The following is a 72,089-nucleotide window of genomic DNA, read 5'->3' as shown; positions in this document are numbered from 1 at the left end:
AATAATAACATCATTCCAACTAGACCATATATTCAATTTTTTTCAAAGGTATTTTTGTGGTTATAATTTTTTTTTTATATTTTAGTTATTATATTGAACAAGTAAATATATAACCAAATACTTTAACTCATTTTAATATACTTTAATAACAAAATCATTTTTTTCTCTTCAATAAAAATAAGATCCAATTAGTTCTCTTTCGTCAAAGTCTATTCAAATATGATTAATTATTGGACCTCAGGCCCTCCTTGTTAAAAAATTATTTATGATATAAATAGAGTAGTATCTTACTTTATTCAAACTTGCATAATATATTTATCATATTTTATCATCAAAGTTCAAAATTTTTAAAATATGTTTGTTAAATTAAATATTATATATTAAAACGTTATTTAATCATTATATATATATATATATATATATATATATATACATATATATATATATATATATATATTAGAAAATGCTCTTGTTCACTTTTCACACTTAATAAGCATAATAATAAAATGGTATAATTACTGATTTGGTTTTTTAATTTTTTGATTTAGTTCAATTTGGTCTCCATATTTTTTTTGTTGGTTCAATTTAATATTCCAAGTATTTAAAATGGTTTAATTTGGTCATCTCCGTTAAGTTGGAGTTAACACTTTGTCCGTATAGGACACGTGTTAATTTTTAATTTCTTTAATTTATTTTTTTTTATTTTTAATCTTTTTTCTAAAATTTATAATCTATCATGTGTCATGTTATTATCGTGTCACGTGACAATTTACAGTCATGACACGTGACAGTGGTAAAACTTGTAGTTAGTTGAAGTGATTTGATGTATATATTAAAAAAATATTGTAATATGTATATATAAGTTGTAATTAAGTTTATTTACTAATTTTGTCTCAAATTGAAAATGAAAAAATTAGATCTTTTAAAAAAGGTTAAAATACTTTTTTTGTCCCAATTTTCCTCAAGTTTTTTCAAATAAGTGCTAATTTTGGTTTTGTGTTCAAATAGGTTCTAATTTTCGTCAATTTTGTTCAATTGGATCCTTTTTAGCTAACACCGTTTAAATCATTAACAGCCATGAACAGTAACTGTCACGTGTCACTTTGTGGTTTTTTTGAATTTTTTTTATTTACTTTTTATTTTTTAAAATCTTTTTAATTTTTTTTAAATGTACACGTGTCAACCCAGTAACTTGTCACGTGTCACTTCGTGATTTTTTTGAATTTTTTTTTATTATTTTTTAAAAACATTTAAATGTACACGTGTCAACCCAATGCCACGTGTGAAAGTCAATGTTCTATATTCAATTTAGTCCCTATATTTGTTATTTTTGTTCAATTTAGTCCCAATTTTTGTTAACATTAACCAATTTGGTCCCTATCAAAGATGTGATCAAATTTAATTTTTGTATTAAAGTTATAATAATGTGAATTTTAATATATTATATAAAAATATTTAATAAAAAATGTGAATTTTAATATAAAAATTAAATTTGGTTTCAATTTGGAGAAAGACCAAATTAATTAATGTTAACAAAAATTTGAACTAAATTAAACAAAAATAACAAATATAGGGACCAAATTGAATATAGAACATTGACTTTGACACATGAACATTTAAAAAAAATTAAAAAAGAAACAAATTAAAAAAACACGAAATGACACGTGACACGCTACTTGATTGACACATGTACATTTCAAAAAATTAAAAAACAATTAAAAAAATTAAAAAAAAAATCAAAAAAACAAAAAATGACACGTGACAGTCATTATTCATGATTTTTAATTATTTAAACAGTGTTAGCAAAAAAGAATCAATTGAACAAAATTGACGAAAATTTTAGACTTATTTGAACACAAAACCAAAATTAGAATTTATTTGAAAAAACTTAACAAAAACTGGAACCAAAAAGGTATTTTAACCTTTAAAGAATAAGATACTAAACTAAACCAAAAATTTAAAATGGAAGACTAAATTGAAAACAAGTTTTACCACTACCACATGTTATAACTGTAAATTGCTATGTGGCACGACAGTAACCTGACACAGATTATAAATTTTTAGAAAAAAAAATAAAAAATAAATAAAATAAATAAAAAATTCTACAGTTTGACATGACATGTATCTTGTACAAACACAGTGTTAATTTCATTTCAACTTAACGAAAAAGATCAAATTGAACCCTTTTGAATAATTGAAGTACTAAATTGAACCAACAAAAAATATGAAGACTAAATTAAACTAAACCAAAAAATTAGAGGACCAAATCAATAATTTTACCTAGTAAAATTAATGTTCAACTATCTTGTCAAACAAGTACTTTATGATTTACCATGCTGAAGTCAACTAAAATACAGTACTGCATCTAGAAATTCATTAAAGATATGCATATTAAAGCATCTATTCATGTGAATAAGTTTGAATAAGAACAATCTAGAGAAAATACAATTATAGGGACAGATGTAGGGGTACTTTTAAGAAACTTTTACCAATCACCATCTTTATTTGAAGGTTGAAGCTCAACCCTGGTTGTTGGATGTGGCAAATGTAGATGCAGAACAAGTAGATATCTTTGAATAATTTCATTTCAACCAAAACAGAAAAAGAGAACATGAGGCAGAAAAGCAAAGGCAGCAACAGCCACCGATTATATTATATCTCTATTTATTAGGAGCTTGATAGCCATGGAACTATGAACAAACTGAGTGGCCCTTCAAGCTTCAAAGAATGGATATGATGTTGGACTACGCATCTGGTGCACCCTCTTCTTACTAGCTGTGCTGCCATGGCCAATCTCCTCTTAAAATGTAGAAGGTCCATGGGGGCAAGCATCATATTTTCTCTCACACACTCTCTCACAACTGCTTTCTTGTGTAAAATGACATTTCACTACACTGCACAGAACTATAGAAAAAGAGAGAAAAAAAAAATGTTGCAGGCTTCATTTCATTCTTGTTGCCTTAGTAATATGATCTTCCTGAGTTAGGAAGAACTCTTGTGTCACCTCCTAGAAAGAGGCACTCCACAAAGCATTCTCACCCTCTCCACACCTCCTATGTACCTCTTTAATCCTCTCTGCAGACCTGCAAATTCCACTGCAGCTCCAATCAAACGATGCAACACAAATGTTGCCTGCTTGGGCCTTCCACTCACAATCTGCAAAGTCACCAACTCAAAAGTTTGAAAGTGTTGACTTTTTTATTATACTTTGAAAGCAAGCCAAATAGGTGATGGGATGATCATAATGATGAGTCTTTCAAGAGAGGATTACTGAAGAGATACAACATTAATAACACATAAACTTAATCCACATATAAGAGATTGATACTACCTTCAATCCAAAACATTAAAAAAATGAGTTTATAGATTTTCATCTTTATATGGTGCTCAACTTCCTCACTTTTACTCAACGCGTGACTTAGATTCACACTTGCATTCCCAACAATAATTTGATTTATATAGTGAGGATTCCCAACAATAATTTGATTTATATAGTGAGGAAAAATAGTCACCTGGAGGAGTGCCACAGCAAAGTCTTCTATCATCTATATGCTCCGCATCAAGTCCAATAAACCAAGATCCTAGTGAGACATCCTCGTTGGCATACTTGTGAAGAACATCCCTGAGACAAAACATATACCATTGACTTGATTCAATTTATAGATGTAACTACACTCATACTACAGGATTTTTATGCTATTACAGCCAATGTCCCTATTTTTTTTCCTTTTACCCTACACCGGCCACCCTCAGTTTTCTATAATAATAGAACATCTATGAATACAAAAGTCCTTGATTTCTTATGATGTTTCATAAATTGAAGAAGGTTGATGTATTGACATAGAAGAGAAAGACATTGGGTGTAATTAAAGGGTGTAATAGTAGTTTGGCCAATTTACAATTAATCCTTTTTTTTCCTTCATAAATGAGATGAAGTAGAACTTACTGGTTAATTGATATGTATGTAGCCAAATCGTTTGAAATGGCATACAACTGCCCTGTGGCATGTCGGAAATACTTGTTTCCGGCCTCTCCAAATTTCCAGTACTCAGGTTCATGGTATCTTACTCCTCTGTACAACAAGGAAAGCAGGTAACAAGCTTAAGTCAAAGAGCTTTAACGATTCAACTCAATGAAAAACCAAAGATAAAAGGACAAGCAGTTCTTACTTTTGAGATAGGACTGGCCCAGATTTCATGCATCCAATGTATATGCGTGGTTTCGATCGGTGTCTAACCAGAGTTTCCCCCAGTGTTGCTGAAGCAGAAAGAACAAGAGACTCAATAGAAAGTTCTTGTTAAAACAATACTTATCATGGAAACATAAAACTCATGCTAAGACTTGGTGGGACTGTTATTTTATTACATTGTTAATAAGTGAACACATTCTACGCCCAAGAAGAATGTTGGTTAATAACAAAAAAGTACCCCTCATGCTAATTTTGTACAAACAGTTGGAGATTTTCAGATTTTTTGAACTAGTGATACCTATATTTACATGAACATCATCATCAACTTTGACGTAGAAATCAGCATCCCACAAATTCACAGCAGTGGCAAAATAGGTTTTTGTTTTTGCTGACAATTCAAGGTATCCTTCCACATGATTCTGCATAAACAAAGTATAAATAAGTGGAAAGGAACATGCAAGTGAAGGTAGTAGCAATGAAGCAAAAAGGAACACATGTGTCAAATTACCAGCCTCAAGAAATCTCCATGCTTTCTGTCCTCAGCTTCAATAGCTCTGTCAAGAATACCCCCTGATGTAGCACTAGACAAAGAAGAAAAATATATCAAATTATAATTCGTCAAATATAGTCATTTTTTATGATTGATAAATTGCTGGATATGTCATGTGTATCTGATACACTAAAATATAGATTGAATACATGAAGCATGTTGATTTTGGATTGAGACAAAAGCATGATAATGTAGCTAATTATGTAACAAAATCATTTTAAATAGAGATGGCATATCTACCTGTGTCCAATTACAAAGCGGATGATGATACCCTTCTCCTCTAGCTTCTTTCTTTTCTCACCTATTTTCCACGTTAACAAAAGAACCAACCATCACAAACTTAACCAGAAAATCAACTAAAATGGCACAAAAAACTTGAAAATACTAAGAAATGGAGTTGAATTATAAACCTTGTGGCATCCAAGTGGCGCGAACCGAGTCCCTTCTTTTCCTGCTGCTAAATGCAGTATTAATACCAATGACCATAAGGTACTTTCTCTTACCAGATGATTCACTCATCCTTATATCATCTGAAACAGGAGCACCACTTCGTAGAGACTCCTGAGTTGCCCTTGCAGCAGCCAGTTCCATCTCTAAGTTTGAAATAGTCTTGTCCAACGTTCTACATTAACACTCTCCCTTAAGTTTGACATGCAAAATCACAATAATACTAACACTTGTAACAGTATCATCATGGCTCTACATATAACTTACTGAATGGAATTATGACTCTTGTAAACTTCACCATAGATGTCTTTATCGCGCTTCATTTCCAATTCTTGCATCTAAAGGGTTCACCAAGAGAGATAATTAAGAAAACAATGAATTTCAGATTTCAAAAGTAGAAAATTTTCAGCAACCACGTGACTGTCGGTGCTTACAATTCTGGAATTGCAACCTTCTGAAACAACATTTAATTTATCAGTTTCTGCAGCCGTTGGTCGGGCTAGTCCTTTGTTGTTTTCAGGAATAGTCCATATCCTGTTATGAACATCAACATTTCACATCAGAAAAAAGTACCATAATGTAATAACCACTTTACCGGTTGCCAAGGCAATACCCTTATGCAATGAAGCTGCATTTATTAAAATCTAACGCACCGACAAATAAGTTGTCTGAAATATTAACAACCCAGATCCAAAAATTAACCAAACCTCTTTTCAGGTTCAAAGTTAGCAGGTATACTTATTACACAACTACCATTGGAAAAAAAAAATACAAGAGTGCCAAGTAACGTACACAGTATTTTCTTTTCCTTTTTATACTTTTTTCCTTTTTTTAGTATCCTCTTGAAGACAATCTTGAATGAAATGCAACTGGACATTAACTATAGACGCTTCTCTCAATGGAGATTCGGATTTTGATTCGATTATACGAGACTGGTCCCTTTTGCTAGACTCAATCCCTTTCTACGCTAAAGATAGCGGTTTAATTTTCAGATAGATTCATAAAACATAAGCAATGACAACTGAACAAGGAACTGAGACCAGACACCATAGTTGACTTAGCAATAAGAGCCAATCAATCATACAGTGTAAAGATGAAATCTTAAACCGAAGGTGACCATGATTAGAATCATTCATGGCAATCGAATCCAGATCTAAATCCATTCTTCCACGAGCTTCAATGAACTCAAGATACACGAGAAAAGTAACACACAAGCAAGTCAACGAATTAAACAAAAAGAAAACCAATAATTAATCACACAAACACACAAAGATCTGAGAACACTGATTACAAGACTAAACAAACAACTCAATACACGAACTCGATTAAAAAACAGAACGAACCACAACTTAAAAACCGAGAAGAAATCATCATTTATGAATTAAAAAAAAAAAAAGTGGGAAATGGAGAAATGGGAATTGGAAAAAAAAAAAAAAAAAAACTGGAGAACCTGGTAGTAAAGAGCATTCCAGCACAGAAGCTCCCCAAGCACAAAAACAGTGCCCATCTCTGCGAAATAACGCTTCTAGAAGGCAATTCTCCTCTACTCTTCCAAGTCATAATTTTTATGTTCTTTTCAAACTTGGCACTTCAACAGGCAAAAACCCAGATGAAAAACTGGGTTTCTGAAAGTGAAGTGACCCTTCTGAAGAAGAAAAATACAAGAGGGTCGGAAAGAGAGAGAAAGAGAAAGATGGATAAAATCAGAACAGACAGAAGAACAGAGGAGAAGAACAGAGAGATGGTGTGTGTGTTTTTGAGGTTGTGATTTGTGTGTTGTTGGTTTTGCTTTTTGGTATGTGTGAAGGTGTTGAGGTTGGTTTTGGTGTGATTTCTTTTCTGTGTGTCTTTGAGGTGTGGTAAGGGACGTTGAAGGGTGGTGAAGGGACTTCCTAACCGACCAGTTTTACATTTACCATAATACCCAAACTATCCTTCTCCTACCCTTCATCTCTTTAATGGAAACTCTCTAGTAACATTACATGTTCTTGTCATCACATTAATGTCCCTCTCTTTCTCCACACACATTTTCTAACCACACCTTCTCAACCAAACCAACCATTCTCCACTGTGTAACATGTGCAAACTAGTGCCACAAGTAATAAATAAACAACTCCAAACACCATCCACTCTTTCTCTTCGATTCCCTTTTCTATTTCAACCCTAAAACATTCCTTTTAGCTATCTAAATATTTAACTGGAGTAACTTATTATTTGTTTGTGTGGTTCATTAGCGGTCCCATATCGGGTGAAACAGAATATTTAAGAAAGTTCGTTAGGATAAACTTTAATTTGATTCTGATACCATGTTAGAAGTAGACTTTAAGTCTAACTCAACCTCACAAAACCGAATTGTGATGTGAGGTTTACACCTTACTTATATATTATGAATTAGTTTTATTTTTAGTTGATGTAAAACTTTCAACGAGAACATTTATCAAATTATGCATTTGGATCATTATGTAATTTTTCTAATCCTAATATGGTGCTTGACATCGTCATGCTTTTTCAAGATTAATATTGGTTTCTGTATTATACCATTAATCAAATTTAGAATCTTTGATGCTGTTGTTGTTGAAACACTTAATCTAGCACTAAACAACGACATAATCCATGCATGAGATAACTTCTTGAAACTTAAATACAAGAAGATGAAGTTATCCGTAAAGTAAAATAACATGCATAAGTGCATTGATTCACCCGATACATTAACTTAATTAATTACAAATAGGTTAAATTACTAAAATATAAGATTTATGGCCTAAATTGCACATGCATAAGTGAATTTTTTTTTTCTTATTTACAATTTTTTACCTTGATTGACACATGTTAGGATCGTTAGTAACACGACATCGTTTTGATCGAGACAAATTTATATACTGTTGTAAGTATTGTTGGTGTTTATTTTCGATCAAATTTAGAATTTTACTTTTGATCATTTACATCTTATTAAATACGTTACACATTTTAAAAGTAAAACTATGATTGTATAATAACACAAAAGAATACATGTAATATAACATTGTAGGTATATATATGTTTTATCCAATTTGATAACTCTATATTTATATATAAAGACGGATATTTTATTGTTGACTAATCGGTAGTTTTGTTAGCTTTTGCGTACCTTACCTTCAGCTTCAATAATTTCATTGCTTTACCTTAAAACAAAATGTCTCTTATATTAAGGTTTCTAAATATAATTTGTAATTTCATCGATTTCTTATATAAATTTCACGATAATTAAAAATATCGTTAAACTATATTATTTAAGTGGGTGTAAATTTTATTTTATTAAGTTAATTTATAATATTGAATTAAATTTAGATTTAACTTTCTTAAAATTATATTACAATAATATGCATATGATTTTTTTGTGGTGAAACTCTTCGATATTCAAAGAGTGGAGTTGTTTCATTTATACATGTAATATGATTTTCTTTTTTATTTGTTAATTAACTCAAGGTGAATACTAATGGTGCAGTTAAGAGTTGTTATGGTTTAGCTTCATATGCTGATATTTTTAGACGAAGTTAGGGTGAATATGTGAGTAGTTTTATAATTTTTTTTAGGGGTCTAGACTTCTATTTATGTTAAGTTTATCGACCATTTATACTTTGAAGCATGCTTAATGAGACTTGAGTTTTCATAGGCTTTGGTTGGAGGATGATTCTTCTTAATCTATCATGGTTTTTTCGATCAGCAAGTGATATCTTTGAGTCAAAGGAGATGACGTCAATACTTGCATTTTTGTAAACATATATTTAATTTAAAGTTTCTCATGTTTTTTGTGAAGAAAATCACTGTGTCGATTAGTTAGCTAATTTAGCTTTGATTTATAGAGAATAGTATAAGTGGTTTAATGTTTTACCATCATGTATTTATTTATATTTTTTTCATAATAGGTATAATTTGTCTATATTTCATTATGTTTTATGAGGTGTAATTTTTATCATGGGTTTGATATGGTTCCCAATGCTTTGTATTCTTTTATTTCTTTTTTTTAATAATTTTTTATGTGATGATAAATGATTAATGTATTTTAAGGTGTTAACCTAGTTGAAATATCAGAATTGATAGTGATGCCTAATATGAATTTATTTAGATATTATAATAATTCAAAATATATTTTAACTAAGTTATTTGGTGTAGTTTATTTGATTTATCTTAATCAAATTTATATATTGAGTTCTCTTAATCTCATGTTTAAATTATTTAACACCAAACGTGATGATAAGTGATGTAGATCTCATTTATTAAATTAATTTTGTAAAATTAAATATGGTTTAAATTTCACTCTCTTCATTTTTTTTTAAATATATTATCCCCTTAGTTTAAAAAGAAATTATTTAACTTCACAATGTAATTAATCAACAAAAACCCTATCGAAAACCGTAATTGGTAATGGAGCTGCTACCATCATAGCATAATATGTTTTATATTCCAAAAAATATGGTTATCAAACAATTTCTTAAAATTAATTAACCTTTAAGGTACTTATTTTAGTGGATAGTTTGAATAGAAGTTTTTTGTAATTATTATTTTTTTATTGTCAAGTGAGAATTTCATTAAAACATCTGTTAGTACATCAACTTAAAAAAGAAAGGAAAAAAGAAGTCATAAAATTTTCAAATATTTAAAATAATTTTCATAATCTTATCTCTATGATAGAGAATCATATCGTATGCTCTAAAGATTTTCCTGCATCCGCATATAGTTAATTAATTAACTATTTATACTAGTGCTGTGTTATTTAAAAAAATATATATAAAAATTCAATTTGAAAAATGTTAAATTACGTTTCACATGTAACGTTGACGTAGAAACCAACGATGGTGAATTTTCACACAATCAAACAAACAACTTAAAAGTTTGTTGTTCTTTTTATTTTGTTTGTTTTTTTCTTTTTGGGTAAATAGCATAAATCGGCTTTATTATCCTTGACAATGATATATTCAATAATGTTGTTTTGAGAATTTTAGGTACAAAGCTTCTTTGCGATGTGCTCAAAGAATAAAGAACAAAGAAGAAAAGATGGACAGTGACACAGTTAGAAAGGTTCCTTTTAGATAGCTATAAATTTACAATTTCCTCTTTTTTATTTATACTTTTACTATAGCAGTTTTGAATTTTCAATCCAAAATATTACTTCACCAAAGTTTAATTAGCTAATAAAAAATTTACAAAGGAGTAAGGAGAACCTACTAAGTTATTACATCACAATCTTATGCAAGAATATAGAAAAGATAACATTATATATTTATGACACTCTCCTCTTACTTTTAATTAATATATTTTTCTTCTAGTGAAATGCATTTAATTTTTTAGAGTAAAATAAAATATAATATTTGATGATCAAATATATTCTTCTTTTAATAATGTGGTGTTTTATCTTTAACATTGAAAGAAGTGATATCTTTGTTTGTATACATAATGTCAAAAAAAAGTTTATTGTCTGCTGAATTTTTTAATGTTACTTTTTTATCATATCTCTATAATACATCGATTACAGTTAAAAACGTTTTAAAATATATTAAAAAAATATTAACACAATATATATTTTTAATGTTCAGAAAAAATTAGTAAAAAAGAACCCAATAAAAGATCCAGACTAAAAAAAGGAGCGAAAATCTATATTTAATTGTGTGGTGATGATTCACCAAGAACTAGGTGAATATATAAAGAATTATATTATGATGTGTAATTTATTAGCTGAAATTGAAATTGTGGGATAATTCAATTGTGAAATTATATATATATATATATATATATATATATATATATATATATATGAGTAATTATGATTGTTTAAGTATGTAAATATTAAATACATGTGTAGTTATATAAATGCTTGTTTATGTTCTAAAGTAAAAATATTAAGGTCATTATAATGTATATAATTTAACTCATTTAGTTATTATATGTCTAATGGTAGAATTAGTAATATTGTTGAATAAAAAATACTTTCTATTTTGTAGAAAAGAATATAGTTACCATATAAAATTTATTATATAAAATTATCCATTACAAATAGTTATATACAATCACTTTCTTGAATTTTAAATAATTTTCTAATTATTTAAAAATTTAGTCATTATTAAACTCATTATTTACACTACAGTGTATTGATTTTTCCTAATTAGAAAATAATAGAAAAAGTTGGGGGGTAGGGCAATGACTATATTAGGCCACAGTGCATTGCTTGGCTCATATATTCTTTCCATGTAGTATTGTTTCTGAGGAATGGTTACACGTGTCAAAATATCAATGGTCAACGAAATTAAAATAAGACTGTTCCCAAGTTTGGAAAATGTATTCCTTTAATTTTACGATAAAATAACCCTGTGTTTCATCTATAAAAAGAATAGTATTAGATTCATATTTTGTGGTCCGGATTAAAATGATTATATAACCGTATCCATCCTTCAACCAGTCCACGAGAAAATATATATATATTTCAAAAAATTTAATTACAAAAATAAGTTAAATAACTGCATTATGTTAGAAGTCGTTTTAAATAATTTATTTTTGCATTTATATTTTAATCAGTAAATTACAATTATATTTAAGAAAAAATTTTCTAATTATATTTACATTATTTTTTCACCATTACAATATTTTTTTTCTCATCAAGATACTGTACAGTTTTGTTAATCCTAGTGTTAAGTACACCGACACACGAAAATTATGAAATGGTATGAAACATGACAGCACTTACAGGCACGTGTGTTCACGCATTCCAGCTAGGTTTTCTTCTACTTTCACATGTTATGTGTCTATCAATGGTGTACTAAGATCAAAAAATATCAAGAGTCTTAGAATTCAAATGAAAAAATTATAAATAAAAATATATATTAAAATTCATGTTCAAGTACACAGACAAACAAAAAATATGTATATTAAAAATTGTAATTAATTTATATTTTCATTCTTCACCTTCATATATATATATGCATATTACAAAAGAAAAAAGAAACTTCCGAACTTATGGTATCCCCTTTGTTATTCTTTTCATTAAATAGAATAATAAATGTTACAAAACCATATTTTCTTTAAAATTTACTTTTAAAAGGTCACATGTGAAATTGCAGAAGTCGTTTAAAAAAGGCTTAAATGCCTTTTTCGTCCTTATTTTCGTAGTGTTTGTTGTGGATGGTCCTCATTTGGATCGAATGTTTAAATAGTTCTCATTTTTACCAAATGTTTAAAATGATCCTCATTTTTGCAATTCGTGTTTTATTTGGTTCTTTTATGTGATGTCGTTTAAATCAATAATTGAGCACTGTACAAGTGGCACTGGTATGTTACGTGTACTGTACAGGCTTCTAGGTTGTGTTTGCTCGTGGGTTAGGGTTTTCGTAATTCTATTTTGGGGTTTGTTTGTGCTTGGATTGTTGTGATATTTTGCATAGTTTCTAAACACTCCAATGCAACGTAATACAAACAATGTCACTTGTACAGTGCTTTGTTACTGATTTAAAAGGCGTCACAAAAAATGACTAAATAAAACACAAATTGCGAAAATGAGGATCATTTTAAACATTCGGTAAAAATGATGATCATTTTAAACATTCTGTCAAAATGATGACTATTCGCAACAAACACTACCAAAATGAGGATGAAAAATGTATTTAAGTCTTTTAAAAAAAAAAAAAAAAGCCCCACTAGGTCATTAAGCCCACTTGACCCATCTGGGTCCTTGGGCCATTTGTATCATTGATCTGTTCGACCAGTTTGTGTTGTTCGATTGATCCAAATCAGCTAGATCGTTGGGTCGATCGGGCACATCTAGGTCGTCGGGCCAATTGGACCCGTCTAGGTTGTCGGGCCGGTTGGGCTCGTCTGGTTCATTGGACCGATCGGGTTGTCAGGTCGGTCAGATCCGTCTAGGTCGTCGGGCCCGTCCAATCCATATGAAAATTTTCCAAATAAATGAATCACCACCCTCTTAAATTGCCTTGTCTAAAGAGACCATATCATATTCATATTCAAGATCATTACAAACTTCTAAATATTTCAATCAAAACTATAATTGAAACGTTCAAAATAAAAATAACATGATTATTTCTTAAAATTTTTAAATAACTAACTTAATTAATATAAAAAATTAAATAATAAACTTTGCATAATTTAAATTAAAGAATTTCTTTTTGCAGACGATGAATTACTTGACATATGATTATTCTTGTAATCAACGTAACATGTAAATTTTTATATTTTTACGTAATATAGATACTTTCTTAAAAATTTTATATAATTTGTTTGTATCAAACTTTTTTTTTTTTTAATTTATGTACTTAAGGTTAGTGAACGAATGTGTGAACATGAAGATTTAAATAGATATAGGGTTGAATTTTTCTAGTATGTAGACATATAAAAGAGATCCGATATAAAATATTTGAAGTCAATTTCAATCCAAACTTTAATGTAACGAGTTTGTAATTTCTTTTATATATTATTTATTTACTTATTTAATCTCATAATTTTATATTTAAATTATTTTCATATAAAAAAAGTGTTATTAAATGAAGCAGTGAGGTTGAAGACTAAAAAAAGATGAAATCAAAGGTAGCCATGTATTGTGGAAATGGTAAACAATAGTTGCTTGTAATAGGATTCTAGTGTCACTTTTAGACCACTGTTGGTACTCCTTTTTCGTTCTTTCTTCAAGCAACACAAAGCTGCCATTGCAACAGACTCTTAGAACAACTATACTTTGGTGACTTGCACTACATGCTTTCTCACACATGATTTTTTTTTTTACTCTTTCTAATTAATATAAAAAATGATTCCTTTTATTTTCAAATAGTTTATAAACTAATATGAAAATATATGATTGTTGTTTTTACCCTGTTCAACGGTCTCACAATGGTTTAAGAGTAGATATTAAAAGATGGTTTAAATATTTTTTTCTTTCTCCAATTTTTCAAAATACCTTGATGGAGGACACGATAAAAAACATCATGTCCAACAATCTCATTTTACTTAAAAGTCAATGTCAAAATCGGTTTAAATACTTCTTTATTTTTTTCAATTCTTTCAAATATTTTTTAAAGATAAAATTGTGACGGAAAATCTGATAAAAACACTATATCCAACGGTCTCACCCTATTTAAAAATCGATGTCAAAGACAATTTAAATATTTATTCTTTTTCCAATTTATTAAAACACCTTTTAAAGACAAAATCAAAATGAAAAATACAATAAAAACATGTTTAAGAATCGATGTCAAAAACAGTTTAAATATTTTTTTTTTCAATTCATTGAAACATCTTTTAAAAGACAAAATCATATCGAAAAAACGATAAAAACAGTACCATTAATAATCTAAAATATATCATAAATGAAAGGTGAAGGAGCAAAGAAAGTTGGCATTTTGAAACTTTGGGGCTACCATTCCACTGTATGGTAATAATGACAATATTTTTGGCAAAGAAGGTTTATGATAAGAGCATGATTGTCCCCTACTCTTCTAATCAAATTCACTTTTTGGATTTTGCATCTTGGTGGCGTGAGACTGAATTAGCCCTGATTCAATTTTCGTAAAGAAGTGCCATAAACAAATTTGAAAGTGTGCTCAAGAGGCTCTCTAGGACCCACAAAAAATACTTACCACCAAACTTTTTAAAGATTTTGTTGATCATTCTAAAGACAAAGAAACCTAAATTCCGCTGCTTTACCATGTTCAAATTCATGGTCCAAACACCCCAAAAGGTTATAGTCATCTGGATAGTTCTTTTGCTTTTATGAGTGGTTCAACTAAAATAAACCAACCCACCAATATTGAATACTTACATGGCAATTGTTTCTTACCCCCCTCTTCCGCCAATGATTGATCTCCCAAAACAGAATTGTCTTACTCACAAGTTCAAAGAAAAAAAAATCGATAAATTTAAGTTTTTTTAATTGACAATGTGATTTTCTTGATATATGTTCGTATAAACAAACAAGGGCAGACATCAATCTTTGGGTATTAAATGAGACCATTTGTAACTTTCTTGTTATCATGGACATGTGAAGGACATGTGAAGGTCAGTGTGACCCACAGTTCCTTATATAATTGGGGTTTTTTATTATGTGAAATGGCGTATTTGAAATGCCACTCGTGAGAGTGGCCACAGTTCCTTTAATCTATTTTAATGTTTCGTTGGTTAGGATTAATTTTTGGTGAGTTGAATATGTTTGAATTACTTAAATTTGATGTAAATTTAAAATTTGTTATTTTTTCAAACTCTAAGATATTTTAAGTATCAAAATTTTGGAAATAAATGAATATAGTTTTTTTAATTTAATAATGTTAATTTTTTTACATGTTAAATGATTTTCTAAATCGATATTTGGGTTGAAATATGTTAAACGAGTAAACAACTTAAATAAAAATTTGAAATGATGTTTGACACGTAAACAAAATTTAACTCATTTGGATTATAAGAACTATATTTATTTATTTTTAAAATTTGAAAAATATATTGTATCAAAGTTTGGGACAAGATCAAATTTTAATTTCACGTCAAATTTAAAAATTAAAAATATATTTTGACTTAATTAATAATTTAGTTCCCATATTTATTTTTTATATCTATTTTTTTTTTTCATGTTTATTTCTGTGACATCTCATTTAATAGACAATTTCTAATAAATAAAACATCACATGATATGTTATAATAGAGCAAAAGATGGGAAGTATATTAGAATCAACCATTACAATAATCCAAAATATACTAGATAATCATAAGGATAATGGGCGCAGAACAACACCATAAACATAACTCGATTATCCGGATAAATGTAATGAAATCAGATTCACTGAAAACTTGCACTTGTGGTGACCTCTACTACTCTGTAGAGTTATTGCCAATGGGTTTCACCCTATCACAGACAAGGTTAGTCTATGATCATCTAAGGTCATTATCCTACTAGAGACCAACACCTTCTACTACTCTTATCACTTGAACCAGTATACTCTATGTGAGTCTGACTGGTCCATTAGAGTGTTAGGATATAACCTTACTTGAATCCATAAGACATTATATACACAACTTACATCACCAAAGGAATTTCTCTATGAAATCCTCACATACTCCACATGTTACCTCAAAATAATTATCATCCTAGGCTATACACATCAAATACAATTCAAAATATCCCATAATACATGCATAGTAACATACTTCATGCTTTTAAAAGTAATTCAACCAACCACAAATTCAATTAGAGGATGAAAACAAATTTGTCACATTCTCGCTTAGGCTAGAAAGTCTCGCTCAAATGATAGGGTTCTCTTTTTCAAGCTAGAATCTTTTTTCCTGAGTGAGAACTCAAATAGAAGGCATAGTGAACATTTGCGAGTCCTTGCTTAAGTTATACTTTCTCGCTTAGGCAAGATTGTTCACTTAAGTGACAACTTGAGCAAAAACAAAATTGAGTTTTCTGCTATTATCGCTTAAGCTATAAGTTTTTTGCCTTGACGAGAACATCAGATCCCCACCTACTCACGCATGAAAAGCAAAAAATCCAAACCAAATAACACAGAGTTCATTACCATACAACACAAACACCAATCTAGCATTTTAAAACTCGATTTAGAACTAAAACAAGCAATGGGTTTTACAATTCTAAGTTTCTATTTTTAAAAAATACAACTTTTTCGTCAAAAAAACATTAACGCCATTAAATGTATAACAAGTTAGAATCTCGATTAACTTTTATCTCTCAAGTCCTCCATTTTTTTTTGCTTTTTTTCCTTTACCTTTCTCCCCGCGTCCACCACCACATTCCATCTCGCTTTATCCTTCTTTGTACTACCAAAAATCTCCTTGAACACCTTATGCGCATCTCCCATAAACTCAAATTTTAAGTAGTTAATAACCAACCAGTCAAGAAACATATCAACTTCAACCCAAGTTTAAACAACCCATGAATCATAGAAATCCTATGAGAGGGAGAAAGAGAAAAAGGAAAAAATGGTGCTTGATATAGATAAAAAAAAAGAGGAAAAATTGATGGCGGATGTAGAGGTAGGAAAATAAAAGAAAAAACCATAAGAAAATGTCACTTTAGTCTTTCCGTTGAATGAAAATAAATTTTAAAAAACAATTGAACGAGAATATTAAATATAAAGACAAAATTATTAATTAAATTTTAATTTTTTATTTAAAAAGATACATTTTTTTTTACAATCTAAATTTTTCAATAATTTTAAATATATATTAAAAAAAATTAATACATATATCAAAATAACTAGTAGAGGATGAGGTCACTTGGGGGAGGGGACACTGAATTTGATTCAAAGGCCCAGAGTCGTAGTTAAGATTCTGCATGTTCCTAAAGTGTGGGGCAATAAGGACATTTGCTTTGTGAAATTTAGATGAGAAAATGAAGTAAGTAAAAAGCAATGTCATTATCTATCACTGCCATGAAAGTACTGAGTAATTTTCAGTCAGAAACTACGCCTCTTCCAACATGCCATTTTTTCTAAAGGAAAGAGTTACATTTTCTTTTGTTCGCAGTGAATCCATTTAAAAATATATTTTATTTAATACTAGAATACCAGATGAAAATTGATTTAGTAATTATTTTTTATAAAAGAGTATTTTTAGTATTAGTATAAAAATTTTATTGAGTCCATGGAAAATATTTAAAATATTAAAGTTGTTACAACTTCCATTTTTAGATCTAAAAGTTAACGGAAGTTAAATTTAATTAATCTTTCTCTATTAAAAGAATTTTGTTAGTATTCATTAACTTTAAAACTACTTAATAATTAAATATTACTTTTTTACTTAAGTATATTATTGTTATTTATTCCACCACTATTTCAAATTTCCTGTAAAGAAACTTGATAAACACATGATTTGCATCTTTATACTTTAAATGGGCAACTAAACCTAATCTAACAATTAGGCTTTGAAAATGTAGTTGAGAGGAAAAATAAAAAGTGAAATGAAGTTATTTAGATTAAGAAAAAAATTACGAGAAATAAAGGAAAATGAGATGAAAGTTTATGAAAATAAATAAATGATGTGATGAATTTGATAAATAAAAAATGTTTTAATTGATAAAATTGGATGATTATTATTTTATTATTAATCATAAAAGTAATTTAAAATAAAATATAAATAATATAAAGTATGTTAAATCTTAATGAGAGTTATCATTTTAAATAAAAAAGTAGATAAATTAGTTTAAATAAAATATATCGATAGAGAATAAGTTGAATAAATTGTGGATGATTAGTTATAAGTAAAATGAAATTGGTAGAAATTGTAGATAGTTATTAGTATTAATATTATCAATACTAGCAAAAACACAACTGAGTTCGCGATTTTATATTTATATATTTTAATTTTTATAAAAGTTTGAGTTAGAATTAATAAAAGATTATATAATTAATTTTTAAAAGAGTTGTTAAATATAAAATTAAAAAAATATAATATATAAAAAAGTTTTTTAAATAATTAATAAACATAAAAAAAGTTAATATAACAGATAAATTATTTATAAAATAATCGATATTTAAAATTAATTAAAGATAAAATTAAAAAAACAATAAGAACATAGAAATTGAGTATCTATTTGTATATTATTATATATTATAATATTATTAGGCTCCTTCTTTCTCAAAGTCACCGACATGCTGCATGCTATATAATTAAAAACAAGGGTAGGATAGTAATTTCATATATGGTTTGTCTTTCTCCCTGTCTATCTTCATATATTCCACGAGTCTAAATCTACCCTCTCCCGTTTTCTCAAATTTGCAAATCACTTCAAATTAATGGAAACAAATATAAATGACGTTTGCTTTTGTTTACAGTAAACAACTATAAACAAATAAAGACTTGATTAAAAATTATAATAAAATTCTTAAAATTTCATAAGATTACGTATCAATTAAGATTAAATCAAACTCTTAAAATTAAAAGGCAGACTTAATTAATATTTACCATATATATTAAAATAGGTTTTATAACTTTTTTGTAAATATTGATAAAATAAAAATTTGATAGAGAAAGAAGTATTGAAATATGACTTTGTTCTAATTTTAAAAATTTTATTTGAAAATTGATTGTCTTAAATCTTTTCTTTATTTTTTAAAAAAATACTATTAAATTAATATGATAATATATTTAATTTTAAAATTAAGGACTGAACTAACTTATCTTATTAGAAATGATTCAAACAAAAGAGATGAAATATGAATAATTTATTATTTAACTTTAAAATTTTATAAATTAAAAAAAAAGTTAACTATGTAAATTTCATCTTTCAAAATCATTATTTTTAAAACATTTTTCTTCTATTTTCTTTCTATATGTTTTAAAATAGTTGTTTATCTTTTTATAAATTTGAGTCCACATTAAAAATCTTGATTGAAAGTAGAACACTTTATTTTCAATTAGATGTTGTTTTTAATAATTTTTTTCTTTATTTTTTTTAATTAGTTTTATTAGAAGGGTTGCATGCTTAGGGTAAAGGTTTTGCATGCAATTTTTTTGGAACAAAGAGTCCAATGGTATGTTTAAAGTGTTGGTATGAGTATTTTATGACATATTTGTTTAAAGTGTTGGTATTAGTATTTTATGACATATTTATATGTGTGTTGTGTGTGTGTGTGATAGTTATGTTTGTAATAGTTAAGGTTCTGGATAGTAATGATTCAATTATGTGTATGAAAAAATGAACTAAAGCGTTGTTGAACTAATTTAACACAATCTATGCATTTTTACATGGCTAATTTTTGCACAAAGTCGCTGGACATTTTTCTTTTTTTGAATAAAATTCAATTTAGTGAAAATTCAATTATTTTGTTCGCTGAGCGACTAAAAATTTGTTGAGTAATTAGACCTTTGCATGAGGGAATTTAAACATATATCTAATTCACTAGATGAAATAGTATTTTATAGAATTTAAATAACATATTTTTATATGTTTCTAAATAGTACAATAATTTATAATTCGATAATTATTATATTTATCAAACTATTATACTTAAATATTGTTATAGTGTGATGATTAAAAAATTGGTAGGAAAGAAAAAAATAACAAAAAAAGAATGAAACAGAAGAAGACACGGGACTAAAAATAAAAGATAACACATCTTCTAACATTTGACATCTTCCAAATTATGTTAGCTTTTAAACGAAGAAAATCACATTAACTGTATATTTTTAAAAAATAGAACTCAATTAAATTAAAATAAATAAAAACATCCATAAGTCATAAACTTATAAAATATAAGGATCAAATTAATAATTAAAATTTTTTAAAAACATTATAGTATGATTAATTTAGTTCAAATTAACCATGCAAATTGAATATATCAAATAAAAAATTAATTAGTTATTTGATAAATTTTCAATTTAAAAAAATTAATAAAGATTTAAAGTAAAATATTAAATATTACAAGATGTATAATATTTTGGAAATTCAAATTACTTTATATTACATTAATATAACTAAATAGAAAAAATATAAAAAAAAAAACATTAAATACTTACTATACAACAAAATCAATAAAGAAACTCAATTAAAAAGAAATTATGGTAGATTTAAAATATAATTAATTTATAAATATAATGTGCTTTACTGCTTGATTAGGTGAAAAGAGTTTTCATATTCAACCATTAAATATAACTAGTTCACTTTCCACCTTTTAATTCAACTCATTCCATTTCGAACTTCTCTAACACAGTCATACATGTCAGTAATAATATTTTGTATTCCCTTAAAAAAAAAATTATATATGAACTCAGGGTCTATTACTAAACAATTGCACTAGTATAGAAAATAAATAAACAACAAATATTATTCTAAAGTTTGATATTCCTCTTTGACATCATTCTTTTATGCATTAGGTCAAACGGTGACTTCACCTTCACCATGAGATGTGTCTGGTTCTTGCTATTTTTCACTGTTCAATCAATGCTTTAACTTTCCTTTACGTCTCATCTTGCAGCAGCAGCCATGTGCCGACAAGCACACAGTAAAAGTTCTTCTTCATTGACCAATCTTCTACAATTTTATTTTTTTTCAGTCCAAAAAGAGCCATGATTCCTCCATATCCAAACATCACTATATATCTAACAACTCCATCTTTAGTTCATCCCAGAAAAACACTTTTTCTCCCACTGGGGTTCACACACGGACATCACCAAATCCAATCCACCATTCTTGTTGCTTTCATCACCTTGGCACTCATATTTCAGCCTAACATTATCTAAACAATCATTTCCACACATACTTTTAATGGAATTACAACGGGAGTAAAAGAAAAATAAAGTTTTTATATCTCTTATTAATAAGTTCGGAATCTTAAAAATGTTAAAGTATTATGTTTTCAATTTTAACTTAGTATACAAAATATGTAAATTAAGTAACAAAGTATTTAATCTTACATTTTATGAGAATCATATATATAAATAATGGCGGAACTATGTAATGAGGAGAGCCAATTTTGTTTTTGGAGTTTATTATTATTATATATATTTATATTTTTAAAAATTATATTTATATATTATTTATATTAAGTTTATATTATGGAAATTATAATGAAAGATAAAATAAAAAAATTAATGGAGACATTGATTTATAAAAGACATTTGGCTTTTTTTTTTGCTATAGAATTTTTTCATCATATAAATTATCATGAAAGTGTATGAAGAAAATAAATACAAAAAAAGATAGATTGGAAAGCAGAGCTTGGAGAACACATATATTGATATTAAAGTATACATTCACATGATCTCTCACCGATCAAAAAGTTTAATATCTTATTATGATTTATATATATTAGGTTTATGATTTCTTTAGGATGTTTGTCCCAAATTAAGTTTATCTCAAATTAGTATAAACCCTAATTGTAATTTTAGAGATTCTTTTATAAGATTGGTATGAACCCTAATCATACTTTTTCTCAAATTATTATAACCCTTAATCATGAAATTTAGAGATTTTGTGTTTTCTGCTGTCTATGGTCATTTTTTTTAAGTTAGTATTGCTTATTTAATTAAAGTGGTATGAATTTTGTTATGTTTTGCATTGCGATAATTGTGAATATAAATTTTATCTTTCTCTAAATAGGTGAGAGGTGATAAGTTTATATTAGAAAGATTATGATAAAGAGTAAAAAAATTGATTTTTTTTTTAAAAAAGAAGGTTTGTGATAAAATGAAAAAAAAATGCATATATATTAACTAAACTTTTCATAAAAAATTTCGTAAGAACCAGAATTCAAGATAATGAAAAACAAATATTTAAAGTTTTTAGAGTTATATATAATGAATTTAAAAATTAGTTAGAACGTCCGGGAAAAAACTTCCTCACATCTGACAATATCTACCAAATCAAATTGATGAGGTACGAAAAACTTATCTAAAATGGCATTTATGGTTTGGTATCATGATATAATAGCATAATATAATAGCAAATAATAGTCATATTTGTTTGAAATCTACTATTATATGTGCGTGTTTTAGAAAAAATGAAAAGAAAAAATAAAGAGTTTTTTTTTCTAACTAAAAAAAATTAAAAAAAATTATATGTAACAAATATAATATAATTTGACACCTTAATTTTTTTTTTCAAATTCCACCATCGCATGTAAAATATATTTTTCAACGAGCTGTAAAATGATTTATACGTGACAAAGGAGATTCTATAATGAGTTATAGGATAATTTTCTCATGTCTTTATTACAAAGAATGTTTTACCATATAAGACATAAGAACCAAATAATTATAATTCAATTTAAAAATAAAATTTAACTTTTTATAATAGTTTAGTCTGAGAAAAATGAAAACATACGATTATTTAAAAAAAAACACAGATTTCATGTCCACAATTTAAAATGCATGATAATTTAAAATGCGTGAAAACTTTTTAAACCAACAATTATAAATCCATTCATGTTTAGTCCAATTCTATCGATACGAAAGATGTGGTTTTTTTACCAATAATTTTTTCCTAAAATTATTTATTTAGGCAGATTTTAAAAACATTATCGAAATAAATAGTTATGTTCAAATAACAGAAACGTGAAAATATTAATTATTTTTAAATTGTTAAATAATTTTGTTTTTAAATATTTACAATTTTTTAAACAAATAAGTATATGTATTTTTAGTGTTAATTTCTTAATAAAATTAAATAAAAAATTATTATTATATAATTTAAAAATATAAAGTTTAATTTAAGATTTTTTAATAATTTGATAAATAATTTTATATATTATTAAAATTATATAATAAAATTTTCTTAATAATTTGATAAATAAAATAAAATAAAATATATATATATATATATTTATGTATTTAAATAAATAATTTTTAATAATAAAATTATCTAAACAATTCAAAATGAAAAATATTTTATATAAGAAACCAAAAACATTATTTTTAGTTCATTAATTAAATTAATAATAAACATATAAAAATTAAGAATATATAAATAATATATAATTGTATAAAAATTTAAGAAAAGATAAAAAAATTTAAAAATCATTAGCTATATTATTAACAAACAGTATAAAATTAAAAAATATATTCACATAAATTTTAAGAAATATAAACTACAAACTTCAAAAGATATAGAAGTAATAAAGAATAAATTAAAAAAAAAATGTATGCTACAAATAAAAATATACATAATGGGAAATATTATAGTTAAAATAAAAGTAAATAACTTTTGTATAAAAGTATGAACTTCATCTTTAGGATACGATTTTATTATTTGAAATTTTGTCCTTTAAACACAAATCCACCTACTCCCATACTATTTTTAAAATATGTCTAGATAGATAATTTTGAAAGGAAATTATTTTGATAAAAAGAAAAACAAAACATTTTATGAAATATTAGAGTATAAATTTATATTATTATTCATAAACTACCCCTTCTTTGACCTTAACCGTAGAACTAAGATAAATAAAATAATTTTTTATTATGTTTGTAATTTTGTATTTGATTTTTTTTTTCAAATAAGTTGTTTAATTAAAAAAAATTAATAAGAAAATTATATTTAACTTACCTAATTATTTTAAATTATTAACCTCCTATGCAATTCATTTACAAACTAACACGTAACTTTTTGTAACAAATAGTATTATTGAGTGAACTAGCTTTGATACGAAAGTAACGTAATTAGGGATGACAATGGAACAGGACGGGACACGTTTTGCTATCCCATATTCATTTTTGTAGAAAAAATTCGTTCTCATTCCTATACCTAAATCTAATGGTATCAAACTTTTGTTGAATTTCCATTTTTATCGGGTAACGAGTATAATCTCATACTCATACCCGTACCTGTTTTCTTACTACTTCAATATTAATTTTAATTATTTTTTATAAAATAATAAAAAATTATGCTAAAGTAAATATAATATTATCAAATATTCAATATTAAGAGGATAATTGTTTCTTCTATATCAAATACTTTAAATAAATTATAATTGTTTACATTTTAGATTAGAATACCAAATAAAATCTTATGAGAACCAAAACATTTATTAAATTTGCAAACATTAATGAAACCTAGTTGATACAATTTAAAAAAATATAAAAGGAAAACAAATATTCAAATTAAAATATATTTTAAATGTTTATTTACTTCAATTTTTTAAATTGTAATGAATATCTTTTTTATAAACTAATAAAAGTTATAATACATCATTTTATCAAAATAACGCAAAGAATAAATAATAAACATAATAATAAATTTGTTGACATAGATCTTATATCTTTTGAACTCCAATATATGTTGGATGTGATAAAAAAATATTCATGACAATTACATTAAATTTTTATATTGTAGTAAATAAAAGTTATTTATACAATTATAGTGAAAAAAATACATTATGATTGATAATGAGTTAGAAAAATAAAAAAAATTAGATAAAATATATTGAAATAATATTTTACATGATGAAAATAAACAACAAATAAAAATATTAAAAAAATTAACAAATGTGTGTTTTAGAAACAATTTGAGACACTAGTGAAAGAAATCGCACAAAGAAAAACAAATGTATAATTAAGGGTATGATAAGATGAAAAATACCTTACAGATCTAAACAAACTTTTCAAATATCAACATATATACTCAATGATTAAGAAATAATGAAAATTGTTTTAGCGAAACAAAATAGTTCTTCAAATGAAACAAAAATGAATAATAATAATAATAATAAGTACATAATATTTTTTTTAATATTACATATTAAATGAAAGATTTATGCTATTAAACAATTAAATTGGTAGTATTAAATGTTCTCATGTGAAAGGAAAATAGATAATAAATAAAAATATTAAAAAATAATAGAAATATTCAAATGTGAGACATAAAAAAAATTTAATTAACATACATCATTTTAACATAATACATATAAGATGAAAAATATATTGGAGATGCGAATGAGTTTCATGACAAACCAAATAATTGGAATAAATAAAAAATAGAAAGTATATATATATATATATATATATAATTACTTAATTAATTGTGAATATTTAAATAATTTAAATGAGGGTGGAGATATGACGGGGATAAGTATTACGGCGGGAATATGTACATTCCCATACCCAATTGAAAAAGTTGGGGATTTCCCATACCCATACTTATACCCATACCTAATCAATGCGGAGATTTCCCATCAAAACGGGAAATGGTTCAGACAATACCCACGAAAGCGGGTTTATTTGTCAACTCTAAACGTAATACTCATAATTTCTCTCTAAATCTAACTTCGATGGAAGTTCCATCTGTTAATGGATAAAAGTTTGATCTTAATTTAAAGTAGACAAACTTTTATTTAAAAATAAAGGAGAAATATTAACAAAATTGATATTGTTGATATTGCTCCTTTATTTCATATGACATTAACTTTCCCAAATATATTGAATTTGTTTTGGATATTGGAAATCCTTAACATAAAAGACAGGGCTAAAATCCATAAGTATTTATAGGTAATTTTGTTAATCCTTGCATAATCAGGACTTATCTTTGTTTACATCAAGATCAAGATGAATTTGGAAGAATGTGGAGTGGAGAGATAGAGAGTAAATTGAAATATTTTTTAAAGATGGAGAGGGATAACCCTAAACTTTAAATCTACAAGATTAGAAGTAATATAAAATAAAGAATGGATAGATTAAAAATAAAATATAAACCATTATTTTTGTAATTAAAGAAAATGAAAAGACACAATTAATATAAAAAAACACTGATATTGGTTAAATGGATAATTTTAATTAACTTGAAATCCATTTCACTACCATTATTTCATCACATGCACTTGCCAATATTCACAGCATGCACCTTTCACACACAAATCACTCCACCACATATTAATGATGAATGATTGTATTGTTTATCTGTCATCCCTGCCTATGTGTATTGAATTTTGTGCATGTCTGCAAATTTTTGCTTGCAGTCAAACGATTGAAATGAACATAAATCTATATGTTCCAATAGTAATTATCTCTGGACGTGACCACTAGCTAAAAATAAATCTCCTTTTTTAGGAACAAACCACTATTAAATTTTTAACTTTGTGTATTAGAAAAACTTTCATAATACACAATATAAAAAAAAATTAAAAATTATAGAAGGAAGTAAACTTTTAGATTTTGATATCTAAAGTTTTTATTTTATTTTAAAAAAATAATTCTAAATTATATAACTTGGAATTTAAAAGAAAAAAAAAATGAAGGTTTTCATAATGATGTAAGGAAAATATAAGGTGAAAAAAAAAATTCCTAACAAAAACATAATCCAAATTGGGCTTTTACGTCTAAGCCCAATTATATCATCCAAAAAATTTCAACATCTGAACATGCAACAAAAATACTTCTTCTTAAATCAAACACCGCTGCTGCCAGCATGAGCGGTCGCCGCCTCCACCGTGCTCAGCACAAAACCCGAACTGAATCTCCCCGAAGAAGAGAATGAGCAACAGGATGCGCGTGACATTTACCGTGGCCACGGTAGCCGTCGCAGCTGCCATCATATCCATTTTCTTGGCCGCGCGAAGGCGCAGGAAGCACGACTCCTCTTCTAGTTCGTGCTATTTGCATTCCGAACAGAAACCACAGAGTGCATTCAAACGCGTATTATCGGACAATTCTTACACTCCGTTCAAGCATCTCAGCAACGACGGTACATTTCACACTCTGCACACTCTTTTCGGTGTTTGGTTGCATTTCAGGGAAGGAACACGTGAAAGTTCAAGCACTCGATCGTGATGCTTATAGTAGTAACTATAGGAAATATACCATTCGAAGACTTTTCTGTTTTTGTTCGTACGATTTTTAGCTTGAGTTTTAAAAACTGAAGAGCTTAATGGAGTTTGCGATATTTTCCGGAGATTTTGAGCTGTGAAATGGATTGAGTTTGAGGAATGTTGAATCTGAAGTGACGAGTCATCGCAATTTCATAATCAAGATTGTTTTTTTATACGGAATGCATAGAGCTAGAAATTCGTTGTTTTAATTTGTGTTTGGATTCTTCATTTAGTTGTGTATGAAGGTTGTGAATATGAAACTGAGTTTAGTTGTTTTCTTGCAGAGGATGCTTCCCATTCGCATCCGTTTGAGGCGGAGATTACAGCATTGTTGAAAACTCCTCCGTCTGAAATTGAATTTGGAACTGAGATCGTAGACTTGGAAATGAAAGATTCATATGTTTGGGTTCACACCGAGACGCAGTTAAAGGAATTAGTTGATGTGTTGAGCGAGGAGAGGTTTTTTGCTGTGGATACAGAGCAACATAGCTTACGATCTTTTCAAGGCTTTACAGCATTAGTTCAGGTAATTTTGAGTATTTGTTTAACAACTAGTCTCTGATTGCTTATCTCAGTAATCTGTTTGATAAATTTGTTGATGTATTTGTCTTTTTATCTCATGGAGCAGATTTCTACACTGGAGAAAGATTATTTGGTTGACACAATTGCCCTGCATGATTTTATGGGCATTCTTCGCCATGTTTTCGCCAATCCTTCAATATGTAAAGTATGCAACTGATCATATTTTAAAATTGTTTAAATACGATTTATAAATTTTGGGAAGAGGGGGTTTACTTAGTTTTTAAAATGTAAAATATAATCGGAATAATACAGATTTTTCCCGGTTTAATTATACTTTTGATCTTTCAGGTATTGTAATGTGGGATTTTGGTCTCTTATTTGTCATGTTATCATCTAGTGTTACATCGGAAAAACCTATTCAGTCTCTAATGTAGAACATATAAAGGGACCAAAATTGCTGATTTGCATTGCAATACCTAGTGGACCTAATTTGCGCAATTGGAATTTTGGGAGACTAAAATCGTACAATTTTGATATTTGGGAACTAGAAGTACGTAGATAGATAGGTAGACATTGCATTGAAAACATACTGTCTATCAAAGATTATTTTAGTTGAGTTTTTTGTCTGTATTTTTTCCATCCAAGTCAATTTACTACGGTTTCTTTCCCTCTCAATTGAAAATTTGTGGATAGGTGTTCCATGGGGCTGACAATGATATAGTCTGGCTACAGAGGGACTTCCACATATACGTTGTTAACCTCTTTGATACTTCAAAGGTGAGCTGCCTTTACATGTTGCCATTATCATGTTGCTGGACCATGGACCATACATAATCATCTCCTCATGCATATCAGAAATGGAGAAGTTTGCATTTTACAATTGATTGGCGTTAACTTCTTATTTTAAATACGGTATGTTGTTCATGTGCTGTAGGCATGCGAGCTGCTGTCAAAACCACAGAAATCACTTGCTTATTTGCTTGAAACTTACTGTGGTGTGACAACAAATAAATTATTACAGGTTTGACACATCGTACTTAATCCTTCACTGAATGACTTTATTAATTAGCCGGGATAACTAATACTTAGTAAAATGCAATACCTAAACTTTTCATTTGCTCATATTAGTTTGAGCATTATTATAAAAGAAATTATAAAGTTATGCCATTTTATTAGCTTTTCGCAATGAAGGGTAGACTTTTTGAGTCTTATCTAGAATGGGAGAATTTCTCTTCCATTCAGGGAACTATTTCTCTTTTGTAAAGATTTCATAACACTCTTTGTAATTATTCTTTCACTTGTTTGTTGGATAAACATCAATTGTAAATTTCTTTTGTACACAGGATTACAAGTGAAACAATAGAAGGAGTTTGACCCCTAGCAGTTGAGATTAAGACTAACATTTATTGTACTGAAATGGCAAACCGTTACAAATGTGTTGGAATAAAGTAATAATTGAGTATTGGTTGAATGGTGAATTTATACTAGACCTTATTGAACAAAAACAGAGAAAAATATAGAGATGCACGCTAAAAGTACAATAGTTTTATTGTATCACGAAACTTTAGTGGTGAATTCATTTTCACAATCATGAGGGCAGATGTAGTAACGCATCTATCCTGACTTTTTACTTGTCATCATGTAAATTGAAATTTAGATTGCTCCAGCAAGTTAGAAGAGATTTCTGAATCATACATTTGAAATAGCTCCCTTTTCTACTTTTAATTAGTAGCCATCTGAACAATGAATTATATTGTGCCTGCAATCGTTTATAATCTTGTTACATTGGTTATTAACGATGCAGGAAACAGGATATTTAATGAGGTATATCAAAGAATTGAACATGGTTTCTTATTTAGAAATGGGGTTAATAAGTCCCAATTATGAGGACACTGCAAAACTGAGTGTTGGTGCCTCTCAATGCCAAGAGGCCCCAATTCTCTCACAAAACATTACAAGATGATCACTTTTTCCACCTCACCTCTTATATATAGGTGACATGCCCCATTGAACTATCTTATCCTACTAACCTAATGTACTTAACTACTGATTGAGCTATCTAGCAAACCTTTTCTTATTTCTTGTATTAAAATATTAAAAGAAAGATACAAGGCTATTATTCTGTGTTTGGGATGTTTTTAGTTAGTGTTCAGAATTGATTTATGTTATATGCTTAATTGTAGCGTGAAGATTGGAGACAGCGCCCTCTCTCGGCAGAAATGGTACATTATGCCCGAACGGATGCACACTTTCTGTTGTATATTGCGAATTGTCTGATCAATGAACTCAAACAACTGGACAACGGTATTCATTCTTGTCTTATGTGAGGAAAGTGAGAAAAGATAGAAACGAGAAAAGTTCTGATAAATGCTAACCATTTTATTTAGTACCCAGAAACTTTGAAAATCTACCTCATCAAGCCCTTGTCCTCCTTTTACATTTTTCACATACCTTGAAAAATATGAGTTTGAAGGAAAACATATTAATTTATACCTGAAACGTGCAAGATCTGCAACAAATGATTATGTTATGGCCTTAGCATCGTGTCATTTTGACCAGATAACATTGATGAATTAACTGAAGAAATAAGTTTGATAGTTGTCACTTCTCATCTCAACAATTTCTTAGGACTCTATGTTAATGTTGTTGGGTCTAAATTCTGAATTTATTATGTCAGAAAACTCTTCCAGTGACAAATTCCATTTTGTTCTTGAGGCTTGTCGGCGTTCAAACACGATATGTTTACAACTTTTCACAAAGGAGATTGAAGCATATCCTGGGGAATATTCTGCATTATCATTATTTTCGCGTCAAGTGAGCAGTCATGGTTCTACGTCTATATCAAATGAAACCCAGGTTTGCTGCTTCCAGTTCAGATTTGAAGTATTGTGAGTGGTCAAATTGATACACTGTTCTAATGTGATCTTCTGATTATGGCTTTAGAATATTGTGAGGCAACTATGCGCATGGAGAGATCTGATGGTGAGTTATAATATATAAAGGCTCCTTAAATTTAGATACCATTATAGATTAGTTTTATAAATATTACAGTGACTATCAGTCTTTCTTAACTTCCTTTAGTTTAAATACTGCTTTACTTTGCACATTATGAGATGGAGCATAAATTCATTCTGTGTTCCCAGTCATTTGAGAGATATCGTAATTTTTTTTTCAAAATATGGCAACATTTTTTATGTGGTCTGGCAAAATAAAACTTATTTTAATAATGGACTTAAAGAATACATTGACAATTGGTTTCTGGTATGTTGAAAATACTTGACATATTCAGTTATTTATTGGTGGGATAATTTTTCAAGTCTATTTAAGTTCATTTCTGCCATAATATATCCAAAGAAAAAATTTACAAAACTAATTCTGTGATGGATTTAACTTATTTTGGAGAAATAATCACTTCTTTTGCTAACTTTAATTTTTTGGGGGAAAAAAACTATTATTTTCTCAGAAAAAACGGTTTCCAAGCATGTGCTTAGTTAAAATGAAATAAATTTATAAATGAAGATTCTGTGTAGCTTGCTGTACAAATTTTAATGTAGTGCTGAAAATATTCTATTTGGGGCCAGAAAATTGTATGTTAGTAACATGAGTTGATTATTCTGTGGCATGTCCATACTTCAGGCTCGTATTCATGATGAGAGCTTAAAATATGTACTCTCAGACCAGGCAATTGTTGCTTTGGCAAGTCAGCCTTCAGCTAGTCACTCTGAAATACACAAGATCATAGCCCAGGCTGACATCAATATGGAAATGGGTGTGAACTCTTTCATCATTTCCCCATCTCCTGTTGTTTGCAGTCACCTCACTGATATCTATCATATGCTTGCAAACAAGTTGGTTAATGATGATGATGATATTTATTCAGTGATTCTTCAGAAGTGTATAGGTCAAAATGGGAATTGTCCGCTTTCTATATTCAATTATGCTTTGTTGATAAACAATAATCTAAGACCTAATTTAGCCCATAAACAACTGGGCCCAAAAAATTCTAAACAATATTCTCGGAAGGCTTCTCGAGATTTGTTTGTTCAAAAGTTCTCTTGTAAATCTCCTGTTTATCACAATTGCCGGATATTTGCTAATGATGGGAGGCTACTTTGTTATTGTGACGAGAAGAAGCTTAAATGGTTTGTGCACTTCATTTTTTTTTCTAGTTTAGACTAAAAGTTTCTGTTGGTTTCTCTTAGATTAATATTTAGATTTCCAGGTATCTTAGTCGGGATCTTGCAAAACTTGTTGATGAGGATCCCCCAGCTATAATGCTTCTTTTTGAACCCAAAGGCCGCCCAGAGGACGAAGACAATGACTTCTATATCCAGAGCAAGAAAAATATATGTGTTGGATGTGGTGAAGGAAATCACTATTTACGGTATCGAATAATCCCATCATGTTACAGAATACATTTCCCTGAGCATTTGAAAAGCCATCGTTCTCATGATATTGTCCTACTTTGTGTGGATTGCCATGAGGTCGCACATGCTGCCGCAGAAAAGTACAAGAGAAAAATAGCTGTTGAATTTGGGATTCCTCTCTACCTTCGGAGGGTAGTTCATCCAGGTCAAAAGACTGAAAAACAAATTGAAGAGAGTGGTGTATCTCCATTACAGTTACGAACAGCTGCTATGGCTCTTTTACGCCATGGACCAAGAATGCCTCTCAATCGTCGAGAAGAACTGACGGAGGTTTGCTTGTATTTGTATTATTATTTTGGTTGCTTTGACACAGTTATTGACTATTGAAGCTGCCCACATGATGAAATTCTATTCAATAGTTTCAACTAAACGTTGTTAGAGATAGCGAAGTTAAATTGATCTGTTTAAGGAATTCTTTGCAGATAGATTAGATGCATTATACCTATAAAATATGGGTTCTACATTATACTTCTGTAGTGATTATCATTGTTAGTTATTTGTTAATTTACATGCAGATTATAAAGAGATATTATGGAGGAAGGGACATATCTGACGAAGATCTAGAAAGAGCTTTGCAAGTTGGCATGACGCCTCATGAGAGAAGACGATTTGAGAAGAAGAGAGGGTTTTCTTTTAAATATTCTACAGGGAGTACTGCCACAGTACCAGAACAGAATTTTGATGCCGAATTAAAAGCTGATGTGGATGACTTAAAAGCCGATACCCATGAAGGCTCATATGCAAATGAAGTAGATACGGAGCTTTTAATAAGAAAAGATGATTTTAGAAACTCCACTTCAGCTTCTGATGTTACAGTTAACGGACCTGACTCTGCAACTTTGAATGAAAATGCGATTACAGTTGCAACTGCAGATTGCAATGAAGGCGGTGACTCTGCTGCTGTAGATGTTGATAACAGCTGTCTGAACAGAACACAAACAAATGGACTTGATGACTTGTCTTGTTCCCCCAATGATGAAAAATCTATGCATACCGAACATAATTCAAAACTCTCTCTCTTGGGACATGGACCTCATGGGAAACAAGTTGTAGAACATTTACTGAGGGAGTATGGCGAAGATGGCATTCGAGAGTTTTGTCAGAGATGGAGACAAGTATTTGTGGACGCTGTAAAACCACGTTTTCTTCCTGGTGGTTGGGATGTAAAACACAGGTATGCTATCATTATCTGTTCTTTTGTCTTTCTAATCACAAGTTATTATCCTTATGCTGTTAATTTATGCTCAATGAGCATTTATTTCATATATTCAATATACCTTTTGAGGCTATTGCCGTTGAATCTGTGGGTTACAAGAACATAAATAATACTCTCGTCCTAAAAAAACTGAGAATATAAACAAATCATTTTCTAGTTGGAGCAAAAAGGACTAATTATTCACGATTCGGAAAAGGAGACTAGTTTTAGTTTTCATACATCATAACATTGCGAATATACTTATATTCAAAATTCGGCATCACATTATTTGGCCAGCCATCTAATTTATTTATTTACTTTGAACTTCGTTCAGTTTCCAAGGTAATTGATGATGCTTAAAATCGTCCTCAATATATCTTGTTAATATCCCAAAATCTTTATATGTTATTTTTGCTGTCTATTAGGTAGTTATTTGCAGAATAGACTTGTAATACTGATGTGTATAGAAACTGAGTTTATCATTCCTTTCCTCGAGGCTTTGATTTTGGACACTATTTTTGCCAGTGGAAGAAGGGACTTCGGGGAGTTCAGTGTGTACAAACCTGACAAGAGAGAAGCTTCAGCAACTGCAGATTAATTACAGTAACCTGAATGTTTTTGTACTTCAATGCCGTCAAAATCTGTTCCATACTCAGCTTCCCCTCGCATAGAAACTACATAGACTCGCTAGTTTCATATTTTGTTGTTGATTTTACTATTTCATAATTCCGAGTTTCGCCCTTTTTGTATTGTAACAATAGCACAAATGACATCTAAGGACATTTTTGCCCATGCTATAATTATTCGAACACGAGTTTACAAAAGCAACAGCGTTGTGGCATGTTTACCAAACCAGAAGCAAATTCTAAGGCAAAGAACCATCGTAGCCATTCCAAGCCATCAGCGGCTAAAGCAATAGAAGGTGTTCCCCTTTTTATTTGAAAAAATAATCCCATTTTCTGCTTTACAAACTTTAAAATTAGGGTAGGAAGTATGTTGATTGAATGTAACGTTAATTTTCAATTTTTTTTTTCCTTATCAAACGATTTTCTTTATATATGAGGAAAACCTATACGAAATAAAAGATAGTAGCGAACGATGAACGCGACATCAAAGATACTAAATTTTTTAATTAAAAAATAAATAAAAAATTTATGATTACACAATTACGTTCTGAATCCAAGCTAAAGAAATGTCACAGTAAAACTTCGTGTGCAAAAATGAAAAACATGATTAAAATTTAAAATTAAATGTGACATGAAAGATATTAAATTAGATCACGGGTGGATTATTACATCTGCCATTTTGTTTAGTATTATAGAAATGGGCATGCTCTTGTGTTCCAATAGACCCTTTTTCTTATCTAATTCTTGTTTATACATTTATATTTATTTTGGCAGGAATGAATAAAAAGGCCTCAGTGTAGAGGATCAATACAAAATTTTAGTCAGTATTGTCCATGAAAATTCGACAACCAGGCAATTATACTTATCGCTGCAGCTAAAAAGACACTCTAGATAACATGTAGGCAAATAATTCATTTCATTAGGAAGAAGAGCACTTAGATTTTGCAAATAAATATCTTCCAATATTGACGTTAGTCTCATCCATATTCGGTTACAAAATTTGTGTATAAAAGAAGAATCCTAACGAGCCAAAAAGCCCTCGGTAGTGCGCGCAAGATTAAAGGATAAACGATTGTCTGCTCCATCAACCCTGAATCTTCTTCTGATGGCAGAACCATTAAAAGTTATGTTGAGAATACGAAATTGAACCATAGTACAAAACAGTAACTATTACCATGGTACAAGCAGTTATAGTGACAACAGCTGTGATTTGTGGTCAATGCCGTTGAATATGTAGGTTCCGGACATTGGTACGAATTGCTTTGTTATGAGCTGCGACAAACATAAATACCGTGATTCCCAAATCAAATACAATATAATTATTAAATAGGACAAACAAAATTAACTTCCGCTGTTAGAACATGCATTTAAGACGATTTTGCAAGACTATGGCTACCTGAAACTACAAAATCCCATTATCATACTGTGAACAACCTCGATTCAAATGCATTGTGATGGATGCTTAGTCGAAAAACTGATTTTCCTAAAAAATGGATAATAATAAGGTGATTATCCATATCTATTGTTCAATGTTTAAGTTATACGAGTATGAGAATGTGTTGAGGAATACTTACCTATATATCATACAATCATACTACAGCTATATCTAGCTTCCGGTGTAAGCCTTTTTACATTGGTTCCCAACTACTACACCTCATTTTCTTAGTTTTTCAGTAGCGTTCATCTTCACAAACAGTGGTTGTGTTAAAATTATTACTAAGTATCTGAACAAAATTTATTTTACCTCCTCCCTAATCTTATATATTTGAACTCACTGGCCGTTACTCTGTGATAGACATGTGTGTAGTTGAAAGTGTACAAATACACCACTTTATTTGCTCCCAGTGACTTACAATCTTAGATCCACTACTGTTCACATACATTATTTATAGGAGGTTAGTGAGCAATACCCTCATTCCCAACCCAAGTCCTATCTATGGCATGAATCCCCTCGTGTGAATCCATTATCATTGTAACCTGCTCACTACTTGTTTAACAACCTTCCGCACCTAAACTCTGATAATATCAACAGGAAACTTCATACACTATAAATGTTGGCCATATACACATGTTATTGTCCAAATCCACAATCGAACTCTTGGACTCCATTTTATTTTCTTAAAAAACCTAAGATTTTGGTTTCATAGATCAGGGAACAGGTAATTGATAAAATAATGAATTGGGGTCCAGTGAATATGACATTGAGCAGGAATGAGGATACTGCTTTCTTCTGTTACATGGTTTTGTATCTGAATCTGGATACACAATACCCGGCCAAGACGGGCCATGATCATTGGGCATTGGACGCATTATGATGAATTGTGTTGGAACAAGGAAATTTTTTAATAAAACGTCCCTCGCTCAAGCAGGGATCATTTCAAAAGATGGGAAAATACAACAAAAGGACAAGTTTATCTGACTTATTTTTAAGCTTGTAATTTGTATTTAGTGTCTCCTGTGTTAACTTCCATGGCTTGGGTTAATGGAAGACAAAATGTGACTGGACCAAGACGAGGTTGCAAAATTTTCTCACTATAGGCTAAGAAAACAACCCAAGCGATGAAAAGCTTGCAAACGAGACTATTCAGGATGAGCTAGACTAGCTAACCTTGATCACTTCTTGCGATGCAATTCCTCCAACCAAAGCAGCAACAGCATGAAGCTCTGCAGCACCAAAGCGACACATCTCGTTGATAAGGTCCTCAGCCAAAGTGGCACCATTGCATCCCAAATCATTAAGTAAGCTGATTGCTGTGCTCTTTAATCGAGGTATATCCTCATCCATGGCACTTCACAACAATCAACGAATAAGCAAAAACCAATCTCAAAAATAAGTGCCATTATAAAAAAGGAAAATACTGAGATTTCAGACCCTGAACAGTGTGAAGCATCATTACCTGTCAAATTGTCCGGGAAAACTATTGTAATTGGCAGCAAACCGGTCAGCCGCACGAAGCAAAATATAAATTCCCATGGCAATGCTGCAACCCGTAACCACAAAAGCAGCTTTTCAGCAAAACAAATTTCCGCAGATTAATTTGTAATATGAAAAACCATCCAAGAAACAATTTATAAAATGAACATAACCTGGAATCCTCATCAGTTAAGTACTTCTGTAAATCAGGTAAGTTTGGAGCATTAAACTCATCTTCTATTAGACGGTACCTGCAAACCTACAAAATAAAAATTAAGATCAGTACAGAAGACTTTGCAGGCATCTGCAATCGTGCAATTGCCCTACATACTAGAAAAGGGGGAGGAAAGAAGCTGAGGGAGAAATAAACATTTGCAATCATAGACACAGAATATACCCAACTTCCATGATTCATTAACAGCAATAACGATAGAAATAATACTCTACCATTAACAAGAACTTGGTGGAATTTTCAATCGATCTTTTGGATCCCAAAACAAAAAATAATAGTGTAATCCTTTTGAATGTTCATTCTACAAAGCTACAAATGAAAAAAAAAAAAATAGCCACATTCTTAGAGCGTAAGGAAAATTGGGTCATAGAATCACCAAGGTGCCATTGAGTGGAATCAGAATGGGCAGTGATGGAATTAAATAGAACCTAACCAATGCTTGATTTATTTTGAGCCAGCTAAAAAAATTTTAATCTAACTAAATTAGATTACTGCAGCAAACGGATGAAAGCAAATAAGCAGCCCCTTGGAGAATTCCTTAGAAGCATTCACTTAATCTAAATTGCACAATAAAAGCCATGTGTAGGTTATACATCATCTTATTTCATTTCAAGCTAAGTAGGTTAACAAATGCCTTCAGAACATTGGTTAAGCACTAAGGGAGTGGAAAGTTTTCACTAAAATAAGTTAATAATACACCCTTGGTGCCCTTAAGGCACTCGTTAGCAATACCAGAAGACAACAGTAGAGTATCGCAAGTTAAAAGACAGTCAGGTATACCACACGGGTAAAATCCACAATAGTTAAGACTTTTCAAAGACAAGAATGCCAAGCTCTTTAAATTATAGGTGCTTATAGAGAAGTTAGACAAGGAAGCCTCTGAAAAAGTTAAAATACATTAGTTGATTTTAACTTATAAATGAAATGAGAAATATAGTCATTTTACTTCTTGGATTCATTTTATTTGTCTCTCTAGAAAGTGCTTGTTATGAAGTTTATTTAAACTAGCCAATTGTCCATTATGTATAGATAAGCAAAGACATGTGGTAACCAGACAGATTGAAGCAAATAATCATTCAAAAATATGGAGATCATTCACAATCATTATTAGTTATATAAATTGAATCTGATTGAAAGTTCACAAGCTTACTTTGAGTTTTCTTGCATTTTTACAGAAGCTTTTAATCGTTGACCTTGGAATGCTATTTGAATCTCTACCAATCTTCTTCAATATACCTCTCACTAGATGTTCTATTACAAGAAAATCAGCCTCAGCTTTAGCGTGATAGATATTCTGCAAATTCACATATTGCCTGCAGGAACATCAATATATCTCAGGTAAATAAACTAACTATTCAAAAGGAAAGAACCAGAGATATTTGGCTGAAACTATATGCATGAAGACCGCACAGAAATTGATTTATGTGAGCTTATTATGTTAATTAGAAAAAAGTAGAGGATATATGGTTTCCTCTAAATTAGAGATCTTGTTGCCTATAGACCGCTATAAAATAAATGTAAATATTCTATCATGATTTTTCAACACTAATGATCATTAATTTTTAGAGAAAATAAAAATTGCTCTGAAAATTTGTAAATTTTTGGATAATTACTCAGTGGAAGAAGTCATATCTGGTATAGATCCTTCAAGGGGTACCTCCCCGCCACCTTCATTTGCAATGAAATCCTGCAAAAGGGTGAGAAATGTACCATCAAATCACCAAAGTATAGGCAATCAATCAAGACCACTCACACAAATAACAGTTGTCTCACAGCAGTGAATTACAACAAACTCACAGGTAACACCTTTCTGTTACTACTCCAGCCTTCAATTTCACAAGTTCTAACTAATTGCCATCCAATAAAAAAACATTATAATTTTAAATATATATGATTTTTTCCACATCAAGTGAAGCAAAGCCCGTAATGTGATGATGAAGCACCAACCTTCAGAGCTGCCACCAATACCCAAAAATCTGACGAATTAGAATCCACTTCAACAGAACTATCATTTAGTATCTGTTGCAACTCCGTACCTAAGAAAGTACACAACATTAGAAAATAAATCATATTTTTTATTGGGCTGCAGATGTAAATGTTTATACAATAGCTACGTATTCTAGTTTTAGAAGAAAATAACTTTTTTTTTATTGAAGAAAAAAATAAAAACTAGAAAAGCAATTCACATAACACCACCCTTAACTGGTAAGGATACATTCTTCATAGCAAGCAATGTATGGATTTGTCATTTTTCACAGAGGAAGAATTCTCCATCAAACAGGTTGATAGTAACTTCAGTGCAAAACTCAACAAATAGATTTTTGGAACCCTAACATAGAACACTTGAAATTTAAAAAAACAAAACAGTTTTCTTTAGTATTATTATTGTCCCACCTCCAAGCATCCTGTCAAATTTAAACCTACAAGCTCCCAAAAAAAATCCATAGTCATGCTCCCTATCCAATAAAACAAAAAGGACACAGAGATTCTTGAAATGAAGATTAACAAAGGAAAAAAGTTAAAATAAGTCAATAAAAAATTATCTACTTACTAATTCCTCGGGGAGCAAATACTTTGAATGATGAATCAATAGCCTCTTTATAATTATCTTCATCTTGTGCAACCATCCCAGCCTTAAGAAGCTCCTACATATTCACATTCAAAGCTAATTATATAACAAGAATAACAGTAGATAAAAAAAAGACTAAATGATTTAACAACAACCTTGAACTCCTTCTTTTCTTCTCTAGTCGATGGAAGCCTACCACCATGGCTTTTTGTCCACTCATCAGCCTTCTTGACAAGAATGACAACATATGGTACGTGTTTATGGACCACAGGATCTTGAACATTCAAATCAATGTCATCTGCAAATCTGTACATAACCATGAAATAAAAATTCAAGTGAAACTGGGGAAGGAACATGTCTATGGTCTCAGCTTTTCAGGAATTACTTAGGTTGACAGGACTAGTGACATAGATGAAGGAAAAACCAAATCTTACTATACAAGCACACGAAATGAGCAGCAAAGTGCACAAGGGGTCCAACCTAGTGGAGTCCAGGAAGGGCACATGTAAACAGCCTTCACCCCATTACTGGAGACTCTGGAGAGGCTATTTCCATGATTTGAGCTCATGACCTCCGGGTCATACGGCAGTAACCTTACCATTGCACCAAGGGCCAAGGCTTGCCCTTATCTTAGCATAGAAAAAAATTAGCCGAAAGAAAGATAAAACTACTCTATACCTCTTGAGTTCAGGCCAAGGGTTATTTAAACGTAGATCATCCAAGAAATGTTCAGGCTTTGACTCAATCACATCATGTTCCTAATAAAGACAACAAAAAGTACTATTAAACCAAAGCATGCAAATTATGTTGATGCTCACAAACACACCAATGCTTTAATAAAGGTATTGCAATCCCAGCCACTATTTCCCTTCTCTTTTTAATACAATTTTCCAAATGGACACATTCAATTATTTTTAAACTCTCTGACAAGTCAAATATTAGATCAAAGTTAAATTGGTGATAAAAAATAATAGCTCATTTCCTCAGGCATCATATCATTCCTTGAACATGTAACATCGTCAAATACAATGAATTTAAAATTGTCCATTTATTTAATTACCTTCACACTAATTCGAACAAACCCTGTAAGGCCATAGGAGCGAGCAAAGATCAAAATCACATTTGCCTCCCTGCAGATTCGGTCAAGCTTAATCATTGAATATTCCACGAGCTGAAAGTTTATCAAAGTTAAAGGTTACCTTAATTGAATAATAAAGATATATTGTCAATTGATGAATTGATAGCTTTCTTTCAATGACAAAGAAACACGAAAAAACAGAATTATGAACAGAGGCAAACAATCATGTTTGCATACAAACTCGAATTATTTATCTCATAGGAGTTGAGTGCATCATAGTAGCATACCTGAGTGGCAACAACCAAAGTAAATTGAGAAAAGAATGATGGATTTGTCTCAATCAATGTTTCAGGAGACTCTTCTACAAACTTAGCTTTAACTGCGTCATTCAGCTCTTGAAGAAATGAGCAAACACATTTTGCCTTTGACTTTCCAAGACTTGACTCGTCCACTACAATTATGAGAATAAAATGAGACCTAAAAGAGTTTCAGAAACGCATAACCAGGTAGAATAACAAGTTGCTGTACCCAAAAAATTGTTTCCAAGGTCACCCTCTTCAACTTTAGATCCATCAACTACAGTGATGCTTCCAATCCCACCAAGAACAAGATTCTTGAGCGTTTCAGAACCTGTTGGACCACAGTTAAGTAAGCAAATACTAGATTTCTCAAGGTCTGCTTGTCCTTGATCACCCCATATTCTGCATTTTCAAATAAATAATGAAATATGGATGAGATCAAGAGATGTCTCAAAGACTGTCCCCAAAGAAGTTAATAGAAATTGGCAAGACAAGCACAATCTTCTGTTTAAATCTTCAATTACTAAAATAACACCATATTTTCACTTCATTTCTGCATTTCCCGTTTTATATACAAGAAAGAGTGAAAAACTTTCTATTATTTCCGTTTCCCTATACAAGCTTAAAATAGAAAATGAAACATCATACCTTTTCTCAAACCAAACGACCTTAAGATTCTAATTTCAGATCCAAATACATAAAACACAAGCACATAGACAAAATTCACAAAGGAAGCACAAGAATGAGAACAGTTACTCTTCCTGCCACTACAAATCAAAACATTTCACTAAACAAAATAACAACTAGTTTCTGCCTTTTGCGTATTAAAAGCATCTCCATTACAAGATGCATCTATTCAAACACAGAAAATTCCACTCGAGTTCATCAATATTTCACAACATTTAATCAAATCACCAAACCCCAAACACCAAATGGACCTTCAGTCAATATTTCACAACATTCACACGACGCCTTAACAAAAAATCCACTCGTTCAACTAATTAACACGTGCGTGAATCAACTAATTAAAACGTGAATCAATTGACAGCGTACCACAATAAGAAAGTCCAATACTCATACCAAAAATTAGTTCTCCGCCGCGCCATTGAGTTGGCTAGGTTTTTTAGACGAACAATGTTAGGTTAAAACGAAGTGGAAAATTAGGTAAATAAGAAAATAGCAAGAGTACCTGAGTTGGCGATCGTACTTAACCTTAGGTTCTGCCATTGTTGAATTCAGACGTTTTTTTATCTCCTTTTTTTTCTCACTTTTTCAGTTGCTATTTGTTTGGTACTTCAGAGTAGTAGCTTGTTTTGCTTGCTACGAACGCAGTGTATCAGTTTCAGTTTAGTTTGTCGAGTGAGAAAGGGAAACTTGACGCCACGCGTTCAAGAGACGAACGACGTCGTGCGATTCTAGCTTCAAACAATATTCGGATTCTGCATCACTTTTTTTATTATGCAAGGACAGGAGAAGAAGAAGGTTACGAAATGTATAATCCCGTAGTTATTTAATCACATTTGTTAATTATTAGTGATCATATTTATTAATTATTAGTTAAAACAGTTTTTTTTTTACGATAGTAAAAAAAATTAATTTTATTATAAATATAAATAATTTTTATGATTTATTATAAATAATTTTTATATTTTTTTAAAATAATTTTATAATTAAAAATTATTAAGTATTTAAAAACGGAATTATAGATTTTTATATAAGTATGGATTACAACCCTTTATATTTTGAAGTCTAATTAATTTAAATATTATAATTTAAGTTTATGATAACTTTTTTGTTTTTTATTAAATATTAATGGCTTTAAATTTTAATTAATTAGTATATCTTTTCTGTTATTTCTAACTTGATGATTGATTGTTGTTATGATTTCTTAGTTTATTTAACTCTCATCACGTTCATGATTTCCATATTTTATATTTTATAATTTTATATGATTTAATAATTTATCTATGTATTTGGATAGATAAATTATTTTTTTATGCTTATGCTTATATTTATTTTTCAAATTTATCTTTTAAATAAAAGTTTTATATTAAATGAAAATAACTTTTTTAATCAAATTTACTGTTTTTTTTATATTTGATTTTTTTTTATTTGATATTTTTAAAAATTAATATTTTTTTTATACAAAACCACCTAAAATAATAGAAACTATTTATAATAAAATTATAAAAATTATATATATTTAATTTCATAATTATAAGAATAATAATATTTTTTTTACTTTTAATCATAAAAAAAGTGAATACATGTATATTTTGACTAGTAATTTCATAATTTTGTTATAATTTTTTAATTCTATAATTTTACAAATTTATAATTTTAAAATTTTATGAATTTATAGTTTTATAATTTCTAAATTTTATAATTTAACAACTTTATAATTTCATAGTTATAATTCTAAATATAGAATTTTATAATTCTAAAATTAATAATTTTACAATTTTATATTTTTATAGTTTTATAGTTTTATAATTTTATAATATTATAATTTTACAATTTTATAATTTATAATTTATAATTTTATAATTTTATAATTTTATAACTTATAATTTTATACTTTTACAGTTTTATCATTTTATAACTTTTGTAATTTTATAATTTTTAAAATTTTTAATCTATAATTTTATAATTTTATGATTTTTATAATTTGATGATTTGATGGTTTTATAATTTTATTAAAGAGGTATAATTTTAAGATGAATACTATATAAGGTTCATAATTAGATAACATAATTATGTTCTATGAATGAGCTAGATTTGCAGGATTGGTTGAGTGTATTGTTTCTTCTACAAATAAATCAATAAATCTTCTATATATACATAAGTGAAAGAAGGAGTCGATATATGAAATATCTGGAGAAAGAAAAAAATATTTCTCGGTTCAATTTTCCCTCGTAAATAATATTAAGAGTCTCATTAAATATATTTTGGTTTAATTACTCGTAAGGTATCCAGTTTGGGTCAAGGGGTGTTAATTTGGTACCCGGCGAAAAAAAGTTTCAATTTGGTACCTAAGTTATTTTAAGTGCATCAATCAGGTACATTTTCATTGAGCCGTTAAAGTCATTAACGTTGACGAATGAACAAGATCTGTTGACACAAATATTTGACACGTGGTATGACACTTATTTCTGACATGGTATTTTCAAAATATCTAATAAAGTAATTTGCGTTTGAATTAAAAAATTAAGTCTTTGAAAGTGTTAAGTTTGGAAAGTTGAAAAGGTGAGTGAGAAGTGAGAAGGTATGGAGGAAGAAGCGATCGGGGCTTCTGCAAAATCGAAGGGCGAATCGATCGGAGAAGGTGAAATCGTTCGGAGAAGGTGAAATCGTACGGAGAAGGTGAAATCGTTCGGAAAAGGCGATCAAAGGTATGTTTTTTTTAGACCCATGTTCTTCGTTCTCTTCAGGGCATGGATTTAGTTCTTTTTTTATTCGAATGCGTTTGCTTTGAAATTGGTGTGTTGGTATGCTTTAGGGTGTTGTTTTTATACGCGTTTGTCGGTTGAATGTGCTTTTTAAGTAATGTGGTTGGGTGTGTATTTGTTTAATCAATTTTGTGGTCCACCGTTTGTGTGAAAGTGACGGTGTTATAGTTGTGGTCCCCCATTTTAAATTGTTTGTCGGTGTGTATGTGATATTGACTGTAAATTTGGTATTATTGTTTGGGCAATTTTATAGATTACAAATGAACGACCACTTTGAAGTTGTCTTCCACCATGGGGGAAAGTTTATAAATGATGGGTCACTAAAATACGTGGGTGAGAGCAATACCCTTACATGTGACCCAGATAGATGGAGCTACATCGAAATATTGTCCATTCTGAAGGAAATGGGGTATGTGAACATCAAAGAGATGTGGTATTCAGTGGGCGGAGGTTCAGTGTTGGAAGGAAGGTTAGAGTTGCTAAGTGATGACAAATGGGCATGCCATATGGTGAATATTGCCATACTCAATGGCCAAGTGCATCTTTTTGTTGTACACATGGTGTCTGAACCTCAGATAGTTCATTTGTTGGCGTATGGTGGTAATGAGGTTGCAGCTGATGAAGAAGTTGATGTGGAATCATCTGAGGGCAGTAGTGAGAGTGATGAAGATTTTGATGTTCATAGTTGGAATGAATCTAAGGAGGAATTATATGTTGCTGAAGGAGATGATGGTCTGTTTGATGTACCTATTGGAGGAGATGATGCATCTGAAGATGAACTTTTTGAAGTCAGAATTAAAGAAGGTAAGGTTGGTGGAGTGAGAGGGTCATCATCCCAAAAGCTTAACCTTAAACATGTGGACCAAAGAGGATTCTCTGATACAAAATGGAAATCTGAAACATTAGATAGTGATACAAGTGATGAATATAGAGATAGATATGGGAGTTTTAGTATATTTTCTCAACCAAAAAATATAGAGGACTATAACTGGGAAGTTGGGACTTACTTCACTGAAAAGGAACACTTCACTGATGTAATTAGAACTTATGGGGTGCACAGTGGGAGGAAGCTGAAAATATTTAGAAATGACAAAAGAAGAATTTGTGTTAAGTGTTTAGGTGCGAAGGGTAAGTGCAAGTGGTATGCCTACTGTGCTTACAAGGCTGCCTAAAGCACTTGGCAATTGAGGAAAATAATAAACAAGCACACTTGTAGTCGTGAATTCAATGTGAGGCTAATGACTTCTAAATGGTTGAGTGGACGGTTGGAGAAGACATTAAGAGACAATCCAGGTGTGAAATTGACTACCTTTAAAAACAAGATTGGAAGGAAATGGAATATAGGTGTTTCTAGGTCTATGACCTTCAGGGCAAGGACAATGGCATATACAAACATAGATGGATCATTTAAGGAACAATATAAACGCATTTATGATTATGCAAATGAACTTTTAAGGTCCAGCTTTGTGTCTTGTAGGCCCATAATTGGTGTAGATGGATGTTTTTTGAAGGGCAAATATGGTGGTGAGTTGTTGATAGCTGTAGGAAGAGATGGAAATGACTAGATGCTCCCTTTGGCATACGTAGTAGTTGAGGTTGAAAATAAGGAGACATGAAATTGGTTTTTAGATTTATTGATTGAAGACCTTGGTGGGCCTGAACTTTGTTGCACTTATACATTTATTTCAGATCAACAAAAAGTAAGTTTCTTGACCTTTTTCTGTCACTTTTCAGATTCTTATGCAATTGCTATTCTTTTAATATTGCACTATTTTACATTACTTTGACAGGGACTGCTCCCAGCATTGCAAGAATTGTTACCTGGTGTGGACCAAAGGTTTTGCGTGAGGCACATCTATTCTAATTTCAGGAAGAAATTTCCTGGAAAAAATCTGAAGTTGTTGTTATGAAAAGCAGCCTACTGCACACATCCTCAAGCTTGGGAGGCAGTCATGAGGGAAATTAAAGAAGTTAATGTAGACGCATTCAAACACTTATTAGCCATCCCCCCAAGGTATGTTGTACTAATTCATGCAGTGTATTCTATATATTGTGAACTGTTTTTAAAGTCAATTTTTTTTGTTGCAAAGTATGTTTTGGTCTAGGTCCAAATTTACAGCCTAACCTGCATGTGATACACTGGTGAATAATATGTCTGAGGGGTTTAACAGTACAATTCTGAACGCAAGGAGCAAACCAATTATCAGTATGATGGAAGAAATTTGGATTTATCTCATTAAGAGATGGACAAGCAATAGAAAGAAGATTAGTACATTTGAAGGTACAATCTGCCCACGAATTAAGAAGAGAAGGGAAGAGGAGGCAAAAAAGACTAAATATTGGCTTCCAAGGTAATACTGATACATTATTGTGATAATGTTACAATTCATTTTCAAATGTGAATTCACTTTATTTTTTTGCACTCATAACAGCTGGTCAGGACAAAGATTGTTTGAGGTGAGTCATAGATCAATGATTGGAGAACCATTTGTGGTTGACATTGACAAACAAGAATGCAGCTGTAGAAAGTGGACCATAACAGCAATCCCATGTTGTCATGTGCTGACTGCTATTAGATTTTTAAATCTGAATGCTGGAGACTTCCTTCCACATTGGTTTCTTGCATCTACTTATGAAGAGACATATTTGTCACTCATATACCCTGTCAATGGACCTCATCTATGGGAGATGACTGCTACAAATAATGTTTTGCCTCCAACAAAGAGGGTCCTACCAGGAAGACCGAAAAAGAAAAGAAGATTGGAGGCTTAGGAATTGAGGAAGGATGACACTCAACTGAGACAAGGTGGTACCCGTAAAAAATGTGGGTTATGTAGAGAAATTGGCCACAAAAGAACAAGCTGCCCACATGCTCCTCATGCACCAGCAGAAACTGTTCCATTTAGAACACAACAAAACACAGTTGCAAACCCTACTCAACCAAGTCAGAGCACTCCACAAACTGAGCATACTCAACCAAGTCAGCCTATTCCACCAACTCAGTCTACTCAACCAAGTCAGACTACAGAAGTCTCACAGCCACAGAATCACACTCTTCCAACACAAGCAAGTTAGACTACTGCAGTCCATCAAATGCAGTCTACTACAACAGCAGCCTACAGAGAAAAATTGTCGTTCAGGAGGTGCCCAATACTGAATCCGTGATTGTCCAATACTATGTCAATTTAAATTTTATTTGTTGTTGTGTTTTGGAATATCAAATTGGAAGAAACTTTTGTAATCTTGTGGTGTATTTTGGTTTGTATTTTGAAAAGCATTATGTATTTTGAACATCCACTTGGTACGAACATCAATTACCATCTTTTGAGTTAGCAGAACAATATTCAATGAATATGATATTGGGTTATTATGCACACATTGGCTTATTACTGTATGGAAATGTTTTTGGCTTATTATGCACAGGTTGCCTTATTATTGTTGGATGAATATGGTAATCTAGTTTGTGTGTTTTCATGGTGTAGTTTTTTGTGGTTTCATCACAAGGCTATATATGATTGCTGGATGAATATGATGCTCCAGTTTGTGTGCTTTCATTCAATGCAAACCTCTTTTCATTGATTGCAAAGCTCTTTTCAAATATAGTTCAAATAAAGTGATAGGAAAATTTACTGCAAAGTTATTTTCATTCCATAATCAAAATCCATTACAATAACATAACGTAAATACAAACATTCCAACCCATGAAACTGCATCCACACCCACTGCACTCCATCCAGGTTACAACAAAATCAAAAAATTTTGCTCAACTTACAAACCAATATTACGTTCACCAGTCCCAGAAAACATATTACCCATGTTAAAAACTTAATCATTTTTTCAGACACCATAACTTATTTTTCAAGAGCATATATTTTTCTCCTTTGTCTTCCTATGGTTGCATCTCTTTCATCCCTATTGTCTTCGTTGAACCACTTGAAATAATTACATCCTTTAGATTCTTCATTGGCACCACTTCGCTGGTTATAGGAAATGAACCCACAAAAATGCTTACCACCAACAAACATTATGGAAACAAAAAATTTAAACAATAATTAATACCTTGTAGTTAGGGCACCCAAGAAATTATTTTTCAAAATTCTTAATTGTTTTAGCAACTCTCAACGCTACAACCTCCCCACAATAGCACATTGGGGTTCCACCCGCACTCCTATACGAAACAGTAGGGGAGGAGACACTATTTTTTTGTGATGCCCACGAAGAACACGCACAACCCTCACTGCGAGACATTGAAGAATTGATTGGAAGAAGAAGACACACAACAAGAAGCAACCTCTTCAGCTCTAAACCTGCAACCGAATGGAGAGGAAGAAGAAGATGAGACATTGACGAATTGATTGGAAGAAGAAGACACAAATAAAGAAGCCACCTCTTCAACTCTGAACCTGCAACCGAATGGAGAGGAAGATGATGTGGTACTATTAAGAGTTAGGGCAAATTTATATTTCACCTTTCATTATATCACCACTGCACACTGTACAATTATTTTTTTTACACGTTTTCTTCTTTCATTGACACGTATCCGTTATGCATTGCCACGTCACCAAGATTTTAACGTCGTTTCTGATAATCTAACGGGATGTACCTGATTGATGCAATTAAAATTACTTGGGTACCAAATTGAAACCTTTTTTTCGCCGGGTACCAAATTGACACCCTTGATCCAAACTGAGTACCTTACGAATAATTAAACCATATATTTTTTATACAACATTACAAACACACAGACGCAACAACACCTGTGTGTTCATATTTTTCAATTTTTATAAAGATTTAAATAAACATCAATAAAAAATATATAATTAATTTTTAAAATAATTGTTAGATGTTAATTAAAAAATAAAATAACGAAATAACGGTTAAAGATAAAGATAACGGTTAAAGATAAAAGAGATTTTTAAAATAACAATTAAGAAGAATTTTTTAAAATAACAGTTAAAAATAAAGTATTTATAAAATAATTAATTTTTAAAATAATAATTAAGAGTAAAAGTAAAAATATAAAATATGATAATATCTCTTTATATATTATTATAGATTTCTTTATATATTATTATAGATTTAATGCAAACTTTTATCGAAAGTACGTTGATATTCAATATAACTTATCAAGTTTTGGTAAGATATCTTTTTAACTCTTCTGGTGAAGAAGTCATGACTCTACAAATTTCAGTCAAGTCAACTATGGAAATGTAAGAGATTATTCTTTTTATGAAGATATTAACAAAAAACAATTTTTACAATTTCTTGGAGAGAGATTATATGAAAAAACATAATGTCTACATTTATAAGTCAAGTGAAATATGAAGTGCAAATGACATTATTTGTTGAGCTGATCATATAAAAATAAGATTGTAATGTGTTGTAGCGCCAGTTACCATTATATGAAGCACTTGTGTTTGTTTGAGATCAAATATAAAATATTCTCAGTTGAATTTTCCTTTGTAAATATTAAGAGTCACATTAAATATATTTTTTATACAACATTTAATGCAAACATTTATCGAAGAAGTATTTTTTATACAAATGTTTTCGAAACTTCTAAAAAAGTAAAATGATTACACTTATTAATGCTTGCTTCTATTTAATGTTGTATGATTATAAACTTGAAGAATTTTGTAATGTGTTTGGTCAGTAAACAAAACAATATAGCAACTGTGAAAGCAGAATGGTCTGTATGGGTGTGAATTCTAGTATGAAAAAGTCATATCAGCAGAAAATGATGAAAAGTGCAAGCTATCACAGCAGTACAACGTTCATGACAGAAGAAAAAAATAACAGAAATGACAGAGAAATATCCCAAAGGGCCAAGAGAGAGAAAAAGACAATTCACATCCTCCCTTTCTCCTATAGCAAAAGTTGTTTTTATAATCACGTCGTACTCCACACGAAATCCTTCAGTGCAGAATTGATTATTCGTTTCCTTCCACTTTTTCGTTTGCCTTTGTTTTCCTCCCCCTTTGCCATGTGTCCCATGGGTCCCATGTCCTTCATCTGCTCATTACCCGCGCCATTCATAACATTTCTTCCCCCATGGAAGTCAACCTTGTCCTCAAGGTTGAAGTGAGGATACTCCCGTTGCATAGTACTCACGTCTTCTCAAGTAGCTTCCGAGATATCCAACGCTTCCCATTGGACCAGTACTTGAGGAATATGTTGGTCTGCTCGTAAAATGACTTTGTATTGTAACACCTTGAGCGGTTGAATAACATGGCCAAGTTCATGCGTGAGCAAAGGCAGAGGCATATATGGTTGTTGATGTTCTCCTTTGCACGGTTTCAATAAAGACACATGGAAAACTGGGTGAATCTTCGTTGTAGGAGGCAAGGATAATTTATAAGCCACAGGGCCAATGCGTTGTATCACCGGAAATGGACCAAAATAACGAAGGCCAAGCTTCTGATTTTTGCGAAGAGCCACCGAATGTTGCCTATATGGTTGGAGTTTTACAAACACTAATTCTCCCACTTTGAACTCCACATGGACGCGCTTCTAATTTGCATATTTCTTCATCAGAGTTTGGGTTTTGATCAAATTTTGCTTAAGATATAAAAGGGTTTGATCACGGTGCAACATCATTTCTTGTAAAGAAGGGGGCTCGGTGGCATTTTGTTCATACTTCGGAAGAGTAGGGGGGTCTCTCCCATAAACTGCCTTAAATGGTGTCATGCCAATACTGGTTTGGAAGGCAGTATTATACCAGTATTCAGCCTAGGATAACATCTTATTCCAGCCTTTCGGTTCATCCACTGTGAAGCATCGTAAATACATTTCTAAGCATCGATTAAGAGCTTCGACTGACCATCGGATTGTGGGTGGTAGGTGGTACTCATAGCTAAGGTAGTGCCACTTAGCTTACAAAGTTGTTGCCAAAAATTACTTGTAAAGACGCGATCACGATCTGAAACGATTGATTTGGGCATCCCATGTAACTTCACAATAGATTGCATGAACGCCTCAGCCACGTGCTTGCTTGAATAATCTGCCTTAAGGGTGCAAAAATGCGCATACTTTGAGAGACGATCGATGACAACCATAATTACGGAAAAGCCATATGATGGGGGAAGGCCAACAATAAAATCCATGGCCAAGTCTTCCCAAATTTGTTGCGGAATAGGGAGGGGCTGTAATAGTCCCGCTGGTGATATAGTGGATGATTTGGCTTGTTGGCATATCAAGCAGTGTTGGACATAAGCTTTAACATCTTGGGCCATACCCGGCCAGTAGAACTGGGATGAAACTCTTGCTAAAGTGTGCACAATACCGGAGTGGCCACCGATGGGAGAACTATGCAACTCCTGCAAAATAGTTTGAATCAAGGGGTGTTGGGTCGGTACCACTAGTCGTTGCTGCCAGAACAACAACTTGTTTTGAACAGTATAATGCGGACTTGGGGGAGTACCTGCGTCGCAGAGTTTGACAATATCTGAGAGTTTAGAATCAGCAGTAATCGCATCATGTAAGTGTATAATGAGATCCCAGGTAGGTTGAGACAAAGCCATGAAATAGGATCGAGACAGGGCATCTGCAGCCTGGTTCTCCTTGTCGGGCTTATACTCGATGGTAAAATCATACCCCAAAAACTTGTGCAGCCAAGCTTGTTGCTCCGGAGTATGAATAGCTTGTTCCATGAGACATTTTAAACTTTTTTTGGTCAGTTCGGATGGTGAATTTATGGCCAAGTAAGTAGTGCCAAAATTTCGCAATAGCCTCGGTGATTGCATGGAATTCCCTGGTATAGGCAGATTATTTTTGCATTTGTGGTGACAATTTCTTAGAAAAGAATGCAATGGGATGTTGTGATTGGCTAAGAACCGCTCCAATGCCAGTCCCTGATGCATCCGTTTCCAAAATAAACGGTTTGGAGAAGTCTGGCAGTGCCAAAACAGGAGTCGTGGTGATGGCTGTCTTGAGGGTATCAAAAGCAATCTTGGCATGCGAATCCCAATGGAACTTATCCTTTTTTAGCAAATTGGTTAAGGGAGTAGCTATGGAAGCATACCCTTTAATAAATCGGTGATAATACCCGGTTAATCCCAAAAACCCCGGTAATTGTTTCACTGTGGTTGGAATGGGCCAATTCAATATGGCTGTCACCTTGTTGTGGTCCATCGAAACACCCTTACTCGAGACAACATGACCAAGGTATTCCACTTCTTGTACACCAAAATGACAATTGGATAATTTGGCAAAGAGACGGTGTTGTTGTAAAATATGAAGGACAACTTCCAAGTGGTGTAAGTGAAGGGACCAAGAAGTACTGTAGATCAATATGTCATAAAAAAAAACTAACACTGATTTTCGCAACAACCCTTGAAATGTAGAATTCATCAAGCTTTGGAAAGTAGCGGGGGCATTTGTAAGCCCAAAGGGCATCACGAGCCATTCATAATGACCTTGATGAGTGCGGAAGGCCGTTTTGAATCGATCCTCTGGTTCCATCAAAATTTGATGATAACCGGAACGAAGATCTAGTTTGGAGAAGTATTGAGCGTCGCATAGTTCATCCAGTAATTCATCGACCGTAGGGATGGGGAAGCTATCCTTAACTGTGATGGCGTTTAGAGCCCTGTAATCAGTACAAAATCGCCATGTACCATCATTTTTCTTGACTAAGAGTATGGGTGAAGAGAATGGGCTGTTGCTAGGAGAAATAATGCCTTCCTTCAACATGGCAGCAATCATGGTTTCGATCTGCTCCTTATAGCTGTGAGGATATCTATAAGGTCGAACTTTCACCGGTTGCATACCAGGCAGCAAGGGAATCTGGTGATTATGAGACCGAACTGGTGGTAAACACGAAGCTTCAGCAAAAACAGAGCGATATTGATGTAAGAGAAGAGCTAGCTCTGGGTGTAAGTCAACATGGCAGTCAACCCAGTTATCCTTTGGCTCCGTAGGAAGTTGAAGTTGTAATGCATAACATTCATCAATAGCACGGGTGTGAGACATTCGCCGGATATGATGAAATTGCATTGGAGTGGGAAGCTTAGAGTTATCATCCCGGAGAGTAATAAATTCACCATTCAAGTAAAATTTTAGAGTCAATGTACTATAATCTGAAACATGAGGGCCTAACGTAGCCAATCACGATGCACCCAACACCAAATCTGCACCAGCAACTAGTAATAAATACACGGGAAGAGTAAGGATATGACCTTGTATGGCCACCGTGAGGTCCTTTATCAGACCTTCAACCTTCAACGAGTTGCCATTTCCCACCATCACGTTAAAAGTGGAAATGGGTTCAACGGGTAATTGTAAGTGAGTTGCAAGTCGAGGTTGGAGAAAACTATCAGAACTACCACTGTCTAACAAAATCTGAACAGGGGCACCCTGAATGGAGCCTTGGAAGCGCATGGTACCCACTCCGTGAGATCCTGTAAGGGCATGGAGGGAAGGATGATGATCCAAGTTATGGTCGGTGGTGGTATGAGTAGGGGTGGAAGTTGGTTGTGTTGGATCGGGAGGGTCCTCGGGTTCTTCGTATTGAAGTAATAGGTACTGTTTATTAGGGCAGTTATGGGTTGGGGTGAATTTGGCATCACAAGTATAACATAATCCTTTCTCTCTCCGAATTTGCATTTCTACCGGGGTAATGTGTTTGACAGTGGATGGTTTGAAAGGTTGGCTAAATGGTTTCATGTTTGGTGGAGGTAACAAGGGTGGTAAGGTATTTGGGTTTGGGTGTGGATGGGTTGTGGTTTTGGTGGAATACGTTTTGGGGTAGCTAGAAGAAAAGTGAGGTTTGGAATTAGGGTTATATTTGTCTTCAAAAAGTTTAGCTAATGATACAGCTTTGAGAATGGAGTTTGGGGATTGTGCCAACACGTCACGTCTAATTTCCAGTTTAAGGCCACTTAAAAAACAGTCGAGGATGGCGTCAGCGGTAACGCCCGTAATGCGATTAGCCAAGGCCGTGAATTCAACGTAATAATCATTGACAGATCCCAACTGGGAGAGTTTGAAGAAAGCAGATCGTGGGCATTCGTAGGGTGAAGGGCCAAATTCCAGGGTTAATGCCTTAGTAAAACCATCCTATGACTGGAAGGGGTTGTTCTTTTGCATCATCTGAAACCACGGCACCACATCTTTCTCCAAATAGATAGCAACAATAGTGAAACGTTGGGGCTCAGGAGTATTATAATACTCAAAAAATTGCTCCGCTTTAAAGATCCATTGTAAAACATTAGTACCATCAAACTTAGGAAAATCAATCTTAATATTCCGAACCTGAAACGATGAGCAGGATGTTGAGTTCGAACCACCAAGGGCTTGTTGTTTGGAAACGTTATGGATGGCTAGCTCGAGCTTTTCAAAACGTTCTGTATAACTGAGATCACACTTCTCCATGAGGTCAAGGATTTTCTTCACGTTAGCATCAAGATCCTTGAGACGTGTGTTTTCGGCCATGGTGGTGTCGATGAAAGCACCAAAATGTAATGTGTTTGGTTAGTAAACAAAACAATATAGCAACTGTGAAAGCAGAATGGTCTGTATGGGTGTGAATTCTAGTATGAAAAAGTCATATCAGCAGAAAATGATGAAAAGTGCAAGCTGTCACAACAGTACAACGTTCATGACAGAAGAAAAAAATAACAGAAATGACAGAGAAATATCCCAAAGGGCCAAGAGAGAGAAAAAGACAATTCACATCCTCCCTTTCTCCTATAGCAAAAGCTGTTTTTATAATCACGTCGTACTCCACACGAAATCCTTCAGTGCAGAATTGATTATTCGTTTCCTTCCACTTTTTCGTTTGCCTTTGTTTTCCTCCCCCTTTGCCATGTGTCCCATGGGTCCCATGTCCTTCATCTGCTCATTACCCGCGCCATTCATAACAAATTTCTCCTCAGTTACTCCAAAAACATATGTTTAGAAATTTAATAAAATGTTATGATTCATAACTTAGTAAAAGTTGTTGATAAATCCATGAATTATTGGTCTAGATAACGATCATGGTCTATGTACCTTTTGCAAAATAATGTTAAATTGTTATAAGTGTATGTTTCTCAATGTAGTTGAAAAACTACTGTCAATGAATATAGACATTGTGGTTGTGCGCTTTAGACTATTCAGTTTGGTACTTAGTTATGGTTGATCTGCCTCAGGGTGTTTATTTCTGCACTCGTTAAATTTCTTTCTGAACTCCATCATAGATTTTTGTAAATTTTGATCCAGAATGAGATGAGTGTTTTCTGGAAAGATGATTTTAGAATTGGTACAAGAAGAAATTTGATGGGTGCAGAAAGAAAGAAAAATAGTTAAATTTGGAATATGCCACATGTAGTAACAATATTTGGTCCTCATCGATTATATTTCATTTGGTTCTTATTTTCATTTTGTATTTAATTAGGTCTTTATTTTTGTTAAATTTTAGTCAATTTGGTTATTTTTAGTAACAATATTTAAATAATTAACGTTTTTGAACAGTACATACCACGTGTATCAGTTTTTTATTTTTTTAATTATTTTATGTTTTTTAAATTTAAAAAAAAAATGTTCACGTGTCAACTCATAATTGTGTCACGTGTCAGTTGTGCCTGTGTTATTTTTTTTGTTCAATTTCGTCTCTATATTCGTTATTTTTATTCAATTTAGTCCCAATTTTGGTTAAAATGAATAATTTTTTTCCTTTCAAATTAACATCAAATTTAATATCTTTTATAAAAATTATACTAATATTTTTTCTAAAATTGACATTTTTATTAATTATTTTTGAAATTCAATTATAAATTATTAAGCTTAATTATAAATTGAATAAAATTCTTATATTTAATAAGAAAAGTAAACTAATTTTTATAACAATTAGAAATATTCTATTTAACAATTGAATCTAAGAATTATATTCAATTTATAATTAAATATAATAATTTATAATTGAATTTCAAAAATAATTAATAAAAATATCAATTTAAAAAAATATTAGTATAATTTTTATAAATATTAAATTTGGTGTCAATTTTAAAAGGAAAAAATTGTTTTATTTTAACAAAAATTGGGACTAAATTGAACACAAAAAATAACACAATCAGAAACTGACACGTGACACTAACATTAATATGTGACACAACTATGACTTGACACGTGGTCAATTTTGATTATAAGTTACAAAAATCAATTTGCACTATGTGACTGACTTTAAGAAAAAAATTGTTCGAACGAGATAGGCAAATAAGTGAGGCATAATAAACAAATAAGTGGATATTTGCGTATTACTTTTCGTAAGATTTTTTAAAAGGCCAAACCAGATAGGCAAATAAGTAGGACATAATAAACAGAGAAACTACGTATTACTTTTCGTACAATTTTTTAAAATTTACTAATCAATATTTTTTTTATCATGCAATGGGATGTAAGCTTATGTACCCCGAATTGTATTATAAGTTAAAAAACTAAACCCTTATTATTTGCATGGCTAGGTTGAAGAAAAAAATAAAAATAGGTCAAACCACATAGCAAATAAGTGGGCACAAAAAAAAAAAAAAGTGGAGAGCTGCGTATTATTTTTCGTACAATTTTTTAAAATTTACTAATCAATTTTTTTTAACATCTAATGGGATGTACCTCTTATGCACCTTGAATATGCACCTTAAATTTGATTATAAATTACAAAAATCAACCTTTTTTTCTTGCACTATGTGACTGACTTGAACAAAAAATAGGCCAAACCAAATAGGCAAATAAGTAGGACACAAAGTGTTTATCATCCAAAGGGGTGCACTTCTTATGTACCACAAATTTGATTATTAAGTTACAAAAATCAACCCTTATTACTTGCAGGTGGCTAACTTGAAGAAAAAAATAGGTCAAACCAGATAAGAAAATAAGTGGAGCATAATAAACAAATAAGTGGGAAGCTGCGTATTACTTTTCTTACCATTTTTTTAAATTTACTAATCAATCTTTCTTTATCGTCCAATGAGACGTAGCTCTTATGTACCCCAAATTTGATTATAAATTAAAAAAATCAACCCTTAATTCTTGCGTGACTGGCTTGAAAAAAAAAAGGCCAAACAAGATAAGCAAATAAGTTGACATAATAAACAAATAAGTGGAGAGTTGTTTATTACTTTTCGTAAATTTTTTTAAAATTTATTAATAAATCTTTTTTTATCATCCAATGGGATATACCTCTTATATACTCCGAATTTGATTATAAGTTACAAAAATCAATACTTATTGTTTGCCTTAGGTGGCTGCCTTAAAAAAATAGGTCAAACTAGATAGACAAATAAGTGTGGCATAATACACCAATGGAGAGCTGCGTATTACTTTTCTTAAGATTTTTAAAATTTACTGATCAATCTATTTTTTATCATGATGCACTTCTTATGTACCACAAGTTTGATTATAAGTTACAAAAATTAACCCATATTACTTGCACCAGGTGACGCTTGAAGAAAAAAATAGGTCAAACCAGATAAACAAATAAGTGAGGCATAATAATAAATAAGTGGAAAGCTACGTATTACTTTTCGTACAATTTTTTAAAATTTACTTATCAATTTTTTTTATCGTCCATTTGGATGTACCTCTTATGTATCTGAATTTGATTATAAGTTAAAAAAATAAACCTTTAATTCTTGCACTAGGTGGCTAGGTTGAAAGGCCAAACCAGATAGGCAAATGACGTTAAAAGAACAAATAAGTAGGGAGATGCATATTAGTTTACGTACAATTTTTTAAAATTTATTAATCAATCATTTCTTATCATCCAATAGAATGTACCCCTATGTATCTCGAATTTGATTTATAAGTTACAAAAATCATTTTACTATGTGCCTAGCTTGAAAAAAAAAATAGGTCAAACCAAATAGAAAAATAAGTAGGGCAAAAAGAATAAATAATTGGGGAGCTGCGTGTATTATTTGTCGTACAATTTTTTAAAATTTACTAATCAATTTTTTGTTATCATCTAATGGGATGAGCGCGAATTTGATTATAAGTTACAAAAAACCAACCTTTATTGCTTAAACTAGGTGACTCGCTTCAAGACAAAAATAGGTCAAACCAGATAGAAAGACAAGAGAGACATAATAAACAAATAAGTAGGCAGTCATATATTACTTTTCGTACAATATTTTAAAATTTATTTATAGATTCTAGAGTACTTATTTTGCTTTTACGATGATCTATTCATGGTTGAATATATAAACCGACAGGTGATGATAATGATAGACTGGAAAGGGAATAGAAAGAGATGAAGTATTAAGTGGTCGGTCTAATGTATAATAATTTCATATTTTGTAGTATTATCTGACAACACTAAATTTTGTAATGATTTTTTTTTAATTATATAGATATTTGGATGTGAATTATAACTTTGAAATTTGTTTGTGTACGCGTTTTGTATTTATGTAATCAAAATTTTGCTCAAATTTCATTAAAATCGTCAGAGATGAAATTTATTTTTGATGTAATAAAAAAGTAAACACGAAAAAATAACACACGTTTTTGTCAGTACAATAAAGGTTTATTTATATATTTTATAAAAATGTAATTCCATTTGATTTTTACAAAAATACAATCAAATTGTTAAAATTTCTATGAAGGTAAACTTTATCCTTCTAAACATACTTTTTACCTTTAAAATAATTCATTTTTCAACGCGTTCTTAAAAATATTTATCAATTCATTTTCATTTACACAACAATCAATCTTTTCCGACCACAATTGTGATATATGATGAAACTATATACGAATATACATGAACCATCCATAAAATAACAAAAAATGGAACATACTAGGAACTTAAGAGGTTAGATAAATATAGAACCATCCATATAACTGGAACACCGAATCCATGTTTTCCACCATCAACCTTAATTAATTTTTATTCTTTATTCATTGAAATTCATAGAGAATTACAATTTTTAACTAAGTATTTGTTAAAACGTGTGTTGTCCATTCATCCTAATTACTTCAATTTAAGATAATATTTTCCCCGTAATTTTAACTTTAATTAAATAAAAAAAAAAACCAACAACGATACCTTCTAAACTTGTTGTCAACTGCTAGTGCTAATTTGTCACAGTAGTTGATAGAGAAGCTGGTGAACTCGGCCTCAACGAGGGTGCCGCTTTAACATCCCAATCAATAGTCACAATCATCGTCGTCCTCGTCAATTTCAATTTCACACTTCTGCAGAAGGCACCGCAAAACCGTTAGCATATCGGTCACGCACTTTCTTTTCTTTCTCCAACCACCCTTGTCACGCTTCCGAAAGCGTGATCATCACCATGTATATAACAACGTCCTCTTCCTCTTCCTCTTCGCTCCTCGGAGCAACCACACCCAAACTCCTCTCTTCCTCACCTTCTAGAACCTTCGCTTTTCCTCCTTCTTTCATTCCATACTCTTCCTGCAATTCCCTCCGCTCCTACCTCCCGCGGTGGAGCCACCGCCTCCACCACGTCTCTCCCCTCTCTCTCCGTCCTCCAATCAGAGCCGTCGCTCCCGCCGTCGAACGCTTCCACCGCGAAATCGCTAACACGGGTGCTTCACCCCTCCTCTCTCGCTTTCTGAAGCATTTATGTTATTCATCTCGTATCCGTTCATTTTTTAATTTCCGATTTTGCGTTATGTTATTAATTTCATTGCATTCTGTTTAGCTTTCAGACACGAGCGTGCGGTTTTAGTAATTTTTTTATTTTACAGTTTTTGAAAAGAATAAATAATATATGTCAGTAGTGTGAATTTTTTTACAGTGCCATTTAATGACAAATGGTCATGCAATCATAGAAAGTTTCCGTGTGAGTGTATATCTGTTAAACTCCTTTTTATAATTGAGGATTTTTTAATCATAAACGTTTATCTAATGTATGATATGAGTGACATTATAAAAATTGTGGATAATTTTTTTATTGACTGACACTGTAAAACTTTTCATTTGAGAGGGCATGACTATTAAACTGTTTTTAAAATTTACGATTTAATGTATCATGGTTTGAGGAGTGGCGTGATTTGCATCATCTCATCTAGCTGTTGTTCTGTTGATTTATAAGATGAGTTAAAGTTTCTAATGTAGAGTGCTGATTTTATGTTCCCGTAAATGTTCATTTCAGGCAACGAAAATCCTTTTAAGGGAAACTTGACGAGTCTCCCCAAGCCGGGTGGTGGGGAGTTTGGAAAGTTCTACAGTCTTCCTTCTCTCAATGATCCCAGAATTGGTAATTTGCTGACATGGCCTGCCTGACTTTGTTGATGCTTTGAATCATGCTGTGTGTTAAGTATGATGGGGGTCTTGATTAAAATACATGATGTTAGTACTTTCATGTTTGTATTTTCTGTGTAATGTGTGACAGTCGTGATACTGATGGTATAAACTTTTTGCCTACATAACAGACAGGTTACCATACTCCATAAGAATTTTACTTGAATCTGCCATTCGTAATTGTGACAATTTTCAAGTAAAAAAAGAAGATGTAGAGAAGATTCTTGCCTGGGAAATAAACTCTACGAAGCAAGTTGAGATTCCTTTCAAGCCCGCTCGTGTTCTCTTGCAGGTATCTTGTTGACTTCTGGAGCCTGGATACGGCGAAATAGTTATGTTAGGGATGGTTGATAGCGAGTTGTATGTTTTATTCTTTTGAACATCTTTCCTCACCCCAGGATTTTACTGGAGTGCCGGTTGTCGTTGACCTGGCTTGCATGCGCGATGCTATGAATAAGCTTGGCAATGATTCAAATAAGATCAATCCTTTGGTACGCTTTTTGCTTATCATTTGCATGTGTTTTTGTTTTGTATAAATTCTTGATCACAGTCACCAAAGAAATTTCAAAATTTAACTCTACATCAGGGAGAGGTGCGTGTACCTTGAACTCATAATTACTTTTGTAATATTACACCTAACGGTATGTTTGGGGAATCTGCTGTTGGGGTGTTTAAAGTATGTTAGTGGAAGGAACTCAAGAGTATCTTTTGAGGAGACTAGTGGGAAAACTTCATTTAAATTAAATGTGATGCAAATTGTTCTAAACCAGTTTGTCTTTAAAGCATTTAAACTAGCGTGGCTTATATATATAAGATATATGAATTATTTAGCTTAATGCCAATTGGTTTCAAGAAGAAATCTGATGCTCTAGAATTTGAAAGAAATAGCACTGTATTAGACATATTTTCCTTATGTTTTATGTTTGTTAGAAGTTATTCTGACTTCCTAGGTATAATTACGGACAGGTTCCTGTTGATCTTGTCATTGATCATTCAGTTCAAGTTGATGTTACAAGATCAGAAAATGCAGTGCAGGCCAATATGGAGCTTGAATTCCAGAGAAACAAGGAGAGATTTGCTTTTCTTAAATGGGGGTCAACTGCATTCCGTAATATGCTTGTTGTTCCCCCAGGTTCTGGTATAGTGCATCAGGTAAATTTGGAAATATACATGCTAAACGACTTCATTGAATTTAATTGTCATTTTTAATTAATTTTGGGGACTTTTGGTTTGATGTCTTCAATTCCAGGTCAATCTTGAATATCTAGGAAGGGTTGTATTCAACAATGAGGGCCTCCTCTATCCTGACAGTGTGGTTGGGACTGATTCACATACAACTATGATAGACGGGCTTGGTGTTGCTGGATGGGGAGTTGGAGGTATTGAAGCCGAGGCAGCAATGCTTGGTCAGGTGCTTTACCCTGTGATCTTGATATATAAACATGGAATGCAATGCGTGTAAATCTTAATTCTATTCCAAACGCTACTGATTAATGGATTATGATGACACATTGAACTCTCTTTGTATTGGTTTATTTGCTCTATCTTGAAGTATGCTGATTACATTGTTGTGTGCTATGATTCTTAATAGCCTATGAGCATGGTTTTGCCTGGTGTTGTGGGGTTCAAGTTATATGGAAAAATGCGCAATGGTGTAACAGCAACAGACTTAGTTCTAACTGTGACTCAAATTCTCCGAAAGCATGGTGTTGTGGGCAAGTTTGTTGAATTTTATGGTAATTAAGTTCTCGAGTCCTACTGTCTCATAATTTTTTACTTTTTTTTTTTCAACTTACACTGATTGTCCTTACTGATTAACAGTTATTTGTTTCGTTATCTAGGTGATGGTATGGGTGAATTATCTTTGGCTGATAGGGCCACTATTGCTAATATGTCTCCTGAATATGGTGCCACCATGGGCTTCTTCCCTGTGGATCATGTTACATTGCAATATCTCAAGTTAACTGGACGGAGTGACGAGACTGTAAGTACGATGTATCCGTTCATTTATTATTTGCTAATGTGAAGTGCTTATAGATCTATTGATCTTCTTTTGTCTGGACACAGGTGGCCATGATAGAGTCTTATCTCAGGGCAAACAAACTGTTTGTTGACTATAATGAGGTAATGTTGGTAGCATCATTGCCCTACAAACTTGTCCTTTTTCAAAAAGACGGATGCATGTATATATGTTGGAGGTGTAGAACTCTAATTTATTTTCCATGAATTCAGCCTCAACAAGACAGAGTGTATTCATCACATCTTGAATTAAACCTTTCCGACGTTGAACCTTGTATTTCAGGACCAAAGAGGTAATATTCTGTGTCTTTTGTTTGTTGCGCTGTATTGCATTACAGGTTTTATTTCACTTTTTATCCTATTATCGATAATATTCTTTGATATTAAATGATATTCTTTGCAGACCTCATGATCGGGTGCCTTTGAAAGAAATGAAGGCTGACTGGCATGCTTGTCTTGATAACAAAGTTGGGTTTAAGGTTAGTAATACTATGATACCAGAGTTTGGTTTTATAAGAAAAAAGTTTGTAGTCTACATGTTGAATTAGCTGTTGGTAGTTAGTTGTTAGAAAACTCGCTATTTTCTACTCTTTTGGTTGTGATAAAATGCTAATTAGGTTCTTAATCTCACATTCAGTATTTGTCCTCTGCAATGGACAAATTAATAACATTGTTTGATTACCATTGGTTGTTTACCTGGATTTTCATAGTTTAAAACAAGTTGATTTTCTTGCACAAAAGTAAATATTTTTTAAAATAACCAAGAACCATCAGATTCAGACGTCAACAATTCTTTATTTTAGTTTTTTTTTATTTGTTTAAATTTAGACCATCAACTTGCAGATTCGGTGTCGTTTAAAAAATCTGTAGAATATACAATGGCCATTTTTATGATGTTTCATAAACTTACTCAATGACTGAAGCAGTTATGCTATGCTGTCATAACCAGTTGTAGTACCCATTCGTTGCATGGGGATGTATAATGAGATAAATTAATTTAGTGAATAAATTAGTTAACTGTAAATTTTCCTATTTTCTTTCATACAAATTTACACGCACGCATGTAACTAAAGTTAATCTTGCATGGAGAAATAGAAAGGATTATATAAATTTGATTTTACATTGTTATGTAACTAAGTAAATATATATTAATCAAGTCAAAGAAATGTAATTTTTTATTGGAAAAAATATTCAGTAAGAAGCCGAGTAAGAAAGAGAAATTATATTTATACTAAATTTGTTAAAATAATGAATGAACTATAAAATGATTTTGAAGTTATTGTGAAATATAAACTTTATTACCATCCATTTGCTAATTCATAACCAAACGCCAGCCACTTATCTTAAGTAATTGCTATAAATCATTGCATGTTTCTTTATTAGTGCTCATGTAAGTTATTCAAAAATCTCCTCTTTCAAACTGCAACCTGACTTGAATCTGAGTTCAATTTGGTGAATCGTGGGATATCACGTATTACATGACATTTTTTCTTCATTGTATTTGAATATGAAGAAGTGGAATCATACATGTTTCATTGACTTGTCTGATGAGAACCCTACATGAATGAGATACTGCATTTCCTAAATGTATTATTTCAAAAACAGGGGTTTGCTATACCAAAAGAGGCACAAGGAAAAGTTGCAAAGTTTGATTTTCATGGGCAGCCAGCTGAGCTCAAGCATGGCAGTGTTGTGATTGCTGCAATCACAAGCTGTACAAATACATCAAACCCTAGTGTTATGCTTGGGGCTGGTCTTGTTGCAAAAAAGGCTAGTGAACTTGGTTTGCAGGTTAGTTAACTAATATAATTATATAGAAGACTGTAAAAATGCTAGTTCTCTTTTTCAGGATGAAGTCCTCCTACCTTCTATTGTCTGTTTCCCTTCACATAATAAATAGAAAAAAATGTATGTATCTTATGTGGTCCTTTTCCTGATTCTAACTGTTTCTGTTTTCACTATTTTGCCAGGTCAAGCCTTGGGTTAAAACAAGTCTTGCTCCAGGCTCTGGAGTCGTCACAAAATATCTACACCAGAGGTATTATGTTCTTTCTACTAGAACGCTCATGCAGTAACTTTTATTATGACAGTCACTTACCCTCTGTATAATTTAGTAAAAATATATTCCTTATTTTCATTTTTTCTCTTTTTGGCAGTGGACTGCAAAAATATCTAAACGAACAAGGTTTTCATATAGTTGGATTTGGGTGTACTACATGTATTGGCAATTCAGGAGAGCTGGATGAATCCGTTTCTTCTGCCATCTCAGGGAATGGTGATACTTTGTAACAGAATACAAATTTTTGAACTGAAGCCCATATCTCTGCTACTCTCGGTTTTAGATTCCTACCAGTCTCCTAGTCATGCTCTGCCTTATAGTAGCTAATTAGATAATATTTTCCTGTTTATACCTAAAGATACACTTTCTATTTTCCTAAACATACTCTGCTTTATATTTTCTTTCTTGATTTTATTTTTTGTGCGCTCTGATGCAGACATTGTAGCAGCTGCTGTGTTGTCTGGGAACCGTAATTTTGAGGGCCGAGTGCATCCATTGACAAGAGCTAACTACCTTGCCTCTCCTCCTCTAGTTGTTGCTTATGCACTTGCTGGCACGGTATGTATGTCTAATTCATAGTCCTAATGTGTATAATTTGTTTTTTGTTCTTTTGTTTTTTCTGTAACATTGGCTGATTTTCATCTTTCTTTATAAAGGGTAATTGTTATTTGATTCATTCTTTGGATGTAAAGAAAATAGGAAAATCATTAACTTATAGGTAGCTGATCACAAGTATTGTTATTGACTGCTAGCTAGACAATATGCATCATTCTCATTTGTATGCCCGAATATGGGCATATTGAGCATATTTTCTTCTACATAGAAAAGTAAATCACACTGAATATTTGCTGAGTACATTACTGGATTTGGACTCAAATAGAATACCAATGCGTATATATCCTTTCTATTCTTCCCAATTTCCTCATAACAAGTTAGGTGGTTTTATTTTATGGTTTAATCACACGAAAGGTCTCCGTTTTCATTACAAAATCTCAATTGGGTCCTCAACATCTAAGTTGTTCCAATTAGGTCTTATTTTTTGAAAATGTGTTCCAATTTGGTCCTTGCTGTTAGGGCATCATTGATGACGTCAACTGTGTACCACATGTTAGCTTGTGATTTTATTTTTATTTTTTTTACTTTTTTTTTTCTTAAAAAACATCTGATACATGTTAAATTAGGATTTTGCCACGTGTCAACTTGTGGTTTTTTATTTTTTATTTTTTTTTTAAATTAAAAAAAACTTCCACTTGTCAAATTATGGTTCTGCCTCGTGTCAAGTGTTTATGTGAAAAATCTCGATTTGATCTTTGTATTTGTTATTTTGTTTCAATTTAGTCCTAATTTCTTTTTAAACTGGAATAATTTCATCCCTTCCAAATTGAAACCAAGTTTGGCTTTTATATTAATATTATAATTATATTTTTATTATAATAGATATCTTTTAACTAAATTAAGTTTATTTAATGTCATATCATGAACTAATGTGTTTGCGACTATGAACACAAGGTTTATTTAGATTCATTGGTTTCTGGATGATGCTTTTTTTATGAATTTGATGATGCAATTTAACACGAGAAAAGTAAAACCTCAAATGTTATTGGACCTTTTTTTTTCATATTTGGGTCAAATTTCCAGGTTGACATTGATTTTGATAAGGAGCCAATTGGGACAGGGGAGAATGGAAAGAATGTGTACTTGAGGGATATCTGGCCATCTACTGAAGAAATTGCTGAGGTAATTGATGCCTAATTTTGTTAGATGTAAGCACACTCAACTGCTGGAATTTTGTTTTGTTTTTTTTTTTTTTCTTATTTTATGAGACGAGGAATTTCAACAGAAACAGTGGACACCTCTCGGACACCAGAAGGCTATACTAGTTAGTTAGAAAATTACAAGAAAATATCTCCCAATTGTCTGAATTGAGTTCAAGCCACATTCGTTTAATTTCATATCCAAATTCTCATTCATCCTTTATTGTCTCTCTTTTCCCCTACATCTAACTTAACAAGTTTCCATGTTTCTCTCTCTTCCATTTCAATAACTAACTCTCCTCACTGAGGCACTTCAAGTTTTCCTTTATTATATGAAATTGAGTCTAAATATGCAGTGGTTTATAAGGTAAGAATAACTTTGGGGGATGTTTGTTCCTAGGCTATCCAATCCAGCGTGTTGCCTGACATGTTCCGAAGCACATACGAGGCTGTTACCAAAGGGAACCCTATGTGGAATCAACTACAAGTTCCTGCTGACAGTCTCTACTCGTGGGACCCCAACTCAACATATATCCATGAACCTCCATACTTCAAGAACATGACCATGGATCCTCCAGGACCACATGGTGTAAAAGATGCTTATTGTCTACTGAATTTTGGTGACAGTATAACCACTGATCATATTTCTCCAGCTGGAAGCATTCACAAGGATAGTCCTGCTGCTAAATACCTTCTTGAGCGCGGGGTGGAACCCAAGGATTTTAATTCTTATGGAAGTCGTCGAGGCAATGATGAAGTGATGGCAAGGGGAACTTTTGCGAACATTCGCCTTGTTAACAAGCTCTTGAATGGAGATGTTGGCCCAAAGACAATTCATGTTCCAACTGGGGAGAAGCTCTATGTGTTTGAGGCAGCAACGGTTAGTTATGCTACTCATATATGGCATGCTTTAATTCACTGCTTTTTTCAGCTTTCAAATGTGAAAACATACTGCATTCTATATATATATATATATATATATATATATATATATATATATATATATATATATATATATATATATATATATATATATATATATATATATATATATATATATACACACACACATACACACACACGAAAAGCGTGCAAACCAAGAAGAAAAGAAGCAAGTCTTTCCATACACAAACCAGAAGGAATGCACTGAAAGTTTGATATAATCATTTATGTTTTTCAACATTACGTCATAAATATTTTAACAATATTCACGACATAATTTTTTCACGTCTAATTTAGTAAATTTAGTAATGATATTTACGTATGTTTACTTTATATAATAGATTATGCTACATAATAATTGATGTTCTAAATATTTTATTGATATTTTCATTATTAATTATGATACAATACAAATGTATTAAAATAATAAGCAAAACTAAATGTTTGATGATAGAAAGTTTATTTTACTTTTCTCTTATTTTCACTCTTTTTTCATTCAACTTAAACAATCTCACCTCGTAGTCATTTATGCTCTCTTTCTTTTCTGTTTTTTCCTTTTTCTATTTTCTTACTTTCCATCTTATGATCCAAATAAAACATTAAGAAAAAAAGAATTAGTGAATCCCATTGTGCCAAAGAAAGTGATAGACCTTCATTTTCTAAACTCCTAGAACTGTTGTCTCATGGCAGAGATACATGGCTTCTGGGCAAGACACCATTGTGCTGGCTGGAGCTGAATATGGCAGTGGAAGTTCTAGAGATTGGGCTGCCAAGGGTCCAATGCTACTGGTGAGTTCCTTTCTATATTATGACTTAGGATTAAATTGACTTTTCTATTTCTCTTTCGTTAAACGAAAGGTTAATCAATATTCATGGTCACTGATGACACTTGCATTTCTATAGGGAGTCAAGGCTGTGATAGCTAAAAGTTTTGAGAGAATTCATCGCAGTAATTTGGTAGGAATGGGTATTATTCCTCTTTGCTTCAAATCCGGTGAGGATGCAGACATATTGGGATTAACTGGTCATGAACGTTATACAATTGACCTCCCAAGTACAATCAGGGAGATTAGGCCTGGCCAAGATGTGAGAGTCACAACTGATAATGGAAAATCTTTTACCTGCACCATGCGCTTTGACACCGAGGTAATTTAAGCTTTTCATCGATTTATTTTTTAACACCTTTTTAGGTTGCAATACTATTACTTTCTCCGTTATAACACTTGTGTTTTCAGGTCGAACTTGCTTACTTCAACCACGGCGGCATACTTCCATATGTCATAAGAAACCTCATCAAGGATTGAAGCAATTATCGGTGGAAAACTGCAAGGTCAATGTATTAATTTGCTTTTTTAGGTGTAAAATATATGATTTTCCGAGAGATAGGAAAGATCTTTTTTTTGAGGGAGATTTTGGCGTTTTTACGTTTATTAATCTAGAGGCCTGTAAAGAGTTATATTAATTTGGGGATAAGTCCGTCCTTGAAAATGGGGACAATTGTGTAAGCCGACTTGAAGTGCGAGCCTGCCAATTAGAATTTAACACATTATATTTCACCCTTGCATTCATTTAATCATTTAATCTTCCTTGTTTTAATTAAAGTGAATTGTAATACATACAAAAGTGAATATAGATTATGTCAATATGAATGATTCTCTTAATTATATAGATTAAGGTATCATCTTAGTTATTTAATAATGAAGAAGAGAAAACAAATGCCTTGATTAGGTCGCTAAACCTGGTTAATCTACATAATGATGATTACTGAGTGATTGAGTTCCAATTAGTCCTACGAAAAGGTAAAAGTCTATTATTGATAGTATAAATAGTAGCCCCTTATATAAGTATCCTCTTAGAAGACCAAAAAGCTTGAGAAAATAGTAACTAAGTGCAATTTGTCTATAAGAGCATAGGAAATCAAGGAGTATAAAGGAACACTCGATTTTACAAGAACATTATACATTTCAAAGGTTATGAGTTCCAAATTTGTTGATGTTTTAAACTTACCTTGATCTATGTAGTTGATGTTTAGATACTTTGATATATTAAAATAGGTTGGTTAGATGTTAGTATCTAGTAGGAAATGTTCAATAAAGATTTTTCATTAAACAAGGAAATATTGTTTTGTGAATAATTTTTATATGTGGATTTATGTGTACATTAAAATGCTTATCCATTACACATAAGATACATAATAGGTGGCAAAGTGGGTTGAAATTTTCAACCCTTTTTGGCCTAATCCACGTAGGCTGTTCATGGTTTGTTGATCCTTTATTTTTAAATTAAAAATAACTAAAAAATTAAATTTTTTATATTATATTTTTGTAAATATATAAATATAAAATACTATTGTAATTTAAATCATTAACACTTATAAATTAAGATCTAATTATTAGTTATAATAGAGTAATTTAAATGTAAAAATAATAATTATTTTAGTTTATCAAATTAAAATAGTAATTGATCAATTAAAAGTTTAAAAATATTTAAATATGATTAAATATGTTTTAACTATTCTTTTATAAGTATATATGCAAATAAATTTTATAAATATAAAATTTAAAAAGTTACTATTTTAAATAAAAAACGTAAGTTGCAATTTGTAAACTCATTTTTGTCACCTCTGAAATACATAAATAACTCGTAGTTACATGCAGATTTAATAAAGGCATATGGAAGTTTCCGTTTTTGTTAAAAAATCTCAATTGGGTCTTCCAGTTTTAAGTTGTCTCAATTGGGTTCTATTCTTTAAAATTTGTTTCAATTTAGTCTTTTTCGATAAAGACATCACATTAATAACGTTACCTGTGTGTCATGTGTTAGCTTGTGATTTTTTTATTTTTCTTAAATAAAACTGTCATGTGTCAAATTATGGTTATGTCATGTGTCAATTGTTTATGTGAAAAATATCAATTAGGTCTCCCGTATTTGTTATTTTGTCTCAATTTAGTCATTATTATTTTTTAAACAGGAGTAATTTCATCCCTTCGAAATTGAACCAAATTTAATTTTTATATAAATATTATAATGATTTAAAAATTAAAAATCCACGAGCTAACACATGACACAGAATTAACGTCGTCAATGATACCCTAATAGAAATGACTAAATTAAAACAAATTTTTGAAAATAGGACCCAATTGGGATAACTTTAAACTTGAGGACCCAATTAAGATTTTTGAACGAAAATGATACATTCGGGGTGATTAAAACTTTAATAAATAACTTGTTTAATCTTACAAATAGTATTTTAAGAAAAATAACTTATTATTGAGTATTCAAATAAGAAAGCAACTTAAAATTAATGTTAGTTTCAAAAAAAAAAAAACAATCAACTTCGAGATAAATATATTTAGTAAGACTAATAAATTAATGACTAGTTTATAAATTAATGGGTTAAATATATTTTTTGTCTTTCAACTTTGAGAGAAAATTGAAATTAGTCCCTTAAACAAATTTAGTCCCTTATATTTAGAAATGTGTGGATTTAGTCATTTAAACCAATTTCCAATTTTTTAAGTATATTTATCGTTTCAAAGGTCGTTTATCAACTAACATTGAAGTGAACATGTGTTAAAGTGTCAAACGGTGTAAATAAACTAAAATACAATTGGGTTTGAAACGTCAAATAAACTTAATAAACTTTGAGTGAAAATTGAAATTAGTCCCTTAAACAAATTTAGTCCCTTATATTTAGAAATGTGTGGATTTAGTCATTTAAACCAATTTTCAATTTTTTTAAGTATATTTATCGTTTCAAAGGTCGTTTATCAGCTAACATTGAAGTGAACATGTGTTAAAGTGTCAAACAGTGTAAACAAACCAAAATACAATTGGGTTTGAAACGTTAAATAAACTTAATAAAATTTGATTAAAAGGATTAAATTCACACATTTATAGAGTTGAGAGACTAAATTGGTTCAGAATTTTCAAGAGAGACTAATTCCAATTTTTACTAAAAATTGAAGGATAAAAAACCATATTTAAGACCAAGATAAATTTTTTAATATATAGATTAAAGGAGTTTATTGTATAAACTCCTATATTATAAATAATAGACTACTTAAAATCGTGTAGAGCTATCTTGTTTATTTATTTTTATTATTGTTCATTTTATCTTAATATATTTTTTATAATCTTTAATTTAATTTAATTTATTATTATCTATTTTGATCTTATATATTCAACTGTGATTAATTATTGTGGTTTTTTTAATATTTGTTGAGTTACCTTTTAATTTTTTATAAATGTAAATAATAAAAAAAAACTTAACATGACATATTAACACATATGTTTCATTACAC

The 72,089-nt window shown here is 31.0% G+C and overlaps 5 protein-coding genes across 9 annotated transcripts; 3 read left to right on the top strand and 2 right to left on the bottom strand.

The window, feature by feature from the left end:
• Positions 1–2,567: 2,567 nt before the first annotated feature.
• LOC114170076 (putative beta-1,3-galactosyltransferase 2) lies at positions 2,568–7,028 on the bottom strand. Its single transcript, XM_028055557.2, has 11 exons — positions 6,637–7,028; positions 5,621–5,720; positions 5,454–5,524; positions 5,150–5,361; positions 4,980–5,040; positions 4,698–4,770; positions 4,488–4,608; positions 4,170–4,257; positions 3,947–4,072; positions 3,513–3,622; positions 2,568–3,156 (listed from the first exon to the last, which is right to left on the bottom strand). The coding sequence occupies exons 1-11, from the start codon at positions 6,744–6,746 to the stop codon at positions 3,008–3,010; spliced, it is 1,221 nt and encodes a 406-aa protein (XP_027911358.1). The 5' UTR covers positions 6,747–7,028; the 3' UTR covers positions 2,568–3,007.
• A 20,001-nt stretch (positions 7,029–27,029) lies between these two features.
• LOC114169719 (Polynucleotidyl transferase, ribonuclease H fold protein with HRDC domain-containing protein) lies at positions 27,030–34,434 on the top strand. Of its 2 annotated transcripts, none has more exons than XM_028054987.2 (12): positions 27,030–27,342; positions 27,751–27,992; positions 28,095–28,193; positions 28,682–28,765; positions 28,923–29,009; positions 30,172–30,292; positions 30,666–30,844; positions 30,932–30,970; positions 31,625–32,130; positions 32,211–32,685; positions 32,931–33,589; positions 34,107–34,434. In XM_028054987.2, exons 1-12 carry the CDS (start codon positions 27,132–27,134, stop codon positions 34,111–34,113), a joined length of 2,709 nt encoding a protein of 902 aa, XP_027910788.1. In that variant the 5' UTR covers positions 27,030–27,131; the 3' UTR covers positions 34,114–34,434. The 2 variants fall into 2 exon arrangements, with proteins under 2 accessions (XP_027910788.1, XP_027910787.1); XM_028054986.2 differs by having other exon boundaries at positions 27,032–27,342; positions 34,136–34,434.
• A 694-nt stretch (positions 34,435–35,128) lies between these two features.
• LOC114169956 (NEDD8-activating enzyme E1 regulatory subunit AXR1-like) lies at positions 35,129–42,814 on the bottom strand. 3 transcript variants are annotated; one of them, XM_028055367.2, is made up of 15 exons: positions 42,518–42,814; positions 41,558–41,730; positions 41,317–41,480; positions 41,012–41,122; positions 40,630–40,709; positions 40,107–40,257; positions 39,934–40,027; positions 39,330–39,418; positions 38,996–39,069; positions 38,533–38,695; positions 37,324–37,409; positions 37,134–37,217; positions 36,845–37,025; positions 35,411–35,508; positions 35,129–35,338 (listed from the first exon to the last, which is right to left on the bottom strand). In XM_028055367.2, the coding sequence occupies exons 1-14, from the start codon at positions 42,553–42,555 to the stop codon at positions 35,425–35,427; spliced, it is 1,572 nt and encodes a 523-aa protein (XP_027911168.1). In that variant the 5' UTR covers positions 42,556–42,814; the 3' UTR covers positions 35,129–35,338; positions 35,411–35,424. The 3 variants fall into 3 exon arrangements, with proteins under 3 accessions (XP_027911168.1, XP_027911169.1, XP_085524684.1); XM_028055368.2 differs by having other exon boundaries at positions 35,129–35,335; XM_085668558.1 differs by lacking the exon at positions 42,518–42,814 and adding an exon at positions 42,382–42,421 and having other exon boundaries at positions 41,558–41,659.
• Positions 42,815–46,015: 3,201 nt separating this feature from the next.
• Positions 46,016–47,549, top strand: LOC146881891 (uncharacterized). The gene is made up of 4 exons (XM_085669388.1): positions 46,016–46,301; positions 46,407–46,477; positions 46,568–46,614; positions 47,210–47,549. The coding sequence occupies exons 1-4, from the start codon at positions 46,016–46,018 to the stop codon at positions 47,547–47,549; spliced, it is 744 nt and encodes a 247-aa protein (XP_085525514.1).
• Positions 47,550–59,814: 12,265 nt separating this feature from the next.
• LOC114169481 (aconitate hydratase, cytoplasmic-like) lies at positions 59,815–69,341 on the top strand. 2 transcript variants are annotated; one of them, XM_028054643.2, is made up of 20 exons: positions 59,815–60,293; positions 60,863–60,967; positions 61,143–61,303; positions 61,410–61,502; positions 61,978–62,163; positions 62,261–62,422; positions 62,603–62,747; positions 62,853–62,995; positions 63,079–63,135; positions 63,244–63,323; positions 63,434–63,509; positions 64,636–64,821; positions 65,001–65,068; positions 65,187–65,305; positions 65,526–65,647; positions 66,728–66,826; positions 67,244–67,723; positions 68,476–68,574; positions 68,689–68,931; positions 69,021–69,341. In XM_028054643.2, exons 1-20 carry the CDS (start codon positions 60,038–60,040, stop codon positions 69,087–69,089), a joined length of 2,949 nt encoding a protein of 982 aa, XP_027910444.1. In that variant the 5' UTR covers positions 59,815–60,037; the 3' UTR covers positions 69,090–69,341. The 2 variants fall into 2 exon arrangements, with proteins under 2 accessions (XP_027910444.1, XP_027910445.1); XM_028054644.2 differs by lacking the exons at positions 59,815–60,293; positions 60,863–60,967 and adding an exon at positions 61,035–61,059.
• Positions 69,342–72,089: the final 2,748 nt, after the last annotated feature.

This window comes from Vigna unguiculata, chromosome 11, assembly GCF_037176805.1.
Source record: "Vigna unguiculata cultivar grain cowpea cultivar isolate G323 ecotype 2 chromosome 11, ASM3717680v1, whole genome shotgun sequence".
NCBI classification, from domain to species: domain Eukaryota; kingdom Viridiplantae; phylum Streptophyta; class Magnoliopsida; order Fabales; family Fabaceae; genus Vigna; species Vigna unguiculata.
The sequence above is the reverse complement of the archived record's forward strand: the minus strand, read 5'-3'. Positions and strand labels throughout refer to the sequence as shown.

Coding starts and splice junctions, on each gene's coding strand:
- LOC114170076 (XM_028055557.2), bottom strand. CDS start 6,746: ATGACTTGGAAGAGTAGAGGAGAATTGCCTTCTAGAAGCGTTATTTCG. Junction 5,721..6,636: donor GGAATGCTCTTTACTACCAG/GTTCTCCAGTTT, acceptor TGTTCATAACAG/GATATGGACTATTCCTGAAA. Junction 3,157..3,512: donor TTGCTGTGGCACTCCTCCAG/GTGACTATTTTT, acceptor GTGACTTTGCAG/ATTGTGAGTGGAAGGCCCAA.
- LOC114169719 (XM_028054986.2), top strand. CDS start 27,132: ATGAGCAACAGGATGCGCGTGACATTTACCGTGGCCACGGTAGCCGTC. Junction 28,766..28,922: donor ACCTCTTTGATACTTCAAAG/GTGAGCTGCCTT, acceptor CATGTGCTGTAG/GCATGCGAGCTGCTGTCAAA. Junction 30,293..30,665: donor ACTCAAACAACTGGACAACG/GTATTCATTCTT, acceptor TTATTATGTCAG/AAAACTCTTCCAGTGACAAA.
- LOC114169956 (XM_028055367.2), bottom strand. CDS start 42,555: ATGGCAGAACCTAAGGTTAAGTACGATCGCCAACTCAG. Junction 41,123..41,316: donor CTTTGGTTGTTGCCACTCAG/GTATGCTACTAT, acceptor ATAAACTTTCAG/CTCGTGGAATATTCAATGAT. Junction 39,419..39,933: donor ATTTGCTCCCCGAGGAATTA/GTAAGTAGATAA, acceptor GTACTTTCTTAG/GTACGGAGTTGCAACAGATA.
- LOC146881891 (XM_085669388.1), top strand. CDS start 46,016: ATGACTTCTAAATGGTTGAGTGGACGGTTGGAGAAGACATTAAGAGAC. Junction 46,302..46,406: donor TTTGAAGGGCAAATATGGTG/GTGAGTTGTTGA, acceptor ATTGGTTTTTAG/ATTTATTGATTGAAGACCTT. Junction 46,478..46,567: donor TTATTTCAGATCAACAAAAA/GTAAGTTTCTTG, acceptor TTACTTTGACAG/GGACTGCTCCCAGCATTGCA.
- LOC114169481 (XM_028054643.2), top strand. CDS start 60,038: ATGTATATAACAACGTCCTCTTCCTCTTCCTCTTCGCTCCTCGGAGCA. Junction 67,724..68,475: donor ATGTGTTTGAGGCAGCAACG/GTTAGTTATGCT, acceptor GTCTCATGGCAG/AGATACATGGCTTCTGGGCA. Junction 68,575..68,688: donor CCAAGGGTCCAATGCTACTG/GTGAGTTCCTTT, acceptor GCATTTCTATAG/GGAGTCAAGGCTGTGATAGC.